Genomic DNA, 72,089 nt, shown 5'->3' on the forward strand with positions numbered 1-72,089 from the left:
CTGGTCTGCACTGTTTAGCAGTGTATCTGTACTGTTTTAGCAGTATATCCTGTCTGCACCGTTTAGCGGTGCATCTGTACTGTTTAGCAGTACATCCAGTATCATGCAGTTAGCTAGTTTTATTCTAATCATTGTTGTTCGTTTTAAAATGTTTTAATGTGTTCTCAAAATGTCGTGGTATGAGTGATTGTTCGATCTTCATTATTGTGATTATTGTGTTCAGTGTGTTCATATCTGAGTAAGGATCAAATAGCCTGATTTTAAGATGCCGTTATTCTCTAAATTAAGACAGATAAAAACTAGAAAAGGGATACTCGAGGAAGCTGTTCCCAATCCACCTAGGGACACTCCAGGGTACTTTATGTACCACAAACACGGCCTAGATGCCGTTTTATATCTCGATTTATGGGTGGACTACACCAAGGATCTAGCAGAGAATCAGAGATGGCCCGCTGCTGGGACATGGGATGCAGATTGCATCATGAGAGTAGAAGAAGCATTATGGAAAAAGAAAGCCAGACAGTCACAGAAAGATGCCATTGAATTATGGCGTAAAGAATCGCATAGGCGTACAGAAAAAGCACACAGAAAAGAAGAGAAAAGGAAGGAGGATTCTGACAAGGCCCGAGAAAATGTATTAGTTGAGGAAGGTATCCGAGTAAAAATAGAACAAGTAGATAGACAACGAAACACCCTTTTGAATGGTATGTATCCTCTTCTAACCGAAGGTCTACCTAAGGCCACCCCGGAAGTACCAAAAGATCTGCCACCTCCAATGCTCCCGACTAAAGTGCATCACAAAACCGCAAAGGACATTTTCCTTTCTTCCTATCTAGACGATGTAGCCCCCGAATATGTTAATACAGCACCGCCACGTACACCCCCTACTGGCGGCGCTCGACCTCGAGATAGTCAGCCCCCACCTCCGCGACAACCTACTCCTCCTCCCGTTCCAACCCTTCCAGCCGTTCTTCCACCTCTTCCAGCACCTATTCCTCCTGCCTTACACCCAAACAATCCCTTCGGAGCCGGCGCCTCTGGAGGCGCGTCCGGAGGGGCGACAGGTTTTCAAACCCCACCACAAACACATCGGTGGACTTATAGGGACCTAGCACAACAACGTACACCTCAAGCAACCGATTTTGACATATATAGAGAACGTCTTGCAGATTGTAGATATGATCCAGTACCTGGTAAAAAGAATGATGAGAGAATGTTGCTCGCATCAGTACGATTGCGACGAGTCACAAACTTTTTATTGACACTACCTGGAATGGTAGATCATCTAGATAAAATATATCATTTTGTTCAAACAGGGGCAGGGCCTGAAAGTATTAAGGAGGCATTGGCCTACCAGAAAGTTGATACTCAAGGCAAGATATTACGGTTTCTTATAAACTGTCTAATAAGAGAAGCGGATAGTCCAGGTGCAAACCCGGACGACATAAAAGCACTTCATAGATGGGGTCAGAAGATAGCAGATGGGAATCATGATAAACAGGCTTGTATAGAAAATATGTACCGAAGGATCAGGAATGTAATAATGAAGATGCATGAAAGAAGACAGCCAGTACCAGAAATAGACTCAGACAAACTTGAATCTTCAGGGGAGGAGGACGAACCAGAAGAAGTAGCAGGACAATCACAGTTACCAGTTAGAGAAATGATAGCTTATGTAGGTAAAGGAAGACCCTATAATAATTCAATGCGTCCAGTACGTCCAGAAAGTAAAAGAATTTTTCAGGAAGCCATGTGTAATCCGAGAACTCCTGAACACTTATTCCAAGCCACTGATAACAGACTTCGAGAACGAATGGGGTACCATGTACTCGATTCTATGGATGAACAAGAATTAGCTAGATCAGCAGTACAATGGGCTGACAATCCTGAGAAATATAGTGATGATGCATTAGCACACACATTTTTGAATATGACACCAAGCGAACAGCGTTTAGCTGGTACATACATGATACAACACCTACTCCTATTGTATAGAAGCCAACATTCCGATCCAGGTCCTCTGCCTGACATATTAGCAGAACTGCTCATGAACAAATGGAGAGGTCTAGGTACCGATCTAATTAAAGTAATCCTAGAACATCGGCACAGATATAGTGCCTTCTTGTGTCCACAATCTGATTCAGCACACTCCATGGAAAGAAAAATGTATTACATAGACAGACAGAATCGTTACGAGAAGTGCACCCAGTTCAGAATGCTGATAATACGCTTAGACGTGTGTTTGTGTACACACCCATAACTAAAATAGAATTATTGGAAATGAAAAAACTAGTACCTAGCCATGACAAAGATCCCGCAGGTTTTCACAGTGAAATAAAAGACATGTTACTCATGGGTGATTACACTTATCCTGACCTTATGAAAATATTGAAAGTACTACTGCCTGCCGGCATTTACGAGAAACTCAAAGAAAAAGAATGGGAAGTGGGAAATGCAAAGATTGAGTGGGCTGCATTAGAAAACGAAGAAAATACTCGAGTTCCAGGCCTAGGGCTTGGAGACAAAGTTAAAGCGTTACCAGGGTTGTTAGTACAAGTGTTGCCACGTTTATTAAGTACGAAAAAGGAAGACTGGGGTGCAATCTCAGCCTGCAAACAGAAACCCGATGAAGACACTAGTGATTTTTATTCCCGTTTTGAAAAATGTTTTGGTATTAACAGCGGCCTGAAAGCAAGTAGCGAATCATATCCACATCTTTTTGTAACGAAATTAGTCGAGAATTCCCTGCCCCAGGTTAAGAACAGAGTACTGAAAGTCGAAAGCACTTGGCAAGCTAATACCCCTTCACAAATGTTACAAATGTTACAATATCACCAGAATAGAATTAGAGAAGAACAAGAACACGAACAAAGACGTATGAAAGACACGAAAATGAAAATGTTAGTTGCTCAGTCAGTTCCTGCTGACGGTCACAAAAAGGGTGCGACCCAGCCCAGTAATGCGACGGCTCCTGTTAAAGGGACATGTAACTATTGCAAACAGCCAGGTCATTATATAAACGATTGTGCAGTTCTGAAACACAATATCTCCACGGGTAAAACGAAGGAGAGACCGCGTCCACCTAGACAAGATCAGGCCCAACAACAAGTACCTCAGAATATACAACATATTCCGCCTATGCCAGCTTCACAACAGACCGTAGCAGTACCACAGCAACACCCCATTACCGCAACACAAAACACGACACAACAGATGTACCAGTATGCACAAAATGACTACCCCGATTATCAGCGATACACATGAAACAGCCTAGAGAGGGAGGTTGGCTTGCCTCTTATTGAGGTTCCTGTAGATCAAGAGGGTCCTTATGTACACAGTCAAGTATTAGGGAAAGACAGAAAGTTTCTAATTGATACAGGGGCAAGCCGAACCACGATTAGTCATGATGAGGTTCCAGGGGCACCCCTCTCAGGCTCACAGAATGTTTCCCTTGGATTTTCAGGAAAGCCTATTATTAACGAAGTATCACAACCTCTTCCTCTTGTAGTTGGTCCTTTGACACGGACTACCGATTTATTGCTTACAAAATCATGCCCAGAAAACTTGCTAGGTATAAAGACACTGAAAGCTCTAGGAGCTATAATATGCTGTTCTCCGGAAGGAGTATGATTATTCTTGCGAGATTTTAAAGGTCACTATGTATTAAGAGATATGGATCACCGGTTACAGAATGTCCCTGCACATTTGTGGGCGCAAGGCCCCACTGATGTAGGTTGTATGCACATTACACCATATCGAGTCACACTCAAAGCAGGAGTGGTATTACCACGAATTCGACAATACAAGTTACCCCCAGATGCTGTAGTGGCTTTACTGAAAATCATTGACGAGCTCATTGCACAAGGAGTGGTTGTGGAAACAGACTCCAATGTATGTAATTCTCCTATCATTCCAGTTCTTAAACGTACTGATCCAAAAGCACCACCTGTTTATCGATTAGTTATTGATCTGCGCGAATTGAATAAATGTATTGTACCACAGTATCCTGTGGTTCCAGATATCTCTTCATTACTGACAGCCATTGATTCAGAAGCGACGTTCTTTACTGTAATTGACCTTAAGAACGCCTTCTTTAGCGTCCCAATCGATCCGGAAAACCAATACTTGTTCGGATTCAGTTTAAATGGACGAAGTTTCAAATTTGCACGCGCACCTCAAGGATTCACAGAAAGCCCCAGCATCTATAGCCAAGCACTGAAAAGACAACTTGACAGTATCCACATGCCTGTTAACACCGCTCTGCTTCAGTATGTCGATTTATTATTATTTTTTTTATTTATTTTGTCAATTTATAGGGCGCAACAGCTACCCAAGAAGGGTTTCCCGGCGCCTAGACACAGCTAGAATCGAAAAGACAGAAACGGAGGGAAGTTATGAGGGATTATTGTTCGTACAGCCAGGTCTTTACAAGCTTTCTGAATCTATGGTGATTATCTTCCTTCCGAATGCTTGGAGGAAGCGTGTTCCACAGGGAGGGTCCAAGATAGGCAAAAGATCTGCCCCCTGATCTTACACGTTTGAACCTAGGTACACAGAACAAGGCTGCTGTCTGGGACCGGAGGTTTCTCTTAGGTGTGTAGAGGCAAGCAAGGGATTGGAGGTATTTTGGGGCTCCTCCTGTTTTTATTTTGAACATGTAGTTCAAGGCCTTGAAGCGAACTCTGTTCTCAATCCTGAGCCAGTGAAGGTCTCGGCGATGGTTCGAGACTCCAGCGTTCCTAGGAATTTTACACAGGAGTCTGACCGCAGCGCTTTGCGCCACTTGTAGTCGTCCAATGACAGATTTATTTGCGCCTAAATATAGGATGTTGCCATAGTCAAGCCTTGATGTGATAAGGGCATTGACTACGGTCTTTTGAGTTGACATAGGCAACATCCATAGGATTTTCCTCAACCATCTGGTTATGGTGAGACACAATCCAGTAACTTTGCTGGCCTGCTTATCCATGGATAAGGCGTTAGGGGTACAAAACCCAGATTTCGAGCATGGGATACCGGGGTAGGAAGAGTACCCATCTGTTCTGGCCAATGCACGGGGTTCCAGAGATCTTTGTCTTTTCCCAAAATCAGAATTTCCGTCTTGTCCCCGTTCAGTTTTAACTGGTTTGCTGTCATCCAGTTCAGTATTTTTAGTAATCCTTCCTTGAGTAGTGACGGGGAGTGGGGACAAGAATTAGACAAGGAAAAAATGATTTGGGTGTCGTCAGCGTAGTTCATGAGCGTGAGCCCTAGCTTCTCAACAAGTTCTACCAGTGGTCTGAGGTAGATATTAAAAAACAGAGGGCTCAGAATGGACCCCTGTGGCACTCCATGAGCTGCGGGTAAGGTGTCTGATTCGGCCTGTTCTGATGTGATCTGAAAGGTCCTGTTTGCCAGAAAGGATTTGATCCATTCCAGAGCCTTTCCTCTTATGCCATTAGTGTGTAGTTCTCTAAGGAGCGTTTCGTGGGAGATGGTATCGAACGCCGCACTTAGATCCAGCAGCACGAGTGCTACCGTTTGGCCTTGGTCAAGACGTTGTCGGATATTTTCAGTGACACCTAACAGGGCGGTCTCCGTCGAGAATCCAGCCCTGAAACCAGATTGCGAAGGGTGGAGTAGGAGGTTTTCTTCTGCAAAAGTGGCTAGCGTGGAATGTACGTGTCTCTCGAGGCACTTAGAAAAAGCAGGAAGCAGAGATATAGGCCTATAGTTGGCCAGTATTTCTGGGTTAGCATTAGGCTTTTTCAAGAGGGGTGTCACCATGGCGTGCTTCCATAAGGCTGGGACAGTGGCGAGGTCGAGGGACAAGTTTAAGGTGTTGGCAATGATATTCAGGGACTGGTCATCCAATTGTTTTATAATTTTAATAGGGATGGGGTCCCTAGGGGAACCGGATTTGACAGTTTTTAGGATTCCTTTAAGATTCTCTAATGAGAGAGTCGGCCAGGCTTCCAGCAGGTTTTTGTCAGCAGCAGTGGGTTGAGGTAGGCTGGGATTAGACGGAGGGGGAGGATCAGCATTAGATATTTTAGTATTGATGTCTGAGATAATTTTGTCGATTTTCTCAGTAAAGAAGCAAGCTAATGCCTGACATTGTTGAGCGCTTAAGGGGGGTGCAGCGGCTGTAGTATGTGCACCCGCCAATTCCTTAACTTTAGCAAAAAGAGTTTTGGGCATATTAGTTGCTTCGGTAATTGCTTTTGAGACGAAGGCCGCTCTTGCCTTTGTACATGCCGTGTGATAGTGGTTTCTGGCTTCATGATAGCATTTTTTGGTATAAGGGTCGTAATTTTTACGCCATTTACGTTCTAATACTTTACATCTAGACTTTTCGGTTTTAAGGCTGTCGTTAAACCATGGAGCCGGGGGACGATGTCTACTCCCTTTGGTGTGAGTAGAAGACAGACAGCTATTAGCGGCATTTGTTAGCCAATTTTGTGTATCAATTGCTACGTGGTCCATGTTGGAGTTAGAGCTAGGAGGGTTTAGCTTGAGTGCCTCATTTAAGGCCTCTATGTCGACTGACTTCCAATTCCTTCGATTCGTAGCAGTAGTATTTTGTTTCACTCTAGGGGAGGGTGGAAAGGAGATGCTAAAGCTGATGAGGTGGTGGTCGGACCAGCCGGAAGGTACGGTGGCGATGTACGTGAGTTCACTGATGTTAGTTATTATGGGGTCCAACAAATGGCCAGCTGTATGAGTGGGGCTGGAGTTGATAATAGATAAATTCAGTGCAGCTAGGTCTTCCAGAAAATTATAGCATGAGGGGATGGTGGGATCTTCCAGGTGTAGATTAAGGTCACCTAGCAGAGAGAAATTGCTAGATGACATATAGTAGGGGGTAATAAGATTTGCGAAGTTTGATACCCATTGAGAGGGGTAACCTGGTGGGCGATATATCAGAAGGCCTGACATAGTGAAATTGGGGTTCAAGGTGATTTTAAAAAGACCCGCTTCACAATCTGGAATTTGAACAGGTTCCAAAGTACATTTGTATTCTCTGTTAAAAATGATGGCTATCCCGCCCCCAACCTGTTTTTCCCTATCGAGTCTAGCAATGGCGTAGTTGTCAGGGAGGGCAATAGCAACGTCTGGGCCAGCGCTGTCATGTAACCATGTCTCGGTAAGGAAGATGGCACTAGGACATTCTTCAGTGAGGAGATTGAAAATTTCATGCTTGTGCTTGGGCAATGATCTGCAGTTTGTACTGTAAAATACGTATGTTGGCTGAACATTTTTACGTGGAATTTTACATTTCCTGCGTCTCCTAGGTGGGTCATAGTAGGGTTTGCGGACGTCAGTGGATAGTTTACACTCGGAGCACACATGGGTTCCGACTATGTGAAGGTTGGGCAGAGAGCAGTTCGGTTTAGGGGTAGGGCGCAGTGCTCTCAAAGCGGAGGACGTTCTTACCAATCGGGAGGGTGCAGTTGGAGAGTGAGCCTCGCCCTCGTGCCCCGTCCTGGCACGGACGGGCACAGACGGGCTAGTCTTTGGCATGTCTTCGGCGTGCTGAAGGTGTGCCCGCTGCGCTCGACCGCTGCGCTGTCGAGTTGTGAGCATGGTGAAGAGGGGAGAGGAGTGGGCGTGGCTAGGAGCGGTGGGCGTGGCCCCGAGTCACGTGGGAGGTCGACGCTGCCAAGGGAAATCGATCTTCCCTCTCAGCGCTCGATCTTGGCACAGATTTCTACGTTTTAAAAAACACAAAACAGTGTGCAGGACAGGTTTAAAAGCAGAATTTAAACAACAACAAGCCCCGGCTTCCGCCTCAGGGTTCTAGTCAGTCAACACCAGCAGCTAGCTGAGCCGGGCGTTATGTACTTCCTGGAGTGGGCGTGGCTAGGAGCGGTGGGCGTGGCCCCGAGTCACGTGGGAGGTCGACGCTGCCAAGGGAAATCGATCTTCCCTCTCAGCGCTCGATCTTGGCACAGATTTCTACGTTTTAAAAAACACAAAACAGTGTGCAGGACAGGTTTAAAAGCAGAATTTAAACAACAACAAGCCCCGGCTTCCGCCTCAGGGTTCTAGTCAGTCAACACCAGCAGCTAGCTGAGCCGGGCGTTATGTACTTCCTGGAGTGGGCGTGGCTAGGAGCGGTGGGCGTGGCCCCGAGTCACGTGGGAGGTCGACGCTGCCAAGGGAAATCGATCTTCCCTCTCAGCGCTCGATCTTGGCACAGATTTCTACGTTTTAAAAAACACAAAACAGTGTGCAGGACAGGTTTAAAAGCAGAATTTAAACAACAACAAGCCCCGGATTCCGCCTCAGGGTTCTAGTCAGTCAACACCAGCAGCTAGCTGAGCCGGGCGTTATGTACTTCCTGGAGTGGGCGTGGCTAGGAGCGGTGGGCGTGGCCCCGAGTCACGTGGGAGGTCGACGCTGCCAAGGGAAATCGATCTTCCCTCTCAGCGCTCGATCTTGGCACAGATTTCTACGTTTAAAAAAACACAAAACAGTGTGCAGGACAGGTTTAAAAGCAGAATTTAAACAACAACAAGCCCCGGCTTCCGCCTCAGGGTTCTAGTCAGTCAACACCAGCAGCTAGCTGAGCCGGGCGTTATGTACTTCCTGGAGTGGGCGTGGCTAGGAGCGGTGGGCGTGGCCCCGAGTCACGTGGGAGGTCGACGCTGCCAAGGGAAATCGATCTTCCCTCTCAGCGCTCGATCTTGGCACAGATTTCTACGTTTTAAAAAACACAAAACAGTGTGCAGGACAGGTTTAAAAGCAGAATTTAAACAACAACAAGCCCCGGCTTCCGCCTCAGGGTTCTAGTCAGTCAACACCAGCAGCTAGCTGAGCCGGGCGTTATGTACTTCCTGGAGTGGGCGTGGCTAGGAGCGGTGGGCGTGGCCCCGAGTCACGTGGGAGGTCGACGCTGCCAAGGGAAATCGATCTTCCCTCTCAGCGCTCGATCTTGGCACAGATTTCTACGTTTTAAAAAACACAAAACAGTGTGCAGGACAGGTTTAAAAGCAGAATTTAAACAACAACAAGCCCCGGCTTCCGCCTCAGGGTTCTAGTCAGTCTGCTGATCACCGCCCGAAGCGAACCCGAATGTGAAAAAGCATCACTGACGGTTTTAAATTTTCTGGCTGACAAGGGGCACAAGGTATCCCCTTCGAAGCTGCAATTCTGTGTTCAGCAAGTTGTGTACCTGGGTCACTTGCTGTCCAAAGTGGGGAGACAGCTCACTCCTGATCGCATCCAGCTAATTGTAAACATGTCACCACCAAAGACACAAAAGGAGGTGCGGGCTTTTATAGGCCTCACTTCGTACTGTAGACAATGGATTCCCCAATATGCATTTCTAGCAAAACCACTCATTCAGTTGACAACGCAGGAGGCAGCGACATCGTCTGTCCTCCCTTGGACTCAAGAACATACACAAGCTTTTGAAGACTTAAAGAAAGCCTTATGTCAAGCACCTGTTTTAGCAACACCATGTTACAGTAAGCCTTTTACACTTTTTGTCACAGAACGTGAAGGTACTGCCTTGTCAGTACTCACTCAGGAACAAGCAGGTTCACACAAACCGTGTGCTTACTTTTCTAGCACATTAGATCCAGTAGCCCAGGCTCTGCCTGCGTGCTTGAAATCAGTTGCAGCGACAGCTTTAGCAATCAGACAAAGTGATTCCATAGTACTAGGACACAAATTGACAGTACAAGTTCCACATTCCGTGGAAGTTCTTTTAAATCGTACACAGACCCAACACTTGACCATAGCAAGACTGACAGGTTATGAATTGACATTGTTTCAACCACACATAGAAATCAGACGCTGTAGCACATTAAATCCTGCCACACTTTTGCCATTAAGTGGTGTAGATCCATTGGCACATGATTGTATTGAAGTCATTACTATTACGACGAAACCCAGACAAGACTTGACAGATGTTCCTTTACCAGATCCAGACCTGACGCTTTATGTGGATGGTTCATGTATGAGAACAGGTATAGGTGAATTAGTGGCAGCCTACGCAGTCACGACAGACACCGAAGTTATTGAAACCAATTGTATCGACACCCTGTCAGCTCAAGCAGCAGAGCTCATCGCTCTGACACAAGCCTGTATTCAAGCCAAGAATAAAAAAGTTAACATATACACTGATTCACGTTATGCATTCGGAGTCGTTCACGATTTCGGAGTCCTCTGGCGAGAGAGAGGTTACTTAACTTCTCACGGTGCCAACATTCAACACGGTCCCCTCATTCAAGCTCTGTTAGATGCAATACATCTACCTACTGCGATATCTATTATGAAGTGTAAGGCACATACAAAAGTCACCGACACTATCTCCCAGGGTAACGACCTGGCAGACGGAACAGCTAAGCAAACTGCTCAAAATCGAACTCATGTAACTGACTTAACAAAGACAATAGTTCCGACATCGACACATTGCATGACAGTCAGGGATCCCGCACATGATGTAATTGACATACAGACACATGCCACACCAGACGAAATCAAGAAGTGGACTGAACTAGGAGGGATCCAAACAGATCAAGGATGGATGACGAAGGGAAAATCTACATGGTTTCTCCCCGACTCCATGGTTCAAGTCATCATTAACACAGTACATAGTCCAGCACACCTAGGAGAAAAAGCCATGCTAGACAGTATTCAACACATATGGTTCAATAAAAACTTACGAGCAGCAGCTAAACAAAAAGTGCGTACTTGCATGATTTGTTGTCAGTTTAATCCAGGTAAAAGCATTCCTGTAGAGCAAGGTGGATTTCAGCCTCCTGATCACCCTTTTGAAGTCCTCCAGATGGATTATATCCAGATGGAACGTTGTCGAGGTTTCAAATATGTCCTAGTAGTCGTATGTGCACTTTCCCGATGGTTAGAAGCATATCCAGTCCCAGATTACACTGCTCCGACCACTGCCAAGCAGTTGGTACGCAAATTCTTCCCACGGTATGGTTTGCCCCGTATCGTATACTCAGATAACGGTCAGCCATTCTCATCCGAGCTTGTGAAACATATTACACTCCTGTTAGGCTATCAGTGGAAATTCCACTGTGTCCGGCATCCCGAGGCAGCAGGTCTCGTGGAGCGCCATAATCAGACTCTGAAAATCCGACTTTCAAAAATCTGTAGAGAGAAAGGCGTTGACTGGATAGTAGCTTTGCCAGCTTCCCTTTTCTATATGAGGATGGTAGCGCATTCTCGAACCGGGCTATCCCCGTATGAAGTGGTCTTTGGTAGGCCACCAAATATGTGGGGGACGCCTATACCTCGTAAAATCACAGATGTTGACTGTATTATGCTGACAGATTACCTTGCCTCCTTGATGTCTGCACTACAATCTTGTCGTTCACAGGTAGCTGCAGCCTTTCCCGACAACACCGAGGTGAAGCCCCATGAAGTGGTACCTGGCGACTTTGTCTTCATTCGTAACTTCGACCGGAGAAGTCCACTGGAACCCCGCTGGCAAACCCCGAAATTGGTTCTTCTGACGACGAGGACCGCCGTTAAAGTGGAGGGCAGAAAAGGGTGGCTGCACTCGAGCCACGTTAAGAAGTTTCACGGACTCCCTTCGGACTTGGACTCTAAGCCCTGCCCTCCTCCACAGACTGACTCAAAACTCCCCCTGGTTGAGAAAACCGCCTCCGAAAAATATAGACTAAAATTACGGTCTAGCAAGTCAGACAGTTTAATTGTTTAAGTCCTCCCCTAGGTGAATCGGTTAAATTAGTTTCTGACATGTATCCCCTAGACCGAGATAGAGAGAGAGATAGACAGAGACAACTCAAGAAACGTGCATATTGTAAATCACTTCGTAGTCACTGTATAGTGACATTATTGATTATGTTTTTCCTAAGTCTTCTGATTATTGCTGCCAGTATATTACTGTATATATATTACCCTATTTTCAAGCGTGCACAATCTGCTTACAATGTTACTGCGAACATTCTTTTAGCGAATTACCTCCGCATGAATTGTCTTACAGACTTGCGCTGCGCAACAACACATTCATTAGTATGTTACATCACTCCCATCTGACCAATAACGCTACAAATTGTTGGATATGTGGCCGACTCCCTCCCTACCAGAAATACAAGGGAGTTCTGCCCCTCTTTCCGTACCCGTTCACTCACAACGGCTCATGTGGTGCGTGGTTTAGAATGATTAATTCTTTAGATTCTGATACTGTGGTTTATGAGGGAAATTGGGTTTGGGGAAACCTGAACTTAGTTTTGCTTAAAGCCTGTTACCCTAACAAGAAGGGACTTCCCACAAGGACAGGAACTGATCTAGAAAATGAAGTATATGGATTAGGTAACTATACAATTAACCTCATGATTCTGACTGTCGAATCCGAAGCTGCACCAGTCTTACCTGCCATGTCAGTATTACCAGTCACAGGTGAATTATGTATCAGAAAGAATGGTTCAGTACACTTAGGTCATAGTAAATGTACTACCATAGTCGAATTCAATGATCAAGGCAAGTCTACATTCAGAGCTACTCGTCACTCCTACTTCGTTTGTGGTCATACCGCATACATACGCTTACCTTTAGATTGGGATGGTACCTGTTACATTGCATTCCTTCTGCCACCTGTTTTCCTAGCCCCTCCTGATTATCACAGAAATACTAATCTAGTAAACAATAGACTTCGAAGAGATCTCCCGATTGTCGATTACACTGAAACGGCATGGGAGCAATACACAGACTTCAATAAAGGTTTCTTTCCCTACTTAGGTGCTGTTTTTAATAGTAAACTGATACGCAAATTAACTAGAACACTCGAAGCAGTAGTGAATGAAACTACTTCCGCTCTAGGCAACTTAACAGAGGAGCAGTCTGCTATGCGGGTTGTTGTTCTTCAAAATCGTCTTGTCATTGACGTCATCCTAGCAGATAGGGGCGGAGCCTGTAAGGTCATCGGGTCAAGTTGCTGTGTTTTCATTCCAGAAAACGCGCCAACAGTATATAAAGCTATAACACGTCTTCATAAGATTGCAAGTTTGATACATCAGAATCCAGGCACCTGGACTTGGTCCGGTTGGTTCTGGACAACGTTGACCGCTTGGGGATGGAAGATTCTATCCTTCCTAGGCATTGCCCTTCTTATAGTATTCAGTTGCTGCCTGTGTTTACAATGTGGACCAGCGATTTGTGCGCCACATCATGTATTCCTCATTCAAGTTCCCATTCAAAACGCGAGAAGAAGAAAGAAGAGCAAATGATGTTACGTGAACAGATTGATAGATTCATGAGGATCGATATATCATGAAGGGTCCGTAGGGGACAAGGAGGGAATGAGGAAATATAAATTTTATGATCAATTGTGTCCCCTATCTTAGACCCCAACGACTCCGTGTACGTGCTACAAGTACATGTATGTTCCCTCCACTTCCAGCTATGAAGACGCAAATACATTTGCGTCCAACGTTAACATGTCCTCTTTCAGATCCGCCATGAATGGGTCGAATATTCCGTTCCTAAGTATGCCTTGCCAACGTCTTTATGTGGTGTACTTTACTCGTTTTTCAGCCCTGGCGAAGTAGGCCCTGAATTCTGCCATCGAGCCTTTTCCTGTCTTCTGACTCTGAATGCCTCAGCCCGGGCCTGCATCTGTACCCGTGACCTCTGCCTTACTCCCTGCGTGGCTAACGGCGCTTGGCTCAGCCTGTTGCCTGCCAGGACTGTATTCAGCCTTCGAATTATCTGGTCCGCTCCTCGAAAAATACATTCCTGTCTAGTAGTTCAAGTAAACATCCTTCCAGCTGCAGAGCAAAGGGCCCGGCCTCCCTGTCTCCGTGCAAGTAATTCATAGCTCCTGTTACCATGGTAGGCCCATGCCCCCTCGCATCTCATGCAGACACGTAGACGCTTATACACGCACTCACAGTCAGTATAGAATAGCCTCTGCCCGAGAGACCTTTCCTTCCAGATAATACAGTTCCTTAAACACGAGATATTAGATACGATTTGGGATTAGGTTGATCTGACATCCCAGACTTCTGTCTCCTCATGTTGGGCTAAATGTCAAGTCCCCTTCACCCTCCAGTTACACGTCAATCACGCGTCATGCTGCTGCGCGCGCATCTCTGCCATGTATTTCTGCTGACACTGTAGGATTCTCAGATGGATCCACCTACTTGTGACATCATGTTAATGACGTTTCTAACGACGTTTCTAGTTCACGCCTTCATGCACGCCTATTATAACGCCTATCCATTACGTATGTGTATTCTTATCTCTCCTCTCAGCTGTTACGCCTTCTGCATATGCCTTTACTGTAATGCATTGACTATATATATGAATGATTGCCAATAAAGTATTGTCTGTCAGTCCCTTCCCGAACCTACGTGGTGACGGAATGGTATGCCACCTTTGGTTCAAACCAAATACCCATTCCTTTTTAAGGAATAAAACCCCTTTTGAAAACCTCAATTATCACGGATTTTGCCTCTTATTTTTCTGAGTTATTCTTATTGAACTTTACCGCATAAATTAAGTATAGGTAATTTAATTTTACCACAATGATCATTCAGCCCTTCCGAGTCTTACTCATTGAGGATTAGAGTAACTCGTTCTCAGCACTTGCCTGCATTGCCGGAACATTACAGATTTCTCATTCAAATCAGGGATGTAATCTTTAAAAATAATTTTGGGTCCCAATGGTATAGCCAAACAGCGGAAAGTTTACATCCATGTGACTGAAAGTCAGGGTCACTGGAATTATGCAATTGTGCGACGATTTTCGCATAATTGTATATTTTCTGCATTTGTTGCATAATCCAACGTATGCCGCATAATCTGCAGAGCCTAACAAAAAAATAGTTTCTAGCTCAAATTGTTCAAAAGTTAGTAAAAACGCAGCAACAAATGTTGCTGGGCAGTGGAAAGTTGCAAAGGTTGTCTGATCAACTTTCTGTAGCTTTTTGCTATATTTGGGTGTTTAACTAGTACTAATGAGGTGCAACTAAAACACCAAACAGTGTTAATCCGTTTAAAAATGACAAAATGAAGTTATACTGTCCCAAAATGTGCCACATAATTTGCCTGTTCTTGACACATAATTCACTCAACCCTGCCATTTTATTTGACCCTCCCTGCCTCATAATTACAGTGGCCCTGCTGATAGGGTATCCCTGCTGAGTGCCTCATATTCTACTCACAGCATAGAGTGTGATTTGTGGAGTAAGGCTGGGCCTGCCTTACCCGTGTGCTCTAGACTAAGATAATGCGGCTGCGCTTGTGTGGTGAATGTGGCCTCAGGAAGTTCGGACCTATGTGAGGACCGAAGACAGCAAAGTGAGGAAAGCACCTGGCTGCTGACAGCAGAGCCACTTTTTGCAGCTACCTCCCACCACTGGCGGGCCCCAAAACTATGAGGGTCTTTTACTTTGGGACGTCCGGACGTAACTCCTGCAGACCTAAGGTTGTACAGGACAAGTGATCCTTTCTCTCTTGATTAGTATATGCATTTTTGGAAACTGAAAGGATCCTCCTTTCCACCTCCCCCCCTTCTGATTAGAAGAGATTATATATACAACATCAAGCCTTTGTTTAGAAAGAGTAGCATTGTACTGGTACTGAAAGGTTGACCTCTGCGGGAATTCCAGCCCAGCTGTTTCCTTTTTACCTCATGTGAGGAAAGCTGCTCAGCTCTCCACCATGACAGGCAGCCTGATGACATCCACAAGTAACGGGGAGTTAGACTCCCCTATGGAGATTTGGCAGATTCACTCACCCTAGACATTATAATTTAAAATGCACTAGGTAGGAGTACAATATTTTACCGTACTTGTATTCAAGCATATATTCTCTGTAATCAGCAAAACGACTGAACTGAATCTTTTTTCATCATTCTAGTAATGCTATTCACATTATTCTGTTTCCTTCTATTGATTATTGAAACACAAGTTCTTTACTCAAGAATGATAATGCTTTAATAAATATTGAAATGCTTTATTGTATATTTCTTGTGAATCTATTTGGGTATGCATAAGTGACTATGAAAAAGGTTTCTAGATCAGTTACCATGATTTCCTTGAGGAGGAAGGGTTGTCATGTTCTGAGATTGCACATCTATTTGTTATCTTGTAAGGTTAGGGGTACAGATGGTGCACTGTAAAAGGTGTGAGTGGAATCAGTTTTGAACAGTTCTGATGGTTATGGTGTACAACAAATGGACAGTTTTACTTGGGAAAGTTTAAGCTGTATAACATGGTTCTGCCAGTGTTCTAGCTTGAGTTCTTATTTAACCCCTTCACTGCGGGGCTAATTTCCCCGCGGTGCGGGGGGGAGGGGGGCCGCGCACGGCGCCGCTGTGCTCATGACGAGCCCAGGCTCGTCATGCAGCACGGTGCTCGTGTGCTCATGACGAGCCTGGGCTCATCATGAACCCACCCGCGCAATGGAACGCTCAGCACAGCGGGGAAATTAGCCCTGCGTGTGAGCGTTCCACGGCTCATGACGAGCCTAGGCTCGTCATGAGCACACGAGCACGTGCTGCATGACGAGCCTAGGCTCGTCATGAGCACTGAAGGGGTTAATGGATCACCTGAGTAGTTTTCTTTTGTATAACCAGAGACCCCTATTCACTTTTAATCTGAGACGTCCAAGGTGGTAGATAATAAAAGTTCCTCAGCTAACTAGGTAAACACTATTTATTGGCTGTAGGTTGTTCAAATTTGAACCTTTCAAAGGACTGACCCATATCCTCTCTGATTTCTACACATTTAAAATGACTGAGGAAGAAGGAGCAATAAACATATCAGCTAACTGCAGACATGCGGTTACACAATTTCTCCAACAACGTAGACTGGCTCTTATGGGTGGTGATGTTACCTTCATGGTTGAGGCCCACAAAGCATATAAGACAGAGCTATTCTATTCATGGGTTACATTTCCAGCAGCAAACGCTCAATCAAGACTTTTTCACACATACACTAGAGCTGAAGATCCTGAAAACTACACATCTTAATAAGCACTAGAAATACCACTGACTTACCAAGAACATAACAAATTGGTTTGAGAGCACCCTACCACATCCATACAACAATGTTAGACTAGACCCCTTTAGCACTGAGGGAGCAACATGGCCAGTCTTAGCCGGTTACACTCCATATCCAGAAATAAATAATCTGACAGCTCCAGAGCTACGTACACTATACGCAGATCTGGTTAAAACATATAGGTGTTTAACACAATTTGTCATGAGAATGATGACAATAAATACTGCTCAAGCCACATAGCCGCAATTGGCTACACCTGGCATTAGTCTACACACCGTCAATGCAGTCATGGTAAAATTGTCATGGTTCTGCATACCCATAACACACATATCCTGAAGACATGTGCAGAGTTTTCCCTTATTAAAACCCACCCCTGTCCCGTGCTCCCCGCACGCATCAAAGTCAGTGTGATTGGGTGTGTTTATACCTTTGTACATGCCTTTCACCATATAGGTTTATATTCAACTTGCTTTGACTTGTGGTTTTTTCACTTGTGTATTTTTTGAGGTGCCTTGCGTGGATTTTGGGGTTTGGGGGCGCAGAGTGGCAGAGTTTTGGCCTTCGCGTATGGCTCTGTAAAAGACAATGCCCCAGTGAAGGTCTCATGATTCTCTCCCCGCATCCCTGCACGCTCCTTTTTGGTACGCGTCTGAAGGGGATTGCAGGCAACGTCTTCGCGCACGTTTTGAGTGCGTGACTGGGAGCCGCTGGGTGCGGTCCTGTATTTAAACCGCACCCAGCCTTCTGGAAGGCGCTTTGCCTTCTGATTTCTTTTGGAGGAGGTCGCGTCTGATGGAGGAACTTACCTGAAGGTGAATTCAATCCTGGCAGGACTCCACGGCGGTTCTTCTCATTTCCTGGAACAAGTATCCTGAAAGACTAAATTGGAAAGCTAAGTACATTACTTGATTTAAGACGCCCTTCGCAAGAAAGGTCAACAGAATTTTTGGAACTTTTATTTGCAGAAGAATATGCAAAGAAGGAGACTTGGGACATTTATATGCATCTTAGTAAATGGAAGAACATTTGCCAGTTCATTTTTGTGTTAAGCTGTGAAAAGTTTTAACAATGTGGTTTTAGATTTTTGCTTGAAACAAGGTGATAGAAGAAAGATATATAGGATTTGGTGTTCTCTTGGTCTATGCTTATCTTTTTGTTGTAACTAGTTGAAAAGACACAAACCCCAAGACCAAGAATCAAGAAGTTAATGTCAAGTAAGTTATAGGAGTAGATAGGAAGATTGCAAAGGGTCTTTTAAAGAATGTAAAGTAATCCTTCCTTTCTTTTGCGTCAACTTCCAGACAAACAAACTGACATCCCACCAGCTGACCACTAATCCTAGAGGACGTCTGATGACTTCATCATCACTATCGAACAAAGACATACTGGACGAAGGCCAACAACTTACTGATCGCAGGTAGGGGAACTTCAAAAGCTCGCCACGCTGATTTAGGTGTTCTAACTAGATAGAGTTTTAGTAAATAGGCCATAGAATAGTTAGGAGTCATAACTTTCTGACCTGAATACTAAAGTCTTTGGTGCTTGTTGCTTCGCAGGTCGACAGCAAGTACTAAAGTCTTCACTTCAACGTCCAGTACCGGCCCTCCTCCCTAATTCCTAGTTTAAACCTTGCTGTATACTTCTGAATCAGTAAGTTTTAGTTAGTGATTAGGGAAGTTGGTCCCTTGCGTCTCTGCGAAATCATCCACGTCATCCAAGAGAGCTTCAGTCAAGGCAAGGTAAGGGACGACGTGGATTGCTTTGACAGAAGGCAAAGCCCACGTAGATAAATTCGCCCGGACGCAATGGATCAAATTAATATGCAGGATTTGGCTGCAGTTTTAGAAGCAATAAGACAGGATAACGCAGCTTTACGTAGGGATTTGTCCTCTCTCCAAGACTCGATTCAGCAGAAGTCAGTCTTGAAACCTTCCACTTTTCAGAGTTCATCGTCCAGTTCTGATTCCAAGACACAAATCCAAGTGGTAACTCCGTTCCCCACCCCCTTAGCCCCACCTGAGAGGTTTTATGGGGATTGTAATAAATTCTCGGTGTTTTTACAACAATGCCACTTACATTTTATAGCTAAGACTACAGCTTTTCCAGATGATTCCTCCAGAGTAGCATTTATGTTATCCTATATGGGTGGAGATGCAGCTCTTTGGTCCGTTCCTTTAGTGGAAAATGATGATCGAATTTTGTATAACTTTAAAGACTTTGAGAGGGCTTTAAAGAAGATGTTTGCAAAACATCTTTTTGTTCAGTCAGCGGACAATGAGCTTTTAAGTTTAAAGCAAGGATCTTCTGATCTGTTGCATTATATATCTACCTTTAACCGTTTGGTTTTAGAGGCTGATTGGCCGTACGACAAAAGAGTCTCTATCTTCTACAGAGGATTAAGGGAGGAATTAAAGGACATGATAACTCAGATCCTAGAGCCTCCAGAAGACATAAGTGATTTCATCGACTTAGTGGTTAAGCTTAATCATCGCATTTCAGAGAGAAAAGGAGAAAGAGGGAAGTCGGAGCATAAGGTAGTTTTCTTTAAGGAAAGGTCTGCCTCAAATCGAGAAACCGGTTCAAAAACTGATTCGGTTGAACCCATGCAAATAGGTTCAATCCGTGGTCCTATATCAAAGGAGGAGAAGGAAAAGAGGCGACGATTAAATCAGTGCTTATATTGTGGAAAGACAGGACACTTTGTAAAGGAATGCCCCACACGACCAAATAAGTTTAAGACCAAATCTTCTGATTTAGCCATCACTCAGGAAAACTCGGTAAAAGGAGAGGTCAGTTTATCGGGTAGTTTTTCTGGTTTGGCCTCAACTCTTCCTCACATTGGTTTTAGACACTTTTCTATCCTAGTTGAACTCCGAGATCTGCTTCCTGAATCCCACACAAGAAAAGTAGAAGCCATTATAGATTCCGAGGCTACAGGAAATTTTATAGATTCCCAATTCTTTCTACAGTTAGGTTTTAAGTCTGTGTTTAAGGATCACCCAGAAACTGTTAGAGCAGTTGATGGCAAAGAGTTGACTTCAGGGCTTGTAAATAGACAGACCGAACCTTTAGAAATGGATTGTTCTCCTATACATCGAGAAAGGATACAATTTGACATAATTGATGCCCCTCAATTTAAAATGATTCTGGGTATACCTTGGTTAATAAAACATAACCCAAGCATAGATTGGGTAACCAGGTTAATTACTTTTAAGTCATCCACTTGTACTGAACAGTGCTTCCTCATTGATAGATCTAAGGATGTGGTTCAAGGTTTTGATTTTGGAATAGAATCACCCAATGTACTGCTTTTGGATGGGGTTCCATCGGAGTATAACGACTTATCTGATGTGTTTGACAAGAAAAGAGCCAATACTCTTCCTCCACATAGAGATTTTGACTGTAGAATTGATCTGATGCCTGGAGCAACCTTGCCCTGCAGTCGCATTTACGCTCTTACTGAAGCTGAGAACACTCATCTGAGAGAATACCTAGATGAGTACCTTGCAAACGGCTTCATTAGACACTCAAAATCTCCAGTTTCTTCAGCTCTTTTTTTTATTCCGAAGAAAGGAGGGGAATTGCGCCCGTGCATTGATTATAGGGCTTTAAACAATGTCACAATTAAGAACAGGTACCCCTTACCTTTGATTCCAACACTTTTGGACCAAATAAAGAAGGCTAAGATTTATACTAAACTGGACTTGCGAGGAGCTTACCATTTAGTTAGGGTAAGAAAAGGAGACAAATGGAAGACGGCTTTCCGCACAAAGTTTGGTCTCTTTGAATACCAAGTTATGCCTTTTGGTCTGTGTAACGCTCCCGCCGCCTTCCAGTTTTTTATAAACGAAGTTTTACATGAATTCATTGACATCTGTTGCGTAGTCTACATAGATGATATTCTCATCTATTCTGATTCAGAGGAAGAACATGTACAACAGGTTCGCGCCATTCTTCAAAAACTGCTCTCAAACTCACTTTATGTGAAGTTGGAAAAAAGTCTATTTCATGTTTCCAAGGTGGACTTTTTGGGTTACATTATTAGTCCAGAAGGAATAGAAATGGACCCTAAAAAGGTAGAAGCAGTAACTACTTGGCCAAGCCCCACTTCTGTGAAGCAAATTCAAAGTTTCCTAGGCTTTGCAAACTTTTACCGCAGATTTATTCAGAACTTTTCTCAAATAATCACACCCATAACCAAGTTGTTGAGAAAAGGAGTAAAATTTTTATGGACCTCAGATGCTGATGAAGCATTTCAAATCCTAAAGAAGAGGTTTACCATGGCCCCAATCTTATGTCATCCAGACCCCAACCAACTGTTTATTGTAGAAGCAGATGCATCTCAATATGCATTGGGAGGAATTCTTTCACAACGAAATTCTGATACCGGCCAAATGCACCCGATAGCTTACTTTTCTAGAAAGTTATCAGAAGCGGAACAGAATTATGCAATCGCCGATAAGGAGTTATTGGCAATAAAGGCTGTGTTTGAAGAATGGCGCCACTACCTGTTAGGGGCTTGTCATCCAGTAACTATTTATACGGACCACAGAAACCTTCAAGCTCTAAGATCTGTAAAGGCTCTGACTGCTAGACAGTTACGTTGGTCTATGTTCTTCAATGACTACAATTTTGTAATAACTTATCGTCCAGGAAAAGAGAACTTGAAAGCGGATGCTTTGTCTAGAATTGGAGATAAAGGCCCAGAACAACCTGAAATTGTCCATCCTGTAATCCCAACTTCTTGTTTTCAGGGAAGTATATCCATGAGTGATATTGTTAATGACATCAAGGAGGCTTTGAAAGAAAAGGATGTTGAGATGTGGAAAAAAGATCATCCTTATCTATATGAGAAAGATGATTTGTTGATGGTACATGATTTGATTTTCGTTCCTAATGAAAAGATTCAAAAATCCATAATCCATCTTCACCACGATACTATGTTATCCGCTCACCCTAGCATTTTGAAAACTATGGAACTTATAAAACGAACTTTTTGGTGGCCATTAATGTTCAGAGACATTCAGCTATTTGTAGAAACTTGCAGTATTTGCATTCAACACAAGACTTCTCATCAAGCTCCTAGTGGGTTGTTAATGCCTCTGCCAATTCCACCTCAACCCTGGCATACAATATCGTTAGATTTTATAGTCGAATTACCTGAAACCAAGAAGGGATTCAATACAATTCTAACAGTTGTAGATCAATTCACGCGAATGGCCCATTTTATTCCTTTAAAAAAGCTTCCCACTGCTTTGGAACTTGCTCATTTGATCATGTCACACGTGATAAGATTACACGGTATTCCTTCAGTAGTTATTTCAGACAGGGGTTCCCAATTTATTTCAAAGGTTTGGCAAAAGCTGGGTTCGTTGTTACATATGGATGTTCGTTTATCTTCTAGTTATCATCCCCAAACAGATGGTTTAACAGAACGAACTAATCAAACTATCGAACAATATCTCCGTTGTATGTTGCCTAATGTTCCTGAAGAATGGTCTGATCTTTTAAGCCCCTTAGAGTTCGCCTATAATAACTCTGAACATTCATCTATCAAAATGTCTCCGTTCTTTTGTAATTTTGGATTTCATCCCAAAAGTATTCCCGAAAGTTCTAACAACTGTGATTCTGTACCTGCAATTTCTGACTATGTATCCAAGGTATTCACCATCCAGGAAGAAGCTAAATTCAATTTGGCAAAGGCAAAGGAATCTCAGAAAGAAGCCAAGGATAAACATCGATCTGAACAACCTCAGTATAAAGTTGGTGATAAAGTGTGGTTGAGTACAAAGAATTTGAAACTGAGGGGAAACAGGAAATTCAATCCAAAGTTTATTGGCCCCTTTCCTATTGAGAAGGTAATTAACCCGGTTTGTGTAAGACTGAATCTTCCTCACAAGTACTTGATACACCCGGTTTTCCATGTCTCTCTGGTTAAACCATTCCATCCCCAAACTCGTATTTCTAAATCTCCACCTTCCATCATGATTGACGATCACCCTGAGTTTGAGGTCAAAACAATCTTAGATTCCAAAAGAGTTCGAGGAAAACTTTTTTACCTCATTGATTGGAAAGGGTATGGCCCAGAGGAAAGGTCATGGGAACCCTTAGAACATCTAAAAAACTCTCCTAGATTGATCCGACTCTTCCATTTAAGACACCCTGAGAAACCAAGACCCATTTCCACTGTTCTTGGGGGGATCTTGAAGAGGGAGTACTGTCATGGTTCTGCATACCCATAACACACATGTCCTGAAGACATGTGCAGAGTTTTCCCTTATTAAAACCCACCCCTGTCCCGTGCTCCCCGCACGCATCAAAGTCAGTGTGATTGGGTGTGTTTATACCTTTGTACATGCCTTTCACCATATAGGTTTATATTCAACTTGCTTTGACTTGTCGTTTTTACACTTGTGTATTTTTTGAGGTGCCTTGCGTGGATTTTGGGGTTTGGGGGCGCAGAGTGGCAGAGTTTTGGCCTTCGCGTATGGCTCTGTAAAAGACAATGCCCCAGTGAAGGTCTCATGATTCTCTCCCCGCATCCCTGCACGCTCCTTTTTGGTGCGCGTCTGAAGGGGATTGCAGGCAACGTCTTCGCGCACGTTTTGAGTGCGTGACTGGGAGCGGCTGGGTGCGGTCCTGTATTTAAACCGCACCCAGCCTTCTGGAAGGCGCTTTGCCTTCTGATTTCTTTTGGAGGAGGTCGCGTCTGATGGAGGAACTTACCTGAAGGTGAATTCAATCCTGGCAGGACTCCACGGCGGTTCTTCTCATTTCCTGGAACAAGTATCCTGAAAGACTAAATTGGAAAGCTAAGTACTTTACTTGATTTAAGGCGCCCTTCGCAAGAAAGGTCAACAGAATTTTTTGAACTTTTATTTGCCGAAGAATATGCAAAGAAAGAGACTTGGGACATTTATATGCATCTTAGTAAATGGAAGAACATTTGCCAGTTCATTTTTGTGTTAAGCTGTGAAAAGTTTTAACAATGTGGTTTTAGATTTTTGCTTGAAACAAGGTGATAGAAGAAAGATATATAGGATTTGGTGTTCTCTTGGTCTATGCTTATCTTTTTGTTGTAACTAGTTGAAAAGACACAAACCCCAAGACCAAGAATCAAGAAGTTAATGTCAAGTAAGTTATAGGAGTAGATAGGAAGATTGCAAAGGGTCTTTTAAAGAATGTAAAGTAATCCTTCCTTTCTTTTGCGTCAACTTCTAGACAAACAAACTGACATCCCACCAGCTGACCACTAATCCTAGAGGACGTCTGATGACTTCATCATCACTATCGAACAAAGACATACTGGACGAAGGCCAACAACTTACTGATCGCAGGTAGGGGAACTTCAAAAGCTCGCCACGCTGATTTAGGTGTTCTAACTAGATAGAGTTTTAGTAAATAGGCCATAGAATAGTTAGGAGTCATAACTTTCTGACCTGAATACTAAAGTCTTTGGTGCTTGTTGCTTCGCAGGTCGACAGCAAGTACTAAAGTCTTCACTTCAACGTCCAGTACCGGCCCTCCTCCCTAATTCCTAGTTTAAACCTTGCTGTATACTTCTGAATCAGTAAGTTTTAGTTAGTGATTAGGGAAGTTGGTCCCTTGCGTCTCTGCGAAATCATCCACGTCATCCAAGAGAGCTTCAGTCAAGGCAAGGTAAGGGACGACGTGGATTGCTTTGACAAAAATTCCCATTAGATGGGAGAAAATTCCCTTCTGGTTGCACAAAAACAAATCAGCTTGAGGCAGTGTTTCCCCATACGGGATCTCAGGAAAAACACAGAATTATCACAATATGCTTGCCAATGGGCATGGCTTCCCCAGTGGATGACTGCTCCACTTGGAAACAGTCTTTGATGCAGTATATACTAGAACACAAGGTACACCCTCATTAGCTATTTTGGCAGAGGTGCTTACAGTGATTCAAAATGATTACTGGGCAGTCCCTGCCTTGGATTTGGGGATTAAACTTTGCCATAGTATCCACCATAAGGCTAAGTAACATTAACAGGGATGTAGCAGCGTTGATGGTGTGGCAACAACTCTCAAACTTGACTCCGAGAGAACAGGGGCGTGAGTTACCACAAATTATTGAGGACACCTATTCAATAATGGGTAGAAATCATTTGGGAGCAAGACCTAGTGAACCACAAATCAAGAGTAATTCTGAAAAGGATAACATGAAGTAGACATCATATTCTGCCTCTAAGAAGAAGTAAGATAATAAGAAACATAAAGGAAGAACGAAATTGTGGAGAAGATCGCCCAAACAGGAGGCCACTGAAAACAGCTATCATTTTCTTAAGTTTGATAATATTAAAATGTCTGATAGGTATCAGGATTCTGATACACGTTAATCTCGTTCCTTTCAGGAGCCATTTGAAAAACACTCAAAGCTAAGTGGACAATCAGAGTTCAGATCAGAAGAGTATGTGAAACTGACGAAGGACTCAAAATGCTCTTCAACTTCATAATAAAAATAGGAAGATAAACCTAAACAGTGCAAGCATCAATTAAAAAAGAAGAAGGTGGCTGGCATTTAAGTAAAGCATACCACTTTTTCTGGGCGGGGAGTGGTCTCTGACCATGCTGGACAGCGCTGCAGAAGTTACAATAGTTCACTGGAGCCTGATGGATTGTCTGGTGGCAGTAGAGTTGAGCGAATATATCCAGTGGAAACACTGGATTGGCAATGAGAGTACCACATTGATTATAGGAGATGCAACTCCAAATGGAGGGGGATATACCCCAGATGAAGTCAAACATTCATAAGCCGTGAAGTGGACATTAGCACTAGCACCTGCGTTTTACTGCAACCATGTGGGGTGGGAGTATGGTTCCTGTTAACATGTTATACCATTGAGGTCAACATCACAACCTCAATGATAATACCCCATTAAACATGAGGCTAAAAACAAGTTAGAGAGATACTCACACAACTTGAATACCAAGGTGTAATCCAACATTGTAGCTCCCCTATTGGATTACAGACTCTAGAATACAGTTACATGCACATTCAAAGAACAGAACGTGCACAGCGTGGCAATAATAAAAAAACATTGCGTGGAAAAATTACAAAACAACTTTTGATATTTCAAATGGATTTTTGTGCCAGAACATAGCATCTTAAAGCAGGTACGTGACTGTGTTCAGTGCACTGGGTTCTGAAAAGCAGTTCTGTTGTTTGCCCCAGGGGTATAAGAACAGCCCAGTGTTGTTTTCACCCTGTGTTACAGAACCTTTAAAGAATATGATGACCAAGCATTGTACTATGTTGACGACGTATACCTAACAGATAATGACCTTTCAACTCACTTGGCTAGAGTAGATGGAATAGTTTTGGGATTTGCTCACATGGGCTACAGTTTCCATTTAAAAAAATCAAAAATAGCCTACCTCAATGTCATATTTCTAGGATACAAGTTGTCAAGTGAAGACAGAAGCATAGCAACATCCAGACTTTTCAAGCACACATTGGACAATTGAGCACACAAAATACTACATTCAGTACAAGCTGACATGCTAGCTTCCAAACATGGAAAATTTGGCTGGTCAACACACTGTTGACGCAGGCTCAGCTACGCACTACCTTAATACAATTTAACGATCAAACTACACATTCAACATAGTCTTCATATTTTTAATTCATATGCATTTTGACATTCAGTCATACTTTTTTTCAGAAAAATTAAGTGTTCATATCGTCATCACAATATTTACAAAAGATTCACTGCAATATATACATTGTAAAGCATTAGATTCTTTGGTGTACATCATAGTTCGCCCAATGCATTTCGGGACAACGGTAAGGTCCCTTCGTCAGGGGCAATGCTGTAAAATAACATATACAGACGCATAAGTTCAGTTGTATGTATAAGGTCCAGATTCATGGTTCATTACACTTAAAAGAAACCTCCACCTAAGGAAAACACCCAACGTGTGTCTAAAGAGAAAAAATAGCCTCCAGAAGTCAGTAAATGCTACTCACATATACATAACTAAATCGTGTCTTCGTCTGAGCTTCCCACGTCCAACACAGTTCTTAAAAAATACATGAAAAAAACGGGTATGTCAACTCGGTCTATCAATAATACACTGGAAAAACAAGCTAAACAGAAAAGCTCCCTCAAGAATGTATTCGAAAAAAACTCAATAGAAATGCATACCTGCTCTTCAATTCAACAAAACGCTAAGTGTGGACACTCTCCCACTCGACACGTGCTTACTCTTTCAGACCTGTGTGCAATATAAACCCATAAAAAGGTCGTCAATATGCATTACCGCGTTCAAACACACCAACTTATATAAAATCAAAATCCCAGTTCTTACCAAAATTCCAAAAACGTAGCTCGTATATAGACCTCCGTGTAGACTTGCCAGCATTCGAACACACCGGCGTGTGTGGAAATCTCTCATTTCCTGGTATAAAAGTTCAACCGTGTCACCCTATTGGAGGTTCCTCTGATAGTATGCGCCAATGGTACACGAGTTCTTAAAACATTCTATTAACGTCACTGGTAACTATGGTGACCGTCCTCACAGCTCCCATTTATTCGCCGTCTAAAAAAACTGCAAACATCGATAATATACTGGCCATATATCGATCGAGAAACTGCCTAAATCCCGCAATTACGCCCTGTTCGATTTATACAACATTTGATAAAAACTAATGAAACATGAGTCTACATCAATCATTTCGCCACAAATATCAACTCATCAACAAACTTTATGTAAACAAATACGACGCTACGCAATCTCCAGCTCTATAGATACCAAACAGGCAAAGAAACAGAACGCGAGTGTACGTGGGTCCTTACACCACGTGTTTCAACATATCAACAAACTTTATGAGAGTCAATACGACGCAACGCTACCTACAGTTCTGCAGATAACAACAAGCCTTGGCTACCACAAATAAGTGCTTACATTGAAAAAGGAAGAAAAGGAAAAGGAAAAATAATAATAATAAACACTTTATACAAAACGTAAACAACGTTTTTTCAAAGGATTAAACAAATCATGAACCAACATTATTGCATATATGAATTATGATCAAACATGACAATTCATTATTTACATTTCAGGAAAAAGCATCAGTTTTGTCATTAGAAGCACAGTAATTACATTTTATAAAAAGCTACTCAATTCAATCCGGTCATTCAGTCCCCCGGGGGTCAGAGTACCCAACATTTTAATCCAAAACGATTCTCTCTGTAGTAATTTTTTGTGTTTATCAATACCCTCCTTTAATGCTACTATTTCAAGAATAGTGAATCTCATTTGTGCTATAGTGTGTTTTTTGTCTAGCCAATGTGTTGTTAAGGGTGATGTTAGAGATTTATTTCGAATTCTACTTTTATGTTCTGAAATGCGTATTTTCAATTTACGCTCAGTCTTTCCAACATATAGAAGTCCACATGGACATTTGATGGTGTATATGACCTGGTTATTGTTGCAATCCCCTTCAAATTTCAGTTGGATCTTTTTTCCAGAGTGAGGGTGAGTGATCGTGTTTCCAACAATAACATTATTGCAATGCACACAGTTTGTGCATTTTTTCATGCCTTTAAAGTCCTTTTTTGTTGTAGTCTCAGGGTGTTTGAGCAATTCTTTCAAGTTCTTAGAACGAGTATATGCAAACAAGGGTTTATCTTTAAAGCTGTTCTGAAAATCATTTTCTTGTTGAAGAAGCTCCCATCTCTGGTGTATGATGTTTTTGATCTTTTGTGAATTCATAGAAAATTTTGAAACAAATACATTCCGTTGTTGAGTTCCCTTATCTGTTTGTGCTAATAAATCAGAACGATTCTTATCCATTGCTTTATTTTGTGCTGCATCCAGAAGATCCATCGGGTATCCTCTTTTTTTGTAGTTTTCTTTGTATTCCTGGATGTCATCAAGGCATTCATTTTGTTTAGTAACTATTCTTCTAATCCTCAAAAATTGAGAATAAGGAAGGTTCTTCAGTAAATTTTGTGGGTGAAAACTTTGGAAAAGGAGCATACTGTTCTTATCAGTAGGTTTTCGATATAAGGACGTGTTAATCTGTACTCCATCCAATTTAACCATTACATCCAGATATGCTATTTGAGATCTACTGACTGTATGCGTCACTTGAATCCGTGGGTTCCTTGAGTTCAAGATGTCAATATTTTGTTGTAATTGAATTTCAGTTCCAGACCATATGACAAAGATATCGTCTATATAACGACAAAAAAATTCAAGATTTTCTGTCCATTCTTTGTGAGCAAAGACATGTTCCTGCTCAAACTTTGCCATAAAAGTATTAGCAAATACTGGGGCCCCAGTAAAGCCCATTGATGTTCCATTCAGTTGCATATAAAATCTTTCAAACCACTGAAAGTAACTATTCTTTAGGCAAAATTGTGTTAGTTCTAATAGGAACACTGGGTTAATTTCCATTTCTGGATGTTGCAGCAACATCCACTCTTCAGCTTCAAGACCTTCGGTGTGACCAATCGATGTGTATAGTGACACAACATCTATGGTACATAAAATGTACTCTCTTCCTGCATTCAACTTGATTGATGCCAACTTCACTAAGAAATCCGTTGTATCTTGTATATATGTATGCCACTTTTGAATAAATGGTTGTAGGAAAAAATCGATTACTCGCCCAGCTGGTTCAAAGATAGAATTGCAACCTGCCACAATAGGTCGAAACGGTGGGTCTTCCAGTGACTTGTGCACTTTAGGCAACATATAAATCTTAGGTCTATTTGGATTTTGTGTCATGAGAAAATGTGCCATATTTGGTGTAATCCAATCTTCGTCTATTGCTTTATTTATCAAAGCTTGCAGTATCTTTTTTATCTCATTCGTTGGGTCTTGTTGTAACAACAGGTAAGTGTTGGTGTCATTAATGTGTTCTTCTACTTTACTTTGATAGTACTCAGTGTCCATAAGTACCAGTGCACCACCTTTGTCCGCTTTTTGAAATGTTAGCTCAGTTTTCTTGGATAATTGGGTCAAGATGCTTTTCTCCAGTCTATTTAAATTATTCGGTGTTTTCCTGTTGTGTTTGTAGTTCAATTTTTTCAAATCCTTAGTTACCAGTGTCTCGAAGAGATCCAGTGTTTTGTGTGAAGTGGGTGCTTCAAATGTGCTTTTAGGTCTGAAGATTTCTAACTTTTTCTCTCCTCGGCTTTCATCAGTAGAGACCACATTGTCAAAGAAGTTCCTTAGTCTCAAAATCCTCATAAACTTGTAAAAGGCTATCTCATCTTCAAATTTCGAGCCCATGTAGGTAGGGACAAATGTTATGCCCTTGTTCAGGATTCTCTCCTCGTGAGTGGTTAAAGGATGTTTAGAGATATTTATTATGAGGGTTTCCCCTGGCTCCGTAGTCCCTTTTTCAGTTGTTTTTCTTTTTATTTGTCCTCTCCTTGTTTTTTTGTTGTTTGATCTTGCTCTGGTGGTCGGTCTATTTCCACAACCTCGGTTAAAAAAGACACCTGCGGACTTGAGGTACTGGCTTTATCTGTTTGAGTTAAGCTTAGTGCATGTGTTGTTTTTATTGGTGGACGTGATGCATCTATATCACGATCTGTGGCTAGACTTTCCTCTGAAGAAGTTGTAGTTGTGGTTGGTCGTCGGGTAAAGCGTCTTTGGGCATACACCTCTGCCCAGGTGTATGCCTCATTCAACTTATAGTCGATTGTATCTCGCTTAAACTTCCTCAATTTAGTCTCCTGCAGTTCTTTGCCATATTCATCCAGTTTAATATTCAAATCGCTTAGGAATCTGCCAAGTTCATCCTCAGTCATTCGTTCAGATAGATCAGACCTAATGGTTGAGATCTCAGTTTTAAGTTCGTCAATTGTTTTCGCTAACTCTTCGATGATGAGAAGAATTAAATCTAATGAACATTTGTTCAGTATTTGGTACCACTTTTCCATGAATTGTGGATTATTTTTTAAACGATATAGCATGGGTTTAATTGATAATCTGAGTCCCCTCGGGATTCGTTTGACCTTGTGGTATTGAACCAAAGTTGATGCATGTAATCTCTGATTAAGTTCGCGTCTAGATGCAAATTCCAATTGTTTTAGTTGATGGCCTATAGATGCACTATGCGCCTGTAGATTGGTGACTTCACTGATTAACCCATATACTTCTGCTGCTTGTTCTGTTGTATATCCTCTTGTAGTCGCCCTGTTTTCTGTTAATGATGCTATTGCTTCAAAGGACATCTTGATTATAACGTGGGTGCTCTGGTGCTATAGTGGGTACGTGAAAGAAATTAAACTGTTGTGTAACGAGCACACCTAATTCATGAAAGAATTTAACTGTTTTATTCTGATCTGTGTGCTGTAACTGAAAGAGTATACCCTAATACTCTACTCATAACATGGAAAATTTGGCTGGTCAACACACTGTTGACGCAGGCTCAGCTACGCACTACCTTAATACAATTTAACGATCAAACTACACATTCAACATAGTCTTCATATTTTTAATTCATATGCATTTTGACATTCAGTCAAACTTTTTTTCAGAAAAATTAAGTGTTCATATCGTCATCACAATATTTACAAAAGATTCACTGCAATATATACATTGTAAAGCATTAGATTCTTTGGTGTACATCATAGTTCGCCCAATGCATTTCGGGACAACGGTAAGGTCCCTTCGTCAGGGGCAATGCTGTAAAATAACATATACAGACGCATAAGTTCAGTTGTATGTATAAGGTCCAGATTCATGGTTCATTACACTTAAAAGAAACCTCCACCTAAGGAAAACACCCAACGTGTGTCTAAAGAGAAAAAATAGCCTCCAGAAGTCAGTAAATGCTACTCACATATACATAACTAAATCGTGTCTTCGTCTGAGCTTCCCACGTCCAACACAGTTCTTAAAAAATACATGAAAAAAACGGGTATGTCAACTCGGTCTATCAATAATACACTGGAAAAACAAGCTAAACAGAAAAGCTCCCTCAAGAATGTATTCGAAAAAAACTCAATAGAAATGCATACCTGCTCTTCAATTCAACAAAACGCTAAGTGTGGACACTCTCCCACTCGACACGTGCTTACTCTTTCAGACCTGTGTGCAATATAAACCCATAAAAAGGTCGTCAATATGCATTACCGCGTTCAAACACACCAACTTATATAAAATCAAAATCCCAGTTCTTACCAAAATTCCAAAAACGTAGCTCGTATATAGACCTCCGTGTAGACTTGCCAGCATTCGAACACACCGGCGTGTGTGGAAATCTCTCATTTCCTGGTATAAAAGTTCAACCGTGTCACCCTATTGGAGGTTCCCCTGATAGTATGCGCCAATGGTACACGAGTTCTTAAAACATTCTATTAACGTCACCGGTAACTATGGTGACCGTCCTCACAGCTCCCATTTATTCGCCGTCTAAAAAAACTGCAAACATCGATAATATACTGGCCATATATCGATCGAGAAACTGCCTAAATCCCGCAATTACGCCCTGTTCGATTTATACAACATTTGATAAAAACTAATGAAACATGAGTCTACATCAATCATTTCGCCACAAATATCAACTCATCAACAAACTTTATGTAAACAAATACGACGCTACGCAATCTCCAGCTCTATAGATACCAAATAGGCAAAGAAACAGAACGCGAGTGTACGTGGGTCCTTACACCACGTGTTTCAACATATCAACAAACTTTATGAGAGTCAATACGACGCAACGCTACCTACAGTTCTGCAGATAACAACAAGCCTTGGCTACCACAAATAAGTGCTTACATTATGTTATTTTACAGCATTGCCCCTGACGAAGGGACCTTACCGTTGTCCCGAAATGCATTGGGCGAACTATGATGTACACCAAAGAATCTAATGCTTTACAATGTATATATTGCAGTGAATCTTTTGTAAATATTGTGATGACGATATGAACACTTAATTTTTCTGAAAAAAAGTTTGACTGAATGTCAAAATGCATATGAATTAAAAATATGAAGACTATGTTGAATGTGTAGTTTGATCGTTAAATTGTATTAAGGTAGTGCGTAGCTGAGCCTGCGTCAACAGTGTGTTGACCAGCCAAATTTTCCATGTTATGAGTAGAGTATTAGGGTATACTCTTTCAGTTACAGCACACAGATCAGAATAAAACAGTTAAATTCTTTCATGAATTAGGTGTGCTCGGTACACAACAGTTTAAGCTTCCAAACATTTACACATGTGTAAACATCACCAACCTGGTGATCCATATAATTGAAGGGGCATCAGGCTACACCTATGTCACATTCAAAGAAGGAGACGCATATAAATTGAATATATACACAAAGGCTGAGATGCATTTTGCACCAACAGAAAAGTTTCTGGTGGTGGTACAGACTGCTGTGGTGAGTGAAAGATGTTTGGTTCAGGGCAAACACATTATTGTCGTGACTCCAGTCCCAGACTGAGGGGCTGTCACAAAAGCCAGCATTCCAAACTTGAAAGTATTACATCCAAGGTGGATACTTTGGTCCAACTCTCTCCCCGCAACAGATTACAGATTTGACTCTACACTACAAACACAGGCATACATGCAATATGAACATTAATATCCACTGCCTAATTAAGTCATGCTTCCAGATCAGTATGATTACACCATCTATTTTGACAGATCAGCACATTCTCCTGTAGGGACAAAACACGATAATCTGCATTGTGTGGTGCTGTTAAGGGTAGAATGGATAACGGTGAATTCCACCCTCACAAAACCTACATGCAGTCACTAGGTGATTGCACAGTGCAGCTGGCTGAACTTAAAGCTCAGCTCTAATTCTGGCACTTGACAATACGGATCCCGGAATCCCCACACTTATTATATGGCAATCATATTATTCTGGCTGGTTTTGCATTGAGTACTTCCACTACTGGGACCAGGATGGATTCAGAGATTCCAAAGGGTATACCATGAAGCACAAACAGCTTTAAGAGCAGGGAGCAACACTCAAAGAATGTATCCCACAGACTTATGTAATACACACACTGAGTCATCATTGTGTGGGACTAGACAGTGTAGGAAATTCCATTGCTGACGGAACCGCAAAAGCAACATTGCAAACTGCTGCAGTTGCTGCAACCACTCGCTCAAGTACGAGGATAGATGGAGATATCATGGTGGCTTGCAATAAGAAGAGAGGGACCCCTTTGTGAAACCAAAGGAAATAGGGTACACAAGTACAAAAAACAGGGTTGTTCCTTGGTTATAGCACATACAAATTCATCCAATATAACATCCTAACTAAAGCATATTTGTATGTATACAAAGTCACAAATAGAAAAGATAAAACTAGAAAAAGAAAAAGAAAGCCCAAGCAATACACCAAGAACCAATCTCAAAAGTTGAAGTCAATATAAATGTATTTTATTAAAAAGGTGAATTTTTATACATTTCAAGTTAAAATTATCATAAGAACAAAATACATTAAAAACAATTCCATAATATGTAAGTCATACAATCAAAAACCAAAGTTCATACACTACCCCTCGTTGGATGATAAGATACCATGAGCCAATATCAATCCTAACAATCACCACCCGAGAGAATAAACAACATACAATACACTATGTCATAAATTGTGACACATCCGTAAGAAACAGACTTTTGGCTGGAATTCGATACACACTTGTCTGACCGTATCTATTGGACCAGTCAAATACCGAATTGTGTCAAAAAGCTGTGTCGATGAGTTTCGATGGCACTCTTATATTTAAACCATCTTTATCAAGACCAGTTTATAATTCTCTCGATTACAAATTTTTCATAATATTCCTCAAATCAAAACCTGTATATGAAAGACAAGAAACAATTCATTCTTATATTAATACATCTTTAAAAACAATGTATTGAAATCAATACAATCAAATTAAATTAGCTTGAATGGCATATATACAAACTAAGTCAAACTAAATGTTTAAAGTTCTAAGCATAAACTTTGGTCTATTGGATGGGCTAGATATAGAGAAGGAATGAATAGACAGAAGAAACAGAAGAATAAGGGAATATACATCAAGAAGTTAATCAAACAGCTGCCTCATTTTGAATAGAAAAACAGCCAATCTAGTTCATGATCTGTCCTCACTGGAATTGTACGAATAAGCTACTAGCATAATAATAGTTTGCTATTTAAAACTATATCTTCGAAAATTACCATATACACATGTGCATTCACAGTAAACCATTCAATTACCTTATGAGGCATAAAGAACTGATTTTGTACTACTGCTATGTGAGATTCCTCACAGAAGAGGTAATATACCTCCAACTGGAAAATCAAACAAACAAATAAGCCTCTGTGATGTGGGGCAACGGGTTAAATAGACGCGACGTCATCTTTTAAAACTTCATAAACCCTTCGTTTATTTGGGCCTGCGTAAGGGAAAATAATGAGGGGGGGAAGAAAGGACAGGGGAAAAGGGGAGACCAAGGTCATAATTAAACCCACATGTATTCCCGCGATGAGCGTGGTAAGCTATCTACACGCAGGACACTTGCACGGAGTAAAGCACGGTCGCTGCGAAAACTCTCCTAGCTTTCGGCCTGTTGCTCACCGTCAATGAACCGTTGGGTTAAGCAAACGGCCAGTTTAAATATCCGCCACAATTAGTAATATTGTTTGCCTAATTGATCAATAATTGCCTTGGGGGTGTTCCAAAAAGCAGGGTGAAACCTGCGGTCTTGTTAGATGAGGCACTGCCACTGCCTACTTTGACCCGGAAGGAGCTTACATTACTATTGCTCCGCTGATAGTCCAGCTGAGCTTCCCCTGTTGAACCGGTAATGGTTCACACAAAGTCTACAACCGGTCGAAGGAGGGACTGCCCCTGCTTACTTCGACCCGGAAGGAGCTACCAGATTACTATTACTTCACTGGTAGCCCCGCTGAGCTTCCCCTTTTGAACCGGAAATGGTTTACACACAATCTACAACCGGTCGAAGGTGAAAACCCACGTAGAGATAAACATATAAAAGTTTATTTTCCAATGTAAAACTATTCCATTTCCTGAGTGATATTATTATACGGATTTGGAAAAGTTCGGGAGACTTCAACAGATATATAACAGCAGTTTCCCATTTCGATTTTGGTATCTGTATTGCTATAAGGATAACAAAGCTAGCTTGTATGCACACCAATAAAGTACTGTAGAATGGTAAAATGCATGATATCATGGAGTCTCTCACAAGAGGCAATTGAACAATATAAAATTATAAATTTGAATTTAAACAGATCTCTCTGGTAATAAATGTGTCCTAACCAAAGAGGTGGGAGAATTAATATTAAAATGCAGAACTAAATGACAGAGGTCAAAGATAAAGTTTCATCCACTCCTCCCTAGTATTTAGTCCATGATCAATGGTCCCTAAAGTACACATGAACCACTGTTCTCTTCTTTTTTTGCATTTCAGATCTCCATCTCCCCCTCTCCTGTCTATCCTCATCTTTTCAAGAATATAACACTGAAACTGACTACAGTCATGGTTCGCTGTCATGAAATGTTCAGTTAGGGGAGCATTCTCTTTCCTGGTTCTTACTGCTGGCTTATGATCTAGCAGTACTCTCAATTCCCAGCTTGTTTCCCCAACGTACCCAAATCCACATGGGCATATCAAAAGATATACCAAATTTTTACTTCTACAGTTGTTTAAAGTAGAAGCTGTCAATTTCATACCATTGAACTCCAGACTTTTTATCTCAATACACAGGAGGTATATTGAGCAAGAACCACATTTGTAATTGCCAACAGCCCTCCTGTTGTCTAGTGTGGTTTGTCTGTTCTCATTCACATTTCTGTACATTGTTACTAGAGGGTTACGCAGATTTTCATTCCACCTAAATGAAAACTGTGGTTTTTCAATTTGATTTGTGCGTCCATCATTCACAATTTTCCAGCTTTTTTTTATAATAATTTTTATCTTATTACTTATTCCACAAAACTGACTTACAAAGACTATCCTGTCCATTTTTTTAGTATCTTTTTCTTTGTACATAACTAATAGATGACCCTGGTAATAAAACTGTGCTCTTTTGAAAGACTGTTTATTGAGTTTCTTGGGATAGTCTCTGTTTAAAAACTACCTGCCAAAAGGCTTTCAAACGAAATACTTCCATCCGTTAAGTGTGTAAAACATTCCATTTGCTCAGATTCCAGGAGTGGGGGATTGAGAAATACCAAATTCAGACCGCACGTTAGGGTTAATCATAGCAGCACATTTGGCCTAACATCTGCTCACGCTAGGGTGGCAGCTACAATTTCATTATTTCAGAAATGCTATTGGTGGCCAGGTCCATACAAACAGATAAAGCACTTTGTTCTGAAATGCAACATCTGTCAACAGAGGCTTCCAGCACAGCTTGTCCATCACAAACACCTGTGCTGATCTCAGACAAGCCTCTTGCTTGTGTTTACTTGGACCACTGTGGACCTTTACAACCTGATGGGACTTACAAATACATCTTGGTAGCAGTGGATTCCTGCTCTCGATTCCTATGGGCTTGGCCACAGTTATCGGCTGATGCTCAAAATTTTATATAAGAACTACAATTCCCTATCAGGACAAACACAGTAACCACGTTCCATTTAGACCAGGGTCTGGTGTTTGCCTCCAGGGCTCACAGAGGCACCATGGGAAAATTGAATGTGACTTTGCGGTACTCCTCCCCCTATCATTCCGAGAGAAATGCGGTTGTGGAGAGGAAGAACTGGGACTTAAACCAGTCTTTAACAATGAGGGTATTAGGTAAAGGTTGCAGTTGGGCTCATCAACTGAACAGGGTCCAGAGAGCCTTAAACAATCTACCTAGAGAATACCTGGGTGGTCGGACTCAGTATAAAATCCTGTTTGGGGTTAAGATGTGGGTTCTTGACCTCAACAGTCCCAGTACAGCAGTGGCTGAAACATCATTTGACATCAATGAAAGTTTTTCATGTTTTACAGGATCTGAACTACTTTTGAGGAGCTCAGAGCAATGTCCAGCAGAAACATTACACCACTGGAGAAGTGAAGGACGCAACTGCAACTTCTAGTAGGATCACCAATATTGATGAAGTAGTCTGGTAGAAGATTGTGGACAAGAAGGAATTCGGGTCACCTTATAAAGCACTTGTACCTGTCCTTGGAGGTATGAGAACTGTACTTCTACCGCCCCTTGCTGGTTGCAAAAATCAAGAGTTTTGTGTCAATAGATCTCGTCAAAGCACACTGTGTGGGCAGTTCGACATAGTAGGCCAAAAGAGCTCCTAGGCAGTTACTTGCCTCCTTTTGCTACCCTACAGTAGGTCCTTATGGAAGCTTTGCTCAGTGATGAAGCTCTTTCTCCCTTCTAGGAGACACCTAACAATGAAGCATCACTTCTTGCTGTTACATCAACAAACTCCTTATAAACATCATGCACAGACTTAGATTTCAATTCTGCGAGCAGACAAAGATGGTGTCTTCTGAAAAGTACCACTACAGGAGTCTACTCCCAGCTCTACACAGCCTACAGAGCTCCCAAAAATAGATCTGCCCGCCTCAAGCTACTTCAACTATGATGATTTCTCTTCGCATTCAACAGACCCACCACCACTATTGCCCCGAAGTAGACTGCGTGAATTCTACTTTTGGCTGAAAAAGACATACTTTATCCCTCGCTAGATACATATTTGGATTACAATTTTGTTACGTTTCCTTTTCATTTGGAATGGTTTGGTGCCAGTCTTTTTCTTGATTCTGAAACTACTGTCATGAAAAGATCATCTTGTGACTAATTTTCTTTCAAAGAGATGTTAAACAAATATCTGGAATCATAAAAGATACTTAGTCAACCTTGTTAAATACCCAAAAATAACACGTTATCTAAATACCTCTGTAACTGATATATTGTTTGGTAATAGTCAATGCTTGTGCATCCTTGCTTCTGTTGCTGTGGCCAATGCTTGTTAAGTACTTGCTTCAGAAAGACTCAATTAAAACTGATGGTTGCTCACGTTTTTGGCCGTTTCCAAACTGCCAATCTGGACATGTGATAAAACATGTGCCCAGAATGAGATTGGAGCCCAAGAGTCTATTTAAACCCTGCTCGTCATCCCCTCAGTGCTTTGCTTCTTCAAATGTGATCCTTACCTGATTTCCGTGTCCCCTTTGGATTCAATCAGAAGGCAGGCATCCGGCTGGCATCCTCGTTCACCCGGCCTGTTGATCCCAGACGACCTCCTCCTTCGTTGGACTTCCGTCCGAGGTTCTCCTTCCACTTCCTGTGAAAAGAAAGGAAAAACATTAACACATCGATGCTGGCAAGACATCGGTTGAACTTGGCAAGGGCATGATTATATTCAGGAGTGTTTCAAGGAGGCAATAATTAGACACTCTATTGCTGAACATTTTTTAACGCTCGAGTGCATTTCTCAGAAATAATAATTCTTGCTTGACAGCACTCTTCGGAATTAGATTTCTCTTCATGCTCGAGTGCCCCAGAACTTATTCAAGCCTTGCTTGCTACTTTAAGAGTTTGGAATTAATTTAATACAGAACAGAGGAAACTGCAAGACTGTATTGTGGAAAACTTAAGAAAGGCTAAGTGAAGCCACATGTTATTTTACTGAGTTAGTGAACACATAAGCAAACCATACGCTGTATTTTTTGTGTGTTGTTTATTTTTATTCATCATTGCAGAACCCCCTTTTGAAGCCCGAGACAAGCCTATTTAAAGGTACAGAATTTTTTGTTGCATATGATAAGTTGTGAACAGTAACAATAATGTGATATAGTTTTAAAAGGCTCAATATGTGCGTATTCTAGAAAGTCAGATCAAAGAATACTGTGGGAAAACTCTCCATGAATGCTTAGCAAGAAAAAACAGGAGTCCTGGTCAATTAATATGGTATGTTAATAATTGGATATATAGAGTTGCAATAATTGAGTATCCAAAAGACTGGGCAGTTCTTAGTATTTCATTGTTTCTTCGAGGGCACCACAATCCTGGTCAAGACAAGACCCGGCATTCTCACTTCCCTGAGAGATATCCACAAGAAGTATTCCTGACGTACGGTAGTGTTTGTCTCTTTTTCTTTCATCCCATTCCCCCTTCCCTTGGGGGTCATTTGGAAACAGTGAGTCATTCATTTTCTCGCTGGTTTCAACTGATTTTCAGGGGAGTAGGGAACAAGCAACATTATGAAAGGAACCAAACGGATTTCAGGTGAGAGTTTACTTGACAACTACACTATCCCCCAGAACACTCTGCTCTTGAATGAGTGAAAATGGTTTTGTAACATCCCATTCTTCATCGCACAAAGTGCGAAGAGCCCTTTACCTGGTGAAATTTTTTCCTGTTCCAGTTCCTGATGGGATTGTTTGGGATAAGGTATCCTAAGAGGTAATCAAACCGAATATAGCACTTCACTACCCAATGTATTACATTGCGTGCTATTACAACGTAGTTGTTACAATAACCGCGTTGTTAGTACACAATGCATTTACATCGCAAATCTTTACAACGACTTCCACTAGGGGCCGCACTGGACTTAGGAATAGTATTATTTACTATTCCTACTCCAGTTTGCGCAACAGTAGGAAAGGTGATGGAATTAATTTCCAATACCTCGGTGCCCCTTAGTGGAATTCATTGTAAAGATTTGTGATGTAAATGCCTTGCGTACTAACAACGTGGTTGTTGTAACGACTGCGTTGTAAAGGTATCACAGTGTAATGACCGCGTTGTAATGGTTGTTTCCCATTCAAACCAACTAAACTAATTAAAATTCCATATGTGTGTTTAAAGTTTCTTTGCATGACTTTATCACTCCTAGTACAATCCCTGATGATTGGGACATTGATAAAGTGCATGAAATGCTAGATGATCTACAGCAATCAACTGTTTGTAATGCAAATGAACTGCAAGAAGGCACAGCTAATTATGATGAAATATTCTGTTTTCACCATTATGGTCACCATTTCCTGCATAAGGCAAGTACACACACAATGGGAACACTGCCCTACACCACCAAGGGGTAGTGCAAAAGCAGTTTCCACAGATCTTTGCATATTTTTCAGAGCATAATACAGCTGACCCACAGTCTTAATATTATAAACCGACACTTTCACAGGCTAAGAAGACTATGCTGACTGACATTAAGCTGATTTAGTCTGCATCTGTCTGTACAAGGGTTTGAATTTTGGAAAGACAATGCTGATTTGAAATCCATTTGAGGAAGTAATGATTGGCAGGTTCAGGGGAACACGGCTTTATTTAGATCATTAATTACAAACGGGTGGGTTGAGGGTCCTAAGGAATATTTAACGACCACACAGTTATGCCCCCTAAACATAATATGTACTACAAAAAGAATACCTGAGGGTCTACAATAAATCTATGTGTGTCAGGATGACTTACTTTATGTGTACTCCAAGTGTGTTAGTAGAGCACACAACAGGATATCGCACTATGTGAGAAGATATCCATCAGTTACTCTTCCTTTGCCGCCCTTTCATCATTTGGACCACTGCCCAAAGTGGAGAGTCTTTGTTGTTGCCACCTCACTTAGTGTTGAATGGAAATGGCTAATTCTGTAGGGTAAGGGACACAAAGAACTGGTGGCTGGTATGTGTTAGTAACTGAAAGCAGTGCAAGAAAAATATGTGAAAAAGGAAAAGTGCTCTATTAAAATTGGAGAGTGAGGGCAAAAATATTTTATTCTGGTGTCGTCCACTTCCAAATGGATATAAACAATTCAGTGCAAAAAGGCCAGTAGGTTCAGTAAATAGCTACTGACTGGATGTATTGGTCGACATGTTTCTGCGGTTATTTAAAGATCCAAAAGGTATCTACCGCTTCTTCAGGACCTGTGTGTTTGCTACTGCTTGAAAATGAAATAAAGCAAAATTGATACAGCTATCACCTGTTCAATCCTGGTAGTCCTCCTATGTATGCAGGGGATGTCCCAGTGCGCAAGTCATCAAGACACAGAAAACATAGATAAAAAGACACATACAAAAATAGAATAACAGTACTACAGTTAGTATAAGTCATCTAATATCATAAAATGTATGCAAAACAATTACTCATTGTGTGGGTTCTATTCAGCCCATTTCCAACATATCCTCTAGCTCACCTCGGATTCAAGAGGAACCTGCTTCTCCTCCCCTGACAACAGCTCAGGAAGATAGTGCACTGCTCTATTATATAGAGAAATAAGTATGTAGAGTCATAATTAAAAACCTTTGCGAAAGCTAGACAAGAAAGTGCTCCATTTGATAAACAAAGTGACAAGTCTCTTGTCCTTCCAAAAGGAGTTCTCACGGACTATCCTTATTGTTATGTCACCATCACACATAGCCTCAGTGTATCTAATGAGAGGCTTTGTCATCTCTGCAGTCTCATGATGTACCATAAAATGCTCTCTTTCCCCTTACAAAATCTATATGGAAAAACCCGGAACCTTACTTATATTCCAGTTTCTTCCATTGCTTGTTAAAATGTATGTCATTTCTCTTGTTTTGATTCTGTTTTATAGCACCCAAACACTGCAAAACGCTATGGAGCGTGGGCAGTACCATTTTCTGTTAGCCCCTGATGTCTATTTGTATACACAAATCATATGTTACGACGCTTAATGTGGATAAGAAACCCAGTAACCCAATGTATTTATAGTGTCTTTTCTTAATCGAGTTTCTCAGATTGTAAAGACTCATAGGGGCCTGGAGATCGTGCGAGTGGAAGCCTCTCCCTACATTGTGGTTTGGCATCTCGCTCTGCAGGCTCTGTGTCGAGTCCCTGATATGTTATGCGGAAACAACGAGGTCCCGATGTGGCGGTCCTCGTAGATATACAGCGATACGCATTTGGGCATCAGTTTTAGCGTGGCCACATTAATCTTTTATGCGCTGTTGTGTTGTGCTATATTAACGATCTGTTAACTGGTAGCAGTGTCCACTTACCTGCCCGTCGGTACACCTAGCAGCCATCTGGGCTGTATGGGGAGGTGCCGGGCCGCGTAAGTGGGCGTTTTTTTGCTTTTTACAAGTTGGCGTAGGATTGGTTGATCATAGCGTCAACACACCGTGACTAGGCATGATGGGGATTGTAGTCTGCTATTCCCTTATTCGCGATATAGGCGCATCATCAGAAGGGGAAGATCTAAGTTTCATGGGAAACGTAGTTTTCATAACGTTCGATCTCTAAAAAATTTTATATATTTGTTTTGCCCTGTCCTTGTTTCCCGATTTGGGAAGACTAGAAATCAAGGGCATAGTGTTGTTTTGATACAATAAGTCATAATTTTATAGTAGAAGGCATGTATCGATTTGTTTGGCCCTTCATTCTACTGTCTCCATCTATGTCTGTTTATTTAGATCATGCCTTATATCACAACAAATGATTTTTCTGAACAAAATTGTGCACAAACATCTTGTCTTGGCCTGGCCAAGATAAAATATTTAAATGCACCAAACATTCCCAAATTTGCATGATTTGTGAATTGGCAACATTTCACAAATTGCATGGTGAAAACATTAGACACCATGCTTCTCAACGGAATATACAATTCCGATGGGTATTGTGGCTGTTTGTCACTAACAGATGTCAGGCATGATTTCTTGACAAGACCAAAGGGTTTAGGATCAATAAGCCAGGCCCATTTTATTTGCAAACACAACACTCAGGGGGGTAACACCTTACAGCACTGGTCTTAAAACTTCTTAATGCCACACCAGCTAAAAACAAAACTTATTGAGTCCTACCCTCAATTTGTTTAAACTGATGCTGCTAAATTGGCAATGTTTATACACAAACTCCCAGTCAGGATATAAATGACAAAAGTTGTTAGTGATGGCTCATTACAAAGTGTCTTACTGAAGCTAATTTATTTACACTTAAAATAAAGCATGATCCTGCCCTTGGCCAGAGCCTGGTGCACCCACCGAGATCACTTAAGGCACTCCAACGGTGGCCTGCCCACCAGTTTGAAGACCTCTGCCTTATAGTGTCGGGAAGATGTGCCTTGATTGGCTTAAACAATTCACACTGTCTCAGATGAAACAAAACCTGTCCCTTCTTTCTGATGACATGGGATTGCAGGATTTTTACTAAGCTTTCTCTACGCAATATACAATGAAGTATGGAAAATGTCACAGCCGGAAGCTGCTGAGAGATTGCGGGAAATTGAGAGGGCAAATGTAGACGGGCTCCTGCAGAAGTAGATAATGGTATGACCACTCTATCCACCAGGATTTACTCTCTGGGTAACATAGTCTAATTTGTAATTGACATCATACCGAACAACATGTCTTCTTCACAACAAGGTCATTTGCAGATTAGGGTCATAATGTTAAAGAGTTGTACTCTACAGACACTTCGGGGTGGGCCTGTTCATTGGAAAAACCTTAATGCCACTCGTTTGTTTCTATAGTACAATCTCACAAAACAACAAACCATCATTGCAAAGAAGGACGCAACATGCATCATGTTACATATAGAAAAGTTTGAGAAATTACCATTCATTGTGGCAGAAACACCTTCTGAGGATTGGATAAGCCATGAGTTTGTTTCTCTGCCAATGTCGACATTTCACTTCCAAAACTGCTTACAACACCATCAAATGGGCAGATATGTGGCACTAGGGGAGGGGTATGTACATGAGTCATGGATCTTACCTTTTCATTTTGATTTCGGAATAGGAAGACTGAGGTTTTTTTGTAGCAGTACTGACTGCGAGAGTACCTTGGGACATTCCTTAGTTTGCAAAGAAGTTTCGCTTCATAGCACATATAATGCATTTAAGGCAAACTTGTCATGTTTTTTGACTGCTGCTGTGATCTGTCTGGCTTTTAGATTACTCTCAAATTGAAGTTAATTGACGCTGAATGATCAAGGCTGCAGTAGAATGAGACCAGGCATTGCCTATCTGGTAACGGTCATAACGGTTGTGACCAGTTGTACACAGGTACTGTTTCCACCTGCCCTCACATTTATGGATGCAATGCTTTAGCCTTCGCTTAAGCTTACATATGAGTGCTTTGATGCTTTAATCAGACTGAAAGCCTTGTTTTTCCAGAAAGATATGGACTTTAACATCTGCAAAGAAGACGTTTGATCTTCAAGTTGCAAGGCCCTCTCCTGAGATACAGTCGCTACTGTGCACTAATTTCACAAATCATTTTGGGGAGCCTGTACACCACACTTTTAACATGACTAGTCCTGCGGGGGTAGCACAGTTTTTTAAGACAATTGGCTCTGGGTTGGTTAGCACCTTCCAGGTGGTCTTTGGAGTTATTCCAACATTCATAAACTCCATACTTGGAACCTTTTTTGGAGTCTTACCACTTGTCCTGTTCCTGTTTGCTGTGGCTGTGCATTTATTTTTTCTGCTCCACAATAGATGTCCCATCACAAGGCTAAATGGGGATTGTGCTCCTGTGTTCTTGAATGCATGATACAGTGCTTTGGTGCACTGTTACTTCAGAAACTGGTTCTTGCCCTTTCAGCCTTTCTGGCTACACTAGGTGCAGCCCGTTTTCTGCTGCCTGCTGTGCACTTTCGAGTATACCCCGGACATATGCTTTGGAACCAACTGTTTCAATCTACGGAGATTGACCTTCTGTTTGGTACCTTAATGGCTTACTTATAATGTTGTCCTTCTCACTTGCTGTTAATCCTGTGTGCATATATACGCCTTCCTGGGATACTTCGGCTCCTGGTGATCTGTACCCCGACTTGCCTTCCGCAGAATCAGCACAGGCTGTCCTCCATTGGCGGACACCGAGGGGGATGGACTGGAACATATTTTCTCTATAGACTGATGTGTTGCGTGCCTCTGGACACATCGTCTGCTGTTGCAGGGAACAGTAATCTTTCTTCTACTCCTCAGAACACATAAACAATCTGCCACTTCCGAGTTGTAGGAACTTTTTTTAATTTGGACATGCTTTTAAACATCACAAATTGTTTTTTTAATTTGCACTGCTTTTTCAATTGCCTTTTTTAATTAGCTTTTATCTTTTTTTAAATTTGGCTTTCTGAATGCTTTTACCTTCAAACAATAATAGTGCATTTTTATGTTTTTATGGTTTTATGCTTTTACGTACACGCTTAGCATTGTATTTTGATAGCTTTTTAGTCATCTCACATCCAAGGATTGGGTGTCACTTGGTTACACTAGGCCTGGCTAAGAAACGCCATTTTACATGCTCATGTTCTTAAGTTGCCCTCTCGCCCTAAACACGCTAACTTTTGACACACATTCATTTGTGTGAACCTGCAGGATAATTTTCTTCAAACTCAGTTTTGGTTACACTACCACAGCTCTCCAACAAGATGTGCAGCTTATTGGCACTTAACCACAAGAAATGGGGAGTTAGATTACCCTATAAATATTCAGCAGATTCACCCACCCTAGACATGATAGGTATAAATGTGCTAAGCAGGAGTACAATATAGTACAGAACTTCTATGCAACCATGTATTCTCTGTAATCAGCAAAATGGCTGAACTGTTTATCTTTTTCACCATTCTATTAATGCTAATGCCATTATTTTGTTTCCTTCTATTGATTATTGCTGTACAAGTACTCTACCCAACAATCATAATGCTTCAATAAATATTGAAAAGCAGTTACTGAGCATTTATTTGTGTATCCACATGGGTATACAAAGAGACTAAGCAAAAGGTTTCTTGATCTGTCACCATGTTTTTCCTAGGGAGTCAGGGTTGTCATGTTCTGAGGTTGCACACAGGAGCAGCACGTGCAGGTAAGAGCGGTGCTCCTCAACAGACAACGGCGAGGAAAAGTCTTTATATGTCAAGACACCCCACCCCGCCCCACTGTCCCACCACTCTTACCTGCAAGGGACTCTCCTGGTTGCATGTCCGTTTGTTACCCTGCAATGTTAGGGGTACAGATGATGCACTGTGAGCTAGCAGGACTTCTGCCAACATATCAGACAGTGTGCGTAGAATCAGTCTTGCACAGTTCTGATGGTTAAATTGTCCAACAAACACACAGTTTTACTTAAGAAAGTACAAGCCATACAACAATAGTCCACTAAAAACAAAATCCAGTGTTGATTTGAAAAAAAGGGGCCGATTCCGATCCTGGAAAAAGCGCTCAGATTAGCCGTATGGAGCGTTTTTCCCGTACGAATCGTACCCTGCAACATCCCCCGTACGTACGACGAAGTACAATTGGTACCAGGAGCAGGACTCCATACGAATCGTACAAAGACCGTACGACTCAATTCTCCGCACGATTTTCCCTCAGATCCCGCTGTACGCGACATCTGTACGGATCGCGGCTGCTTTTTCTGACCCGGCAAGTACGATTTGTGTTGGGTACGCACCGTACAACCCTTTTCCTACGAGAGCTAAAAACAGCTGTAAAAGCAGAGTTTGCCCCGAAACAGGTACGGAACGGCCCCCCCGGGTATGGCGTGTACCCCCCATGATCACAGGGGTACGGGGCGTACGCCTGCGATCATGTGGGGTACGCGCCGTACCCCGCGATCTCGAGGTGTACGCACCGTACCCCATGTTCGCTGAGTGTACGGTGCGTACACCCTGCGATCGCGGGGTACATCGCGTATCCCCCATGATCACAGGGGTACGCGCCGTACCCCTGCGATCATGGGGGGTACGCGCCATATGGTGTGTATGTGATTGTGCGCTTTTCCATACGAATCGCCCTTACCTGACGTGGACCGTACGAATCGGGTCCTGATTCCCCGGTCCATATCGTACTCGTCGGGTCGAACGGCGTGTGTACGAGTCGTACGGTTCACGGTTTCAGCCTTGCAATACGTACGGATCACGACGATTCGGACGGATTCACGGAATGCGGATCGTACTATGCGACTCGGACGGACGGGTACGATTCGGACGGAATGGGCTCCGGATACGAATCGTACGGACTTTTTTTACCAGGATCGGAATCGACCCCAAAATGTGCAGTCATATTGTAAATACTTTTCATTGGTAAATAATAACACTTTTTTTAAGCTGCCTGGAGATTAAAGAATAAAGATTCTTTAATTAAAGAGTGTTCAGAGAAATACTTCAGTCAGAAGTTTGGTCAGAAGTACTATTTGACTTTTGAGGTAAAAATATAATTTTTCTATCTAGAATAAATTAAATAAACTGATAAACACACCAGACTTCTTTTGTTCCAAATAGGCGAAGTCAACAAGCATTGATGTGTATTTGTCATTGTTTAAAATATATATATATATTTTGCACATTATTTTCCTCCAGAACAAAACAATTTTGTGGTGAAGACACAGCAAAATTTGTCAAAAAACAACTAACAACTACAACCTTCTAAAGATGGTAAATCCCTAAAACATTATTTCACCATTACTCAGGACTAATTTTGTCCCCTGTCAGCATTATAAAAAATAAACAAACTATTAATACCTTCTACCGGTAGACTATCAAAACAATATATAAAAGACAATATTTTTCAAAGTGGCATTTGCCTAGATGGAATCATTTAATTTGGTAAACAAAAACATAAAAGAACAAATTAATTTAAGTTTTTGCATTTAAACAGATTATTGATAATTATTTTTAATTTTTAAACAAATTTAAAGTGAAAAACATGGCTCTTATAAGTTTAGTAAAAAAAAGGGAATCAGTTATCAAAATTCCAATGTTCCATTTATTGTATAGACAAAAACACTGAGCCCAGTACTCACTGGAGATGTGTAAACTACTATTCAACTACTTACAGAGGCAGGACATTTACTGTTGGGGACTGTGTTAAGAGAGCAAGTGAGTTTAACCACTCTCTTGCTGCTAGTTTGTTAGAAGTAAGGCACAACAAATAAAATATTTGGGACTCATCTCCAATGAGTCATCAGGATCAGAGGTAAGTAGCACCATTGCTATGCATATTGCTGGAGTCCTGTCAACCTCACATATTTAAAATGTATGATTCATTGATAAAGACAGGTTAAGAAAACATTACCTACCCAAGCAAAAACATTCAGTAACATTTTAACGTTCCCTATATTTACAGAAACATTTACCCACAAACCTTTCCTGCTATATGACAACCACAGCCCTCAGAACAAAATTCTGTCATTAACTTTAGACTTCAGAGTGTAGTTTAGTTTTTGAAAGCAGTATAGGCTGCCCAGGGCCATGCTAATCTACATGGATGTTTAAGTCTGGCTTGATAATGCAACTGTCACCCGACCTTATGTGACCCACAAAAAGAGCTTTTAGAGTATTTTGAGAGCGGGTCTTGGCCACACCCAGTTGTTGGTTCCCCTGAGTACAGGATTAATTGGGCTTACTTGGGGTACTTCCACTATAAAAACTGTTTGTATTGCACTTTTTGACTTTGAGCAAAGCTTGTCCTGATATAGCAGATCTTAGTGGATTATGGGGGCAGCCATTCATTATGGCTATAGGCCTGATCTCTTTATTATGTTAAGTTATGATAAAGGTACTTGACCTGGTGTATTTATTGTGAAGAAAGGTTATGATTAAGGCATCATATTAAAAGGTTATGATAAAGGCAAAAGGCCTGACACATTGTGAAAAGCATCATTAAAGGCAATAGGTATTTAGGGTAGATTGTGAATACTCTCTATTAAAGCCTACAGATAAGAATTTTGTTACATGGAATCTCACATATTACTGTTGTAGACAAAGGTTTGGGTGCTGGTTACTCCTTCTATCAAACCTTGTGTATAGAAGATTTACGCTGCCTGAATCCTTCTTAGACACTCTTAAGAGAGATGGTATTTTGCTTTGTCAGCCGTAGTTTTGTATTTTGTGTATTTTCATGACTGTATGCCTGATGATTGCTCTGTGGGAAAGCTTAAGCTCAGTAATGGAGCTCTCAGTTGGTTATGGTGACAAGCCATTGATAACAGCTAGAGGCCTGATTGCTTCATTAAGACAAATTATTTTAAATGCCATAGGTCTTATCTGTTTTATCATAAAAACGTATGATAAGCAAAGAAGACCCGACATATAGATTGTGATAAGTTTATGTTAAAGTCAATAATTATTGAAGGATGGATTGTTATTTCTCTTTATTAAAGCCTACAGATAGATATTTTGTTACATGAAGTGCTATGAGTTGATTGCTTGCCTCTCTTACGACTGTGGTGTGCCACATCCAATGTAGCCACTTCCTCAAACCAGCAGACCAATACAGAATGCTGTTGTCTATAGTGTATCATTGTTGTACCATTTCGAGGTGGATAATACATTAGTTGTAAATGAGGCAGCCATTCTGAAACTTTAAAACAACAGCTGGTTACAATGTCACTGCTATACTGACAGCCACTACTTAGTTTTGTTATTGCAAATGTATGCCCACTTTGTTTAGACAGCAGCATGTTTTCTTTTTCTACTTGTGGCCTTTTAATTTATCTTGAATATATTTTTTAGGTTGTGCGGGTTTGATAGTGGTTGTGTCAGAGAAGAATGCAAGAAAAAGCCAGTGGATGGATGAAAGGATGCTTGGTTGAAAACATGAGTGACATAGTGCATGTATGATGACTTATTGAGCGCCTATTCCATAGTTTTGGTCTATACACTTGGTTTATATGGCATGATATAATGAGGATGTGAACTTTGTTGCTCTTGGTTATTAACTAGTGCGATAAACATTGCACCAGTTATAATTGCAATCCCAGTGCAAAGTCATTGCCCTGGGATCACAATTTTCCCGAGCACTCATAATCATGGCCTTTGTGTGCTAACTGATGATGAACTGAGAAGGTGAATGACACAGGAATAAAGCAGTGGCTGAAGGGGGGGGTTCGTCCAGAGTCCTTTGCTTGTCATTAATATTTATTATTATGTATTGTTTTTCTATATTGCAAAAGGCTGGCAGGCACATATATCACTATCGAGAAAGACCCTAAAAGGAGATTTTATGGAGCAATGGGAAGAGCAGGGAAACCTGTGCCACGTGGATCAAGGAGGGTCCAAACTTATCTAGTGAACTACTCATGTATCACTTAAACCGGAACATTCAATATATGCATGAAGAAGTCCTCTTCCTCCTTTTTTTTAGGTCTCGGCCTGACCCAGCACATGCGCTGATCTTGGCCGAGACATTTTGGGGCTCTGAGAAAGGCTACTTTGCCGGCGATCAGCTTGCTAAAACGCGCACAAGAGTACGCGTGCATACACGTTATAGCATACACGTTATAGCAAGCTGGTCACCGGCAAGTGTTTTAATCTCTACCACCAGCTGGCATGCGTCATCTTTCATGCAGCGTGTGCGGGAATGCTTTACTTTACCCCCTTTGTTTTTCCGACTCCAAGCTAAGAATGTATTCGTTGGCAATTTTGTGATAGTCTAACCAGGCGCGGTTCGTTCATTGGGGCGTGGGGGCGTAGCCCCCCCTGCCCAACGCTGCCCGCAGCTCCCTCATGACAATCATGTCAATGAATCAACATGACGTCAGACCGCCGGGCGGGCATCATGTTGATTCATTGAGATCGTGCATGCGCACTTGTGTTTTTGCGGCGTTGCGCATGCGCATCAGAAGCCCTAATGGGCGTGCTGCGGGCGAGAGGGTACCTGTGCCCCTGGCGCCAGGATTGGCCAGGGGCGCTGTGAGCCTGTGACGTGTGGGGAGCAGAGCCCAGAGGTGGCGCGGACCGGGACCGGCAGCGAGGTAAGAGTGTGTGTTTTTAGTGCATTACTTCAGTCGTCTCATCTCTTCGTCTACCACGTCCCATATTTGTTACCCTCTCAGTTCAACACATCTCCCTTATTTCTTAGCTTTTTTCTCACTCGTCTTTATTATTCTGTTTTTAAAGCTCCGTGCCGCTCTTCCCCTCTGCCACCTGTCTCCCCCCGCCCCGTTACTGCTCCACGCCGCTCTGAACCTGCTTGCTACTCTCTCTCTGACTATGCCTCAGCTTCTTCCTGACACTCTTTCCGTCTCAATCTCTCTTTTTCTTTAAAATTTCAAAATGTTAACAAACTGTAGAGGCGGAATAGCATGATATATGCATTTATTATTGCATGCATGTTGGTGTATGTTTGTATGTGAATTTGTATAGTACATACCTAGGGCTTACAGGATGGCAAATACATGGGCGGTAGAAGGTTTCCAGCATAAAAAGGTAGGGGTGATGTAATATGTAAACTGGCACATCCTTCAACATTGATCCTAAAGGCTTGTTAAGAGTCCATCATTTATTTTTATATGGTCATAAAAATACATGAATGATGGATGGATGCAGGGTGGGTGCATTAATGATTGTTCGGTGGATGGGTGCATGGATGGATGCATGCATGATGGGTGGATGGATGCATGAATGATGGATGCAGGATGGATGGGTGGGTGGATGGGTGGATCCATGAATGAATGATGTATGGATGCAGGATGGGTGGATGGATGGGTGGATGCATGAATGATGTATGGATGGATGCATGGATGCATGCATGATGGATTGGTGGGTGGATGGATGGATGGATGCATGAATGATATATGGATGGATACATGGATGCATGCATGATGGGTGGATGCATGATGGATGGATGGATGGGTGGATGGATGAATGGGTGGGTGCATGAATGAATGATGTGTGGATGCAGGATGGGTGGGTGGATGGGTGGATGCATGAATGATGTATGGATAGATGCATGCATGATGGGTGGATGCATGATGGATGGATGGGTGGATGCATGAATGAATGATGTATGGATGCAGGGTGGGTGGGTGGATGGATGGGTGGATGCATGAATGATGTATGGATGGATGCAAGGTGGTTTGGGCTCTCTCGCTGCACTTGATCGCTGCGGTGCAATATGCAAATTAGTTTACGCCCACCACTTTCAAATGTCACCAGCCGCCCCTGAGTCTAACTAATGTGTTCCGCCACGATGTATGAAGTAGAAGCTTTTTCTTCACGATGGCAGCTTTCTTTATTCGCACGTCCTTGCTACCATCACTGAAGTATGTGCGCACTGCCTGTTCTCATTGCTTGCTCTTTCAGGCCAAATGCCATTTCCCTTTTGCCTGCTCCTGTCCCCGGTGCTCATGTCGCTCGTGCTCCTGCTACCGGTGCTGCTTCCGATCCCCACGCTCCTGCTCCCGGTGCAGTTCTCTCTCCCTGAGTTACTCCTTCCAGTTTCTGCTCCCGGTGCTGCGGCTCCGGTGCTCACGGGGACAGAGGGCATGTGCTACCCGGCCTCGTGTCTCTCCTCCCTGGCCTGTCCAAGCGCCTCTCACCGCCAGCGGCAGCTCCTGCCCTCCGCCTCCCTCCCGCACACACGCCCTGTTTTTTAGAGCCTATAGGATTTGAAGACGTTCGTGTTGCCAAAACTCCACCTGTATTTACTTTGGAGAACTGACCTGTGGAACCTCAAGCTCTGTGTAGGGAATGCAGTGGGCTGAAGTCACAGTTCATGGCTCATATTAGGGACAAAATACAGCTGATTTGGCATGCACGCCAAATACATAATTCACAACAAATCAGCAGTCAAAAAGAATGCCAGAACTGCTTGCTTCTGCCAAATAGCATTTTGTTGGTGCTCGGGGAAGTGAACAACATTAGTTGAAACCCCCTAATTTTCCACAGCTAAATTATTTCTGAGCACACACCCACCCAGCCCTTTTAAACAGGTTGAGTGTTGTCCTTTGAACCGACGACCCTTAGTGTTGGTAAAGATGTATTGTGGGTGCATTTATATTGCACTTCATACCGAGGAGGCCTTGAAGCACTTTGTAGAAGGACAGCACGCTGCTCCATTGGGCGTGCTTCATTGAAAGGGAGATGGTTAATTAATTTGTCTATGTGGGAGATTTTTGTGCCATGGTTGATGCCGAGAGGTGTGCTCTTATCTTGTAATGTGACACTATGCCATGGTAAGTGGTGGAGAGAAAACAAGTGAGGGATGGGACATATACAAGTCTGAGGCATGGATGTGCTTGATTGGAAAGACGAGAGAATGCAGTGTGATTTGTAGGGGTAATCTTTTCGTGTTGTACGTGATTGGCAGAGGTCACATATATTGTGTTGCTGCAATCCTGTAGCTGTATTTTATGCAGAGAGGACTTCAGGAGATTGAGAGACAGCTTAAAATGTGCTTGTTCTACCATCTTTGAGGGAGATTTGGTTCCAAATCAAAGGTTGCTGCACCTTCCTTGTGATGCTGATGTTTTTTTAGGTCTCGCTGAAGCCAATGCCCAAGCGTTGCTTCTGTGAGAGTATAGTAGGGCCTTCAAAAAGGCTTCCAAAGTCTGCAGATCGGACACAGTGCATGTGCACCGGGAGCGGGCACACCATCTTTCCGCCTGCAGCTTTGGGAGCAATTTCGCGGCTGCTTTAATGTTCTCAGTGAGCCACGCAGCCACTGAGAACATCAAAGCGTCCGCGAAATGCTCACACACTTGTGCATATGCAATGCAAGCTTGATCGCGATCACTTTCATGGCCCGCATTTTTTTCACTTTAGCGGCCGCGTGTTTTTTTTTTCTTTGGGTGAGGGCTTGTTCATAATTCCTCCTCTTCCCGTTTAGCTCTCTAGACGATATGTACTTCTCGTCATGGAACTCTCCTTTACCATCCATGTGACCCCTTTCTTGAACCACATCCATTTTTTTCCCTTCTTTACTTGGCATGTGTTGATTGCCTCGTCCTTTTTGCGTGTTTCTAACGCATTTGCCTTTTTGCACTCAGTGGAACCTGCATGGCCCTTTCATTTTTCCCTCGTTCGCATATAGTTTCTCCGTCCCCTCCTTTTCACCTGGGTGGCAGCACCTCTTTGCATCTGACCATCGCTCCATTTTTTAAGTCCTCTCACCCCTCCTTCTTTTCCCTGTTGTGCCACATTGTGTTTACCTCTATTGTAATGCTCGAGGGTCAATTTTACCTCCATAACGTACACTCCCATCCCACATAGCATTTGGCTTTTAGCGCTCAGTGGGGGTAACGGCTCTTCGTGTCTCCACATCTGGGTGTATTCTTCCACCACCACCTTTTCCCCTGTATGTCATCTCCTTGTTGCTACCATCTATTCCACCCACCTGCTGTTGCCTTCCACTCCCTGTCTTTGCCCTGTTGTGCGTGAGGGGCAATTTTGCCTCTGTGGAATGCAATCGTCATGCACAGAATTTGACATTTAGCAACTGCATGGCGCTTCCTCCCCCCCCCTGTGAATCCCCCTGTCGTATCTCCCTCCCACACCTCCTGAGTGCTGGCTCCTCGTTGCTCCTGGCACTTCATCTCTCTTGTTGCTTTTAGTGTCTAGAATGAATGTCATCCCTACTATGGACTGAACTGTCAACAAATTCATACCTGCCTACACCAACAGGCATAGGTCACAACATAGCAAAAATGTTTTGAATACACATTTGCTGTGTGTACGGTTTCGCCACTAACTTCTTTTAAAGCTGAGCGTACCACTTTTTTGCAGATTGTAAGCGCTGTAAATAGCCATTACTGCTATTGCCAGCTTTTAATCATACTTCAAATACCTACCTCGGAAGGATCGAAGACACAACTCGGCAGGAAAACAAACTACTGGCTGCACATCATGGCAGAGGTGCAAACGAATCTTTTAAGTGACAGAACTAAATTGGCAACAATTGCTAATCTGCAGCCCTCTCCCTCCCAGCCTGCTGTTCTAAATCCCCGCCCTCGTCTCCTGTGCTGATCTGCTGTTCCCTTTTCACCCGCCTCCTTCTCTAACTTACTCTTCTCTTCTCCCATGCTTATCTGCTGTTCTCTTCCTCCCGATATCGCCCTCACTATCTATCTATCTATCTAGCTATCTATCTATCTATCTAGCTATCTATCTATCTATCTATCTATCTATCTATCTATCTATCACCCTCACTCTATCTATCTATCGCCCTGTATCTATGCATCTATCGCCCTCACTCTATCTATCGCCCTCACTCGATCTATCGCCCTCACTCAATCTATCTATCTATCTATCTATCTATCTATCTATCTATCTATCTATCTATCTATCTATCTATCTATCTATCTATCTATCTATCTATCTATCTATCTATCTATCTATCTATCTCCCTCACTCTATCTATCTATCGCCCTTTATCTATCGCCCTCTAGCTATCTATATATCTATCGCCCTCACTCTATCTATCTATCGCCCTCACTCTATCTATCTATCGCCCTCACTCTATCTATCTATCGCCCTCACTCTATCAATCTGTCTATCTATCACCCTCACTCTATCTGTCTGTCTATCGCACTCACTCTATCTATCGCCATCACTCTATCTATCTATCGATCGCCCTCACTCTGTCTATCTATATATCACTGTCCCTCTATCTATCTATAGCCCTCACTATATCAATCGCACCACCACAGCATCACTCAGGGGCACCACAACATCACTATGCGCTACCACAGCCTCACTGAACGCCACAGCATCACTCATCTCCACCACAACATCACTCAGTGTCACCACAGCATCAATCTGTGCAACCATGCAACAACAATTGGTTCAAATATGTTCTCTCAATGTTTCAAGCTTTATTACAAATGTCACAAAAAGATGTCAATATTTCACTTCTGTTCTTGGATTTTCATTATGTTATTTTATGTTATGTTATGTTATGTTATGTTATAAGCATTTTGTATTGCGCACAATTACTCAAGAGTATCCTGGTGCGCAGAGTTACCGAATCCTGGCAGGGTAAAGGAGTTTAAGCTGGAAGGTTAAAGAAGAAGGTTTTGAGTTGTTTTTTAAATAACCTAAAGTCGTGGATGTTGCGTAATTCCAGGGGAAAGGAATTCCATGCTTTAGCTGTTTTCACAGAAAGGGACTGACCGCCAAGCCATATTCTCTGAAATCTAGGAATCACCAGCCGGCGTTGTGAAGCTGAGCGCAGCGCCCTGCTTGGAGCATAAAACGCAAAGCGCTTCGTCAAGTACAATGGACCCTGGCCGTGCAGGGCTCTGTGGGCCAGAGTGAGAGCTTTAAATGGCACTCTGTATACCACAGGGAGCCAGTGAAGATCGCGAAGGTGCTGTCTTATGCTTGATCTTCTAGAGAGGTTGAACAGGAGTCTGGCCGCGGCATTCTGTATGGTCTGAAGTTTTTTAACCAGATAGCCTGGGATGCTAAATTACAGAGCGTTGGCGTAGTCAATGCGGGAGAGGATAAGCGCTCGGGCGACCGTTTCCTTAGCAGGCCTAGGGAGCAAAGGAAAGAATCGTCTTAGAGATTTAAGGGTGCCAAAACACACTCCGGTGAGTTTCCTAATTTGCGTCAAGAAACAAAGGTCTTCTCCAAACCATATCCCCAAGTTCTTAGCTGGGATGCCCGCAGAGTTTAGTTGGGGAAAGTCAGGAGGCCACAAAGGTTCTCTAAAGGCAGGGGGAAATTGGCCATACATGAGGACCTCCGACTTGTCCTCATTGTACTTCAGTTGAGCGAGTGCAAGCCATTTAAACACCGATGAAAGACATCTCTGGGCCCCTTCGGTCTACAGGTCAGAGTCTTTCCAGGTGAAAAGCAGCTGGGTGTCATCGGCATTGGCTATTATTTTCGTCACAATAAAATACACTGAACATAATCTTCACAAAAGTTATTTAAAAAGTTTAAGCTATTGCCATTATAAATTACAATAACTTTTATTTAAGTATTAATCATTTTGAAAAACTAAAAGCCATTGTTATTTGTAATAGCAATACATCGAAGTCACGTAAATACAAAACATGTTGCATTAAAAATGCTATAGGTGTCACATTTGCAAAAGTTAAAAGTATTGGCATTGTAAATGACAATACTATTAATTTCGCTATTTTCAAAACCAACACATAAATAACAAATTTGTCATTTACAAGACCAATAGCTACAACTTTCCAAATGCGAGACCTATTGCATTGCAAATGCTTGTCTTTAATGTTACCACCTCAACTTGCCTTAGTCAGTGGATACATAGTGCCATATTTATCAAAGTTTTGTGTCACCCTTGTGCCACATAAGTTACCACAAGGGCGATGTAAAACCTAGATGAGATTTACCAAGCCAAGCGAGGTTTGTAATGCTTGGTAATTCTGGAGTAATGCAATCTGTGCAAGTCACTGCCTTGCGTTACTCTTCGCCAGAAAGACTTTCCATGAATTGAGCAAGAGAATTCCCAAGCCCCAACCCATGGATTTTGGTGCATTCCCAGATTTACCGTGAGTGGTAGATCTGGAAATGTGTCATATTGCTACACTTTCTCAGGGGAGACATAACAAGGCGAAATATCTTCATTTTTCTCTGTTCTTTCTTCTTTCTACAGCTATTGCATTCTGCGGCACACATAGAAAGAAGAAAAATCCTCAAATTATTGATTTTGTACAGGAAGGTGCCCATTCCTGAACAAACACAATCCTGTCTGCAATGCAGGCACCCTTGCACCGTGGTGCAAGGGGGGCTTAATTGGTGCTAGGCAGCCCAAAAGTGCACCAGTGCACAGAGAAAGCAGGAATGTACCATATCTTGGTAGATATGGAGCATTCCTGCTCTCTCTTTCACGCAGTGCGGCAAGGTGTGTTGAGTAAAAAAAATATGAATATGGCCTGTACACTCTCACATACTTTTTTTTTTTTTGTGTATCTTATATAGCGCACAGCTACCCCAACGGGGTGTCCCGGCGCTTGCATTGGGAACCCGTCCTGGCTTTTCCCTGTGAGATAACCCGTACTGGGCATCCCCAAGGTGAAAGCCAGGCATCCCACCGCAGGGGGCCATAGTGGAGATTAAGCAAGCTGTTGCCCGGAGTTGCAGAGTGTGAACCCGTGATTCGAGCAGGCACCGAAGTGAGAATTATCGAGTCCGTGGACACTTGGGCTCAGACCCTGCGGCGTCGGGAATTGAACCCTGGTCCCGGGTCTGACCTCAGCTTCCGGTTATGCCTCCTCTAACCATTGAGCCACACTTCTCCACATACTGCAGAGTTCAACCATAGATTCCACCTCTCTTCCCTCACTCCATCCCACACTCCATCCACAAATGGTTTTATGGTTATCAGGTGGATCACTGAATAATTGCTTTTCATAGCACATCCCATGATCTCCTCCAACCAGCTTCTTTAATTATATATCCTAAAGCATCCTTCTGCCCATAGATGTTTGAAGCGCGCTTCAGCCCTAAATTGCGCTCTGAGACTCCATCAAGGAACAATAAATACTTCACAAAGTGAATCACTGAACTGCTTGGCTCCCTGACGCAAGCCTAAAGTTTTTCCATCTGAAAGGAAGGCAGAAAGAGAAGATTATCTTAAGACATTGTCTGTCAAGAAAACAGCTCTTCATCAGAAGTTAAGCAAGTGCAGAAAATTCTAAAGTTTAGAATTCCTATGCTGTCACTTTGAAACGAGGGATCACTCCACAAAAACACGTTTAATAAACCTCCGAATAGCCATGAAGTTCAATTAACGTTCAGTCCAGCCTTGTAGCTCTGTCGAGACTGAGCAGTATTCTTACTCCCAGGGCTGGTTCTAGGATTTGCTGGGCCCTGGGCCAAAAGGGAATATGCGAGGCCCCTCTAATTCACATAAGTGACACAGTTCCTCCTCCCAGCCCCCTACAAGCACCTCTTTCACATCTCCTATAGGTCTGAAGGTGAGATAATTGCTTGTGGGCTGAAAGTGAAAACCATGGGGGCGCCAAGTGCTGACAATGGGCGTCCCGCAGTGTTTCTAAAAGGTCTCCGTGCAATAGGGACAAGAGAAGTGCCTCCCTCCCCGAGGCCTCCGGACATCATCCCAGAGAGGCCCGGGGAGGGGAGCACCTCATTGCAAGGAGACAGCTTTCTTTCAAATGGATCGCCAGGAAAACAACAGGGCACACCACCGGTGCAGGGCCCCATACTGGTGGGCTGAGTGCGAGGCCCTGGGCAGCTGCCCACACTGCCCATGCCAAGCACCGGCCCTGCTTACTCCCAATGAATGGCTCATCAGACAAACAGTACATTGCAGGATGCTTGCAATGACTACTGTTCACTTCAATTAAGTTTCCGTTCTGATTCCAGCCTTATACCTCTGTCCTATCTGACCATCTTCAATGGCCATATCAATGCTATCCTAAATTGCCCTGGAGCAAACCCACATTCAGGACAACCTACCTCGACCCTAAATTTTCCGCTAAACTTTACTCACTATCTCAAATTCTGGAAGCCGTCTTCACTCTTCAACCTTAAAACGTAATGGATAATAATATTTTAATTGCGGCCGATACCTATGCAATTTGTATACCCTTGTGTCTTTAAAGTCTGATCAATTGGTTCTTACATATGAATTTTTACTACTATTAATATTACAATGTTCTATTAATCATTGTTTCTTTTATGGCATATTGCCGAAATAAAGATCTTTTGAATGAATGATAATAATTCTATGTTTGACTCTTCCAACCTAATTTTTGTCCCTCCAATGGCACTAAGTGGTCCACAGTAGCAGTGGTGAAAAAAACCCTGTATTTAGTTACTGCACCATCCTTACCGTCTGTTATCTTTCCACCTGCATCCAGTTACAATGGTGTATCTCCAGATTCTGATATGCTTCGATGTCTTCCTTTACAACTAACCCATGTTAGCATACCAGAGCATATTCTTGGCATATCTAGCACACACCTAAACTGGTGTATATTTGTGTCAATGGTGCTAATCCATGGCTACATGAAGAAACAATTCCTAGACTGGTCCAGCGTGCCTACAAGGAACGTTCCACACTTAAAGGAATCTTGGGAGACAGCAAAGACATACATTAGAGGTTTCTATGGGTAGGAGCTGCTACCCCGAACTTACCTTTAAATACTCCTGGCATTTCCCTTCCTGCACCAGGCCTCAGGGCGCATATAAGCAACACCAGGAAGAGAAACCAAGAGAGGTGGTTTTTCTCGTATTTCCACGCCTTGTCCTTCCGCCCTAGCTCTTTACTAGCAAAAATCGAGAATGTTGAGGGATTAAAGGGGAATCACGAGGTCAACCTTGCGACGTCTTGGAGGGTTCTTGTAACAGGGCGTGATATGCCACATTGTCTACTGTTGCAGCTTTTCTGAATCAACGTCGTTGTAGACAGGAAGTGCGTAGGTGGACAAAAGGTAAGACTCCTGATGACGGGATCTCGTTCTGGAACCAATCAGCCATGCTTCCTGCATTAACAGCACAGATATTCGCTCTTTACTCTTCAAAACAAATCTTAACGTGTCTGATTTTTCATCGCACCATGAATATCAGATTTTCTGCCTTGAAAATCTTCATTTGTTTCGCGGATGCTGGTGGTTGACCATGGGACCCCGTGGCGCGGACTGACTTGGGCATAAAAGGCCCTAGGAAGGCAGACGCACGCGCCCTGTCGTAAGCACATGAGTGTGAATAGTATGCCGCATTTAAACGTGAATGAGACGGCAGTCTGTCTCACCGTGGCATGACGGCTCCGTGTGCAATGCTGTAAAAGTATTACCATGCTTCATGCATTTGTTCGAAAGATTGTTTTTTTTTGCAGTACCTCGAGCATTTTTAGAAGTGTGCAGGCGTCAGACTTCCCTTCTTGTGTCTCAGAGGAACGCTGCGGGTCAGGCGCGCGAACCGTAGGCTTAAGAGTTAGGTTGGAACGGATTTTATTACTAAGAAAGACATACATTTAGCACCCCAACTAAAATGGAATCAGGAGGGGGGTTTAATCCAGCGAAAATGTTCCCATCTCTGGCAATAATAAGTGTATGCAAAGTATATACAAGAGGCCTCGAATGCTCGACCTAAGAAAACAAGGTTTTTAATCAGCTCTTACTTTATCCAGGCGAATGTAGGTGGCTGGCACTCGTTTTTTTGGGAACAGGACTTATTTTTGCCTCAACAGACTTGAGACCCACAGCAAGAGAAAAGCCCCAAAGGGGAAAAGGAGGCAAAGAACGATAGAAATATAGTGACAAAATTGAAATCAGAATGAGAAAAGAAACAGGAAGGTGGGATCAAGACAGGTGAACACTGATGTTTGGTAACCATGGGGTCCTAAGAAAAGCTTAAGGCCCCTACACTTATTTATTTATGTTTACAAATGAAGCACTTGTTTTTGTGAATTTTTGTACCACTTATTTGAACGCATTCAATCTTAATATCAAGGGGACTTATGGGGGTGCTAATGGTATTTGATAGTGTAGACTAGACAACAGCATGGCTTGCAAATTCTAGAAGCAAATTAGAAGAACGACAAAAACATCATCAGAAGCTTCAAGAGTGGAGAGACAACTCAAGTTATAGAAATAAAGAAACAAGGTAGAAATAGTCCACAAATAAATTCCAAAGTTATTGTTAAAACCTCTCCTGAGCAAATGATAAGTTATGGTGTGGGGAAAGAATTCAAGGCAACACAATAAAAGACAGTTTAAAAACATTGGGGCATATTATCAAGGGGGTTTAACTCCGCTTTTTTGGCTTTAACACCTTAAGTGCTGTGCCTATTCCAACGACCGACGGCACCACTACCTCGGGAGTGCTGCCGTCGGCCGTTGGACGTTCCAACTGCACCTGCGCAATGGAACGTCCAGCACTGGAGCTGGACGTTCCATAGCTGCTAAGGTGTTAAAAGCCAAGAAAGCGGAGATAAAATTATCTCCCTATTACCTAGCTGTCGCTAACACCAGTTAGCGACCACTAGTAGGAGATAACGACCATCTTGGGCCCCGCTTTGCATGTCAGTGATATTTATCACTAATGACATGCAAAGTGGGCGTGCCAAGATGTTAGCGACTGGAAACAGTCGCTAACATCGCTATCTCCTTTTACCAACTTTTGGAGATATTCGCGCTAAGCGCGAATATCTCCAAAAGCTAACACCTGCCCCATAGCAGTTCTTAGCCATGTTATCCAATGGGAGGTGGATAACATGGCTAAGAGCATTAGCTCGGTAATGCTATGATTACGTATGGTAATCCCCATTACTCTTAGTCCTACTCGTCCTCGACCCAGTCATCACTCATGAGGTATATTCCACAGACAGGAAACAAAACAGGAAACGCTTTTAGGCTCCACCCCCCCTCCTGCCAGGTGCTATATCAGACCCAACCACCAGAATCACATCCTGACACACCAAGCAACAAAGGCCTGGACAGGGAGGGAGGGTGGGAAGTATGACTGGGTCGAGGATGAGTAGGACTAAGAGTAATGGGGATTACCATACGTAATCATAGCATTACCTCTACGTCCCTCGTCCTCGACCCAGTCATCACTCATGAGGCATACCAAAGCAACGCCCAAACAGGCCTTTTGCAACCCAAACACAGCAAAACACAGACCAGACACAAAGGAGTGCAGCAAGCGAAAAAGCAAAACATACAAAACAGAACTCAGAGTGGAGGGGGAACTCCCACAGCTCGCAACACCACATGACCAAAAATGGTCCGGTCAGACAGGGCACAAAACAACCCGTAGTGCCGCACAAACGAGGACTCGGAGGCCCAGGTATCAGCCCGACAAATCACAGCAAGAGACACACCACGGAAAGCAGCCCAGGAGGCAGACACGCCCCGAGTGGAACACGCCTGAACACCCACCGGACAAGGCAAACCAGCCCCATGATAGGCAAGAGTGAAGACAGCCTCGATCCAGTGACCCAAGGCGAGCCCGGAAGCAGCCTCACCCATACCAGCCAAACCAAAGGCGACAAAGAGAGAGTCCGAAGAGCGAAACACCCCAGAACGCGCCACAGAAATGAACAAGTCACGCCACAGGGCCAAAGAAGAAAGCAACAGCATCAAAGAAGAGTAGGAAGACAAAATAGACTGCCTACGAGAGGCCTGCAGCACAGAAATGATGGGCCGGGCAGACCACGGACCCCAAGAGACAACCGTGCAACCCCCAGACCGCCAAGGAGAGGGGAACCAAAAGAGGGGACGGGGATCGCAGAGGAGAGGGGTAGCGGGGCAGAAGCCAAGGAGGGCCCACCGCTAGGCCTAGTAGCAGAGGAAACCAGGACCACCACGGCCAGCGTGGAAGAACAGTCATCACCGAGCCCCCTCCCGCCGAACCTTCAACAAGAAGGCAGGAACCAGAGGAAAGGGAGGAAAGGGAAAAAGAAGGCAAGGAGGCCACCGGAGAGACAAGGCATCCACTCCCCAGGCGCCCACCCCCGGAGACCCGGAACAGAACAGGGGAACCAGGGCAAATGGCCGGCAGGCGACCAGGGCCAGACCCGGAGTTCTGTACCTCAGCCAAGCAAGCTAAAAGTCCGGGGAGCCAGGCACAGGGACAGAGACGAAGGAAACCTCCAGCTCAACAAAACTGCCACCACGTAGACCACACCACGAAAATGCTGAGCAGACAGGGCCAGAAGAGGCCACACCGCCCAGTCCGAAATGGAGCAGGCCACCAGACGCAGGGAAGAACTGCGGGTCCCCCCCGGTGATTGAGGCAGGCCACAGACACGGAGATGGCCGATCTCATTAGGACACGGTAACCCCTCAGATGAAGATGGAAAAAAACGGAGTGCCCCCAACACCGCAGACAACTCCCACCAGAAGGATGACCTGCGAGACACCACCGGGAGCCAACGAGCCAGCACAGCCCAACGGACCAGAGTCGCCCCCCAGCCGGAAGCGAAGGTATCCGAGGTCACAACCAGAGGAGTAGGCAGACGGAACAACATCCCCACGGAAAGGCGGAAAGGATCCAGCCACCACTGAAGAGCAGACACAAAGTCCAGAGACACAGGCACAGGAACCGCATAATCCAGGACAGGAAAGGGGGCCCATCGCTGCACAAGCCACAGCAGAGGGCGCAGATAAACCCTGGTCCAGGGCACGGTGAAGACAGACGCAGCCATGCGGCCCTGAACCTCCAGCCACTGAAGGAGGGGAGCCGAGAGCCGTGACAACAACTACCTCAGCAAAGACCGAAGGCAACCAAACTGGGCCACCGGCAGGAACACCTAGCCCAACACAGAATTGAACACTGCCCCTGAAGAAGGACCTCCGAGTGGCAGGCACCAGGTGGCATTTCGGCAAGGTGAGCAAAAACCTGTGTACCCTGAGCGTAGACATGGTCAAGAGAAGGCGGCTAGACACGAGCTCCAGGGACGGAGCCTGAACCATCCAGCCCTCGAGACACGGGAACACCGACACCCACAGGAGATGGAGTCGGGCCACCAAGGGAGCCACCACCTAGGCGAACACCCGGGGGGTGGACCGAAGACCAAAGGGAAGGACGCAGAACTGCCAGAGCTGGCCCTCCAGGCAGAAGCGCAGAAAACGCCGAGCCCTCACAGCCACCGGGACGTGTAAGCATGCATCCTGGAGGTCCAGAGTGGAGAACACCCAACCGGACCGGAGCAGCGGGATAACCCTCTGGAGAGTCTCCATCATGAACAGGAACTTCCACACGAACAAGGCCAGACCCCGAAGGCCGAGGACCACTCGGAAGCCCCCCCCCCAAAGAACGAACCCCGCCCGACAACCAGACGGCAGGAGGCATCCCGAGGAGAAGGGTCACCACCACTGCGGAGGGGGGAGGGGGGCGGACAGGAACTCGGTCCGGTAGCCCCTCGACAAGACATCCAGCACCCATCCGACGGAGGTCGTCAGGCGCCAAGCAGGAAGAAACTGGCAAAGCCTCCCACCAACCAGAGGCGGACAACCAGCGAGAACGACCCCTAGGCTGGCATAGTCAGGAACGCTGCGGACCAGACCCGGCACCCCACTGGGACTTCTTCTGAAACTTCTGGTGAAAAGACCGGCCAGCACCACGCTGACTCCGAAACGAGGACTGCCGAAAACCGGAAGGCTGGCGGAAAGACCCGGCACCAGAGAAGGAGGAACCCCTATGGGGCGGAAGATCACGAAAGGACAAAGAATGTCTGCGCTCCTTGAAGACCATGTTCAGCTTCTCCTCCAGCAAGTCACCAAACAGACGGGCAGCCACAAGCCATGGAACGCTGGGCCGCGTCCAGCCTCCAATCCGGCAGCAACAGGATACGACGGGTAGCAATAGAGGAACCACAGGACAAAACAGAAGCCCCCACAGAAACAAAGGCGATGTCCGACAGAAATTCCGCCAAGCGTTCCATAGACTCCACAACTCCGGACAACAGGCACCCACCAGCAGAGATGAAAAACAGGGACTGCAATCGGCCAGCAAAGACCGGGCAACGCATGCCCCATAAACGCCAGAACGAACAGCCAGAAGAGAAGCTGCATAAGACCACGTAAGGGCAGAATCCACCTTACAGGCCACACCGTCCTACAGAATGATATCATCAGCCATGGAAGGACGACCCACAAGACTGACCACAACAGAGTCCACAGGAACGGAATCAGGCAAAGCATCCGCCATATCCTGTAAAGGAGAAAGTCCGGACATAAACATGGGCATGGAAAGAAGATCCGGGACCATCCACTCCTTCAGCAAGACATCAGAAACAAAGGGATGCACCGGCAAGGAAGAAGCAACAGCTTCCTAAACTGTGGCAAGAGAGAATCCTGAGAGGTACCAGGCGCAGAATCATCTGGGAACCCCATGTGAACCCGCACACGGGAAAGGACGTCAGGCAAGAGAACCCTGGAAAGTACAGCCCCCGAAGCTCAACAGCAGACAGAGAAGACTCAGCAGAGGAGGAAATGACAGAATAAAGAGCAGCAGAACCAGAAAGGCCAGCAGCACCCTTCTTGGTCACCTCCAAATCGGAAAGAGTCTCCAGGAGAAGGCGCACAAGCCCAACAACATCAACCCCCATGGCATGTATCACAGGAGGAAGAGAGGACGCCACACTGGAACCAGAGGCAGGCACAGGAGAGGAATGCTCCGCCTGCGAAGGCGTGTGCCCTAAAATGAACACACAATGCACAAAGCAGGAACAAATGAATGCACACCACAAGAGCACACAAACACCCCCCCATGGCCACTTAAATACTGCATTGCACAGTATCGGCATTCTCCAGGCGCAGTAAATGTAAAGCTGTGCATGTAAAGCCCTCACGGGACTCAAGGCGCCGGGGGCCGTTGCGGAAAGTAAGTGAGCAATTGCCCAGAGGCACATGAGGAGAAGCTGAGCCGCCGCCTGGCTGGGGATCGAACCGTGAACCTCGTGCATCGAAGACAGCAGCCCAGGCCGCTGCACCACACGTCACCATAAATACACATGTATGGGGCACACCCAAATCAACCCCCCACAGGGAGGAGCGTAACAGGCCAAAATCGGCCGAAACAACCAAGAAAGCCTCACCAAACAACCAGGGAGGCAAGCCCACGACCCCCCAGCCATCCAACAAGCCAGGCCGGAGAAGAGGGTGAGGCAGGCTTAGAAGCAAGCAGCCCTTGCGGCAAACAAAGAAGAAATTAAAGGGAGCAACTCACCGAGGCACCGTCGGCGCCAGAACGACCACCAGAATCGGGACGCAAGGTCGCCGGGCCCTGAGGGGGCAGAACAACCAAAACCCCCCACCCCAAGGACTGGAGCGCCCGGAGCCCACCAGGGTGCCCGTCCAAACAGCCGCTCGGGAAGAAACGCCAAACGCGCATGCGCGGAACCACACCGGCATCGCGAGAGGAGGGCGGGTTTCAATACACCAACACAGAGGAAGCCCGGCCCAAGGAAAACAGCGCAGCGTCGCCGGCCGCTCTGTGCTCGAAACACCGTGACCAGCAGCGCCTCCACACCGGGCCCCCACATCACAGAGAGGCCCGGGGGGAAGAGATGAACACACGGGGAGGAGCACGCAAAACCCAGCGCTCCTCGACCCATGCCCCAAGACAACAAAGTCTGAATGGAAACATCCCTGGGCCCCCACAACCACAGGGAGGCCCGGGGGGGGCGAGGAACAACACGGGGAGGAGCGCGCAACAGCATACCAGCGCTCCCAACCCCTACCTGCCAACAGGTGAGCTCCGGCATCCATCCAGGCACAGCAGCAACAAACTGGGCATGAAGAAGAAGGAGGAAGACTAGAGAAGCCCAGCAGCCCCGGTCAACCAAGCCCAGGAGACAGGGAAGCCCAGCAGCCCCACTCCATAGAATCCCACGACGGTCCATGGGAGCCTCCCAGAGCACAGCAGAGGAGGATCCACAGGACAAAGATGGAGGTGAGTGCCCGGCACCCACCCCAGCGTCTCCCATCAAGTAATCCACCGACAGGAAACAAAACAGGATGTGCTTCTGGTGGTTGGGTCTGATACAGCACCTGGCAGGAGGGGGGGTGGGGCAGGGCACGAGTCAGGGTACCACGCGGGTGGACGGCATCCCCCTACTTATTTGTCAGGGTTTTTCAGGGTGGACGCCGTCCACCCTGCTAAATCAAAACCGCGTCCATCATACCATTACAAAATGGGAGCGGGCGCGCACAAATTAAACAAAGCATTTTCGTGCTTTCCTGCAATTAGCTCCTTTGCTTTTTCGGAGCGAGTGATCCCCTTGACTCTGCTGCGATTGTCCTCACACGGCCATCATGCCACGGTGACCCCCATGACCCACACTGAATCCGCACTGCTCTGAAGGACCGAGGCTCCCTTTTGTTTATTTACTGCTGTGGGAAGCAACTTCCGAGCTAGTGCACTGAAGTTTGAAAAACGGCGCTTTTTCGGAAACTTCTCTTTTGATATCCTATCCTGGGCCAGTGCAGCAGCCTGCTGAGTTAATTTTAGCTTAATGATATGGCTTTCCTTGCTCTTATGCGCTCTAATCTGTACTGCACATCAATTATTTATTTACTTAGTTTTGTGTGTATTTATCATGGTGTACGTGCAGTTTAAGTCTTTTATGCAGTGTATACCAACTGAGCAATATTTAGCGACAAAAACCAATGCAGTAAAAAACGCTGGTGTCTTTTTTAGTAGTATTCTATTCAGCAAGATATAACCTACGCAGAATTATATCTCTAACATTTTAGAAATTCTGCACATTATGTGGTCCAAAACAAGGACTTTCCGTACGACTTACTTGATGCCCGTTCAGAAGGAATGTCGTAAATACATGTTTTCAACACTTACATCTCTAAGACTATTTGAAATCCTGCCTAATATGTGGTTCAAAACAATGACTGCGAACCATTTGCTGCATTTAATAATTTACAGAGTAAAAGGATGCTGGTAACTTTATTGAGCAATGCCCTCCTCTCAAAAAATACTCTGCCCCAGCAGCACCCCGTGATGAAGACACCACACAGGGCCACAGGGAAGATGTCCCACAGAATCTCTGACCACACTCACAGAAGTTGTAAATTTACGTTTGAAGTGCATTTCTTTCTGTTATCGAAATTCACTTAGCATTTTATATGTAGACCTGGAAAGCTGCAGCAGTCGCAGGTTCCCAGAAGTAGTTTTGAGGATCTTTTTACAAAGGTGTTTTAACATGCTTAAATGTAACAGGCATAGCTTTACCCACTCATAGCCACGACACTATAGTGAAACTGCATTGCAAAACTTTTTTTCTCCATTTGGAAGAAATTGCAAAACTTATTCCTCTAAGCATCAGCTGGTTTTGTGTGCATTCACTCCATGCTGGATTAAGATTTACTCCTATCCTTGCCAGGAGTAAATCTCCAACCATATCCAGAGTGGGAATGTCTCTTGCTAAGTTTGTGAACATCCAAAAAAACTGGGTGTTCACAAAGTTTGTGTGCATTCCACCTGCTTTCCAAAGCATTCCCTATCATAGAATGCTACGCTGTGACCAGTCTGTATGCAGATGTGCTCACTTATAGGTCTGCATCAGTCTGTAGTCTAATCTCATCTTCAAGATTTCACAGAAAAAGCGCAGGAAATGTATTTTATAGCCCCATGTTCCACAACGCTCATTTGCAGTAACAGTGTAAGATTATGAGCAAATAAATAGCTTTGTGAATGTAAGTTCATTTTTTGGGGAATATAAATCTATATTTTCAACCATAAATACCAATTTTTTCACCAAAGTTTAACATAGCTGTACAAATGTTTTTGTGCAGTAGGATCCCTCTGCGCATAATGAGGTCCAGTCTCTAATAGGACAACTGTAGGGCGACGGCCTAGGATGTCAACCCAGCTTCCCAATTTAACAAATTATTGTGTAAGCTTGAGCATATCACTCTATATCCCATTGTCTGAGTCCCCATGACTGCTAACATTGTGAGTGCTTAGAACCCACCTGCATATAATAAAATCACTAGAAACTGTCCCATTCAGTTCAGCTTCAGAGTAGTTTTCAGTGCTGTGCTACACAAGACTCCTCACTCGCAGAACCCACAATAACATGGTGACCTCACCCTAAGGGACAATCTCCAAAGAGCTTCCAAGAAAAAAGGGATCCGAAAGGATCTCATTCAAGAACCATGCCTCTTAGCACCTTTACAAGCAGTTTCCGAGCAGTGTGGACTCTGCCACACAAAGACCTTTTTGTCATCCTGCCCACCAGCAGCACCCAGACAAACAAGCCACAATGGAAGGGAAATGTGATGCAATGGTTACAATGCTGACTTTGGAAGCAGCAAACCTGGGGTTTAAACCCCTCTTCCATGCTTGTCCAAACTTATCGTGGCCTTTGGCAAATAAATCTTTATTTCTGGCATTAGTTTCCCTATCTCACATATTGGGAGCCCCTAGAAACACGAACTCGTGCTTTATGAACAACACAGATATTTCTTTTAAGATTGCAAGATCATATATCTGATTCAGTTCTCAGTGTTACACTTTGCATCACCCAGCCTTTTGGCACTGGCAATACTTTTTGCTAATGCTTTTCTGCATCGGCAAAAAGAAAAAATATGATTGTTTGCTGATATGCAACACTAGCAACAAAAACACAAGAGCACTTACGTGTAAAGATGTGGCAGCTATTTTTTCTTTTCTTTTTACATTTCATTTATTGTTCTAAGATGGAAGACGCCAATCTTGGTGGGGTGAATTAAAAAAAAGTCCAGGAGAAAGCATTCTAAAGAAACAAGCATTTGCAATGCAATAGGGCACGCATTCACGCAAGTTTGAGCTTTTGGAATTATAAATGACAATGCCTTTTATTTATGTTTTGGGTTTTAAAACATAAATAAAAGGCATTGTTATTTACAATACTAATAGCTTAAACTCTCGCAAATGCAAGACCTATTGCATTGCAAATGCTTGTTTCTTTAGAATGCTGATGTCACTTCCTGTCGTGATGTCACTTCCTGTGACCACGCCTACTTTGGAGAGTCCCCCCACTTCTTTTTTTAGGACTTGTGCCCTGGGGTGGGGCCTAAAAGCGTTTCCTGTTTTGTTTCCTGTCTGTGGATTATACCTCATGAGTGATGACTGGGTCGAGGACGAGGGACGTAGAGGTAATGCATGAATATCGCTGACTTTTCAGCGATATTCATGCATTTTGGACGATTTTTATCGCTTAGGAGATAAACCTTGATAATAGCAAGGTTCCTAAGCGATAAAAATTGCCGCAGCTTGGCGATAAAAAAATCCCCGCTAAACCAGCATAGCGATAATTATCGCTAGTTGTTGGTAATATGCCCACCTGTTCTATCTGTTGCTGCTTGTGCTGCTACAAACAAAAATGACTGATTTGTTAATTGTTCATTTGTCCAACTCTTTCATCAGAAAAGCGGAAATGGCTTAGGTCTTTATCGAAAAAGGATGCTGCCCAGTGAAAGAGGCTCTGAGATTGGCAATGAGTGGAGAAAATCCTCAAAAGACATTGGTTTATGAGTAAAAATATGCATATTAAGCATGCTCGTTCAATGTGATTGCACTCCTGTTATGCTGATAATTTCTTTAAGTATTTGGAAACTGCTTTTAAAATTTGAATCAATTAGTTGTTTTTCTTGTTTCTAGAAAACCTCTTTGTAGTCAGGGCAGCAGACTTTCAGGGTTACACAAGCAGGTGGAGGGAGACATTTACATTCTTTGATGGTGGGTGAAATTATTTCATACTTCCTTAGACCCTTGATCATTCGATGGTAGTATAAAGGACACCTTTCAGAGGGTTAAATGTGATTTATTGAAAAAGGGCCAGGATTTGTGAGGCTCTTCTGAAGAATGCAATAATGAGATAAGCTTTCACTTTAGGGAGCAGGCTGAGTTGGTTTACGGTGGTTTCTGTCCTTTTTTAGATGTACTTTCTGAAGCTGGAAGTGTTATAGGGTGTTGCTGCAGTTGATCAAATTTGGAATGATGCCATCAAATTTCATTGCGGGGAGTCATTGATGCACACATTGCATTTGGTTAA

Source organism: Lissotriton vulgaris, chromosome 6 (genome assembly GCF_964263255.1).
Source record: "Lissotriton vulgaris chromosome 6, aLisVul1.2, whole genome shotgun sequence".
Taxonomy (NCBI): domain Eukaryota; kingdom Metazoa; phylum Chordata; class Amphibia; order Caudata; family Salamandridae; genus Lissotriton; species Lissotriton vulgaris.